We start from the raw sequence: 71293 nt of genomic DNA, 5'->3' as shown, positions 1-71293 counted from the left end.
TGGGATTTGGGAGGAACACTGAAACACCAGTTTGCTGCCCTTCTTTTCCAGTGGGAGGAGAATCAGGGTTCTTGGTGCTGTCTCCTTTTCACCCCATTCCTGCCCTACGGCACAGAGGGGAGGAGGTGAGGGACATTTAGCCTTGCTGGAAGCATTAAAAGGAAGCCTCAGCCATGCTGTTGCATCTCAGGCTGCTCTTCAAGTGTTACACTGAGGTCATGCGTGGCAGAAGGGAGGGCTCCTAACCAGAAACACTCTCTGGTGAGCAGGCTGACAGCAGCGCTCTTCCTCATCCCAAATTCATAGTGCTATGGAGGTGTGGAGATAAGGATGGCAACATAATCTTCCAAACACATAAGGAGGAGAAGAAAAGACCTTTTAAAGAAGCCTAGGCCTATTTCTCTAAATATTTTGTCTTTTAATTACCACCCTTTTGCAACCTGACCACTCAAGTGGTAAATGTGTTTATTAGCATTACTTCTATGAGTACCTTATTTAGGGATCTCCAGTACCTAAAGACAGTATAGGCTTCATTTGAGGAAAAAGAAAAAATCTTATTTCTTTTTCTTACCACTGGGTCAGGGGCTGCATTTTTTATAGGGTTCCCAATGAGCATTTGGAGACATACCCAGCCGGGTGAGATTACAAGGCAAACACTTTGTTCAGAGCAGCAAAAAGAACTCTGCTGGCTCCCAAAAATAACACAGTAATAATGAATAGAAAATGCGGGTCAGACACTCGGTTAACAAAAATGAGCATCACTCGACAGCCCTCCACACAGCTCTTTTGCTTTACATCAGTGAAGGGCCAGGGTTTCTCACTATACTTGAGGATATCTGTAGAAGATTTATTTGCTGTGGTTGCATAAAGCTGTTATTGACATGAATTTGGGATGCGTGCTCCACTCGTGATTAATGAGCCCACAGGTGAGTTATATTAGTCACTTTGGTAAGACTGACACTTGAATTTTTCCTGTGTCACACCAATGCCTTTTGCTTATGCAAAAGGATTTACAGACACACACTGTAATTTGGAGACTTTATTCTCAGCCTACCAGCAGCAGAAAGCCTTCCTTTCAAGCATTCCTAATGATAGATATTGGTATTTGTTTCTTACAACTATCAACTGTTCGGAGAACGGAATATTGTCCATTTAGCATAAACAGCCAGCAGGCTCATTGATTGATTTCCTGGTTGATTTCTGAGTGGAAGCAGAAGTTTGTTTTGAAATTTAATATTGAATATTGAAAAGGAAATTTTTTGCTGTTGGTCAGCGTGGAGAAGCTGAAAGAAAATTGGCTGAGGTACGACATCTCAGATGTGTGTTCTCATACACAACTAGATAAATTTGTTCTAATTAGAGTCAGGATCTTCAGGTATGCAGTCCCAGGGGAATGTGCAACCAAGAAGCTGTACTCAAGGCAAAGGCTTCTTAAGTAACTAAGGCCAAAGACTGAGGTGATCAAAGGTGAAGGCCAGATTAAGTGCAATTTAGCACCTGCTTTGGCAGATTATCACGTGGATATCTGATCTCCTCGCAGGGTATAAATATGTGTGTGCATGCATATTAAATACAGACATAATTCAAGAAATAAATTCACTTTAATATTGAAAAGGTTGTCTCTAAAGGAAAATTATACTGCCATAAATCAAAAAGTGAATGTGAACTCGTACAGCTATTCTGGCACAGTCCTCTTGGTGATTCTTGCTCTGGAACTGGAATGGTACCCTGGGGCAAGCAGCCGGACTTCCCACTGCAGTCAGCTCCTACTCTCTTCCTCGGCTGTACAATACAGCTTAAGTGACCTAACCACATGCACAAAACATCTATTTATTTACACTGTCTGTTTCACTTCCTCCACTGTGTGGAGTTAGTTAAGGCTGAACCAGAAAGCTGACCACGGGTATCTATGGAAATGGTTCAATAAGCAATTATCCCACCAACAGTCACAAACCTGTTTTCACCTGGGAGGTGAATGTGCCCAGTGGGTGGGCCTAAGAACTGTCTTGACATTTTCGTTATGTTTAATAAAGGATAGAGGCTGAAGAGAGAGGTCAAAAAGGCTGAGGAGGTGGAAGCCAGGTAAAAGCTGCTTCCAACAGTGTGTAAAATGGCTGGTGACTTCAGTGTCACAGCAGTTCTACACTGAGCTGGCAACATATGCTCTCCTGTGTGCCAGTTTCTCAGAGGGCAAAGGAGAACTTTCCTTGACTTGCCAAGTCTCCGATGAGCAGACAGTATTGAAGAGTCCAGTACTAGCAGGGTTGGTTTGTTCTCAGCAGTATTAGAGATATTATATTCAGTTTTAAGTGTATAGTGACATCTGCTTGGACTCAGATCCTCCTGAGGCTCTTACTCTTGTATATTACTTATAGCATGCTTCTCTTCTAGGGGCAGATGTCTAAAGATTTTGTAGCTTGCTGCTTTTATAGAGAAACAGCTCTAACATATAGAATAATCTCAGTGAAATGAAGGATGGAAGGAGAGGAGGGAAGGGTTAGGAAAAGAGCAGCTAGGAAAATATCAAACTTAGCTAACAACAAACAAAGTGTTCAGATGATTTTCAGTCTCTTCATTTCTGCACCTCTCTAGTGCCTTTTGCCAGCAGTTAAATGTCAAGAAAGGAAGTGGACCAAAATCTGTGACATGAACAGCGCCTACCTACTCCTCTACTAGACTTATAGAAGTTTGGCTCCAAACTTTGGAGCTTGTTCCTATTCTATATTAAACCAAAAATCCTAGCATTCAGCTCTGACGGCTTTTCTCAGCAAATCCATCTGATGCTGGGCCGTTTCCACAGAGGTTGAGCTCATCAGCTGCTGCACTAGTTTGATGCCCATGGACATTTTAGCCAACTTGAAGGCATACCTGAGAAAACATAGGAATTTTGGGACATCTTTTGTAGCTCAATACCATATATCACCCCCTACAAGTCTTATTCCAAGACTGGGTCCCAAGTCACTAACTTAGACTGGAAAAAAAAGAAGGAGAAAACAGTTCAGCACATAATTAATGTAGAAATAAAACTCTGAATCCGCATACTTTCCACTTACTGTTGCTAGAAGATGACAATAAAATGTGCTTGGGTCTGTTCCCATGTTTGTTCGCTGTGTGCTCCATGGAATGGTCAGCCTGATGCCTGGCTACCAGCACATCTATGCTACTTTGCTTAGGTCCCCTCCGGCACTTACTTTCCTCTCGGTTTTGTCAGCATAATTGCACATGAAGGGGTTCTTTAACCCAACTGTTGAAGTGATGAGAGCTACAAAAATAAATGTACTGCGTGAAGTGTTGAGGCTGACCCAGATTACTGTGACAGAATTGGGTTAGGGAGCACCTCCAACCTACAGCTATGCTGGCAGATCCGAAGCAGGGTAATGTTTACTAGGGTGGACGAGAACAGCTGGGGCACGAGGGTGCTCTGAAACTGGGTTCATCTAAGGCCAGAAGAGCAGATTAACCCTTGCTTTAAACAGCACCTGCTGTGGAGAGAGCTTCTCATTGCTTCACTGTGTGAACCCTTCAGGAGGCTTTTTAGGGAAAACAGTTAAGCCAAAAGAAGCAGTGAGGGACAGAGTGAGAAGCTGGTAACAGAGGTGAGGGTTGTCCTTGCTTCAGGGTCTAAGCAAAAGACACTTTTGAGCTGCATACAAGTAAAAGAAAAGCCTTCTTCTTTTGCCAAAGGGGATTTTGTTTTTTTTCAAAGCAAAAGAAGCTCCAAGCTAGCGATGAACTCTGCCAGCTTGCTGAACACCTCTGAACTGATGTCCATCCCTCACTCAGCATCACCATTTCCCCCATTGCTAGCTCTTGCCACAGCAGCCACTAGAGTCCGTGGATGTCACATCCCATCACATCCCTGCAGTCTGACACTGATAACGTGACAGAAAAGATTATTTCAAGGACAAGGAAGACCGTTAGAAAGAAAATGAAGCTCTGGTTTCTCAGAAGCCTTCTTCTGTGGTAGCTTGTTAAGCAAATGGTGTCAGAAGTGAACATTTTTTCTAACAGAAATGGGGCAACAGAGCCTAGGCATTTCTCATTTGGGATAGGGCTGTGTGAAGTGTAGGAATACTGGAAGTGGAAAGCAGCCATCTACTTGCCAAGGTAAAACTTTATGTCTCTGTGGCAAGAGGACATGTCTAGTCTCTGCCAGAAGGCCAAGCTCAGGAGAGGAAGGGAAGATATATAAGAAAAGGCAAAAAGGCCAGCTTTGTTACTTGGAACTACCTGGAGAGTTCCTGGCAGTGTGCTGCTGGTGACAGAGGTGTCGTGCCTACAGTCACCACAGGCTGGCCATTCCTAGTCACCACAGGCTGGCTGTGTGGCCAGGAAAAGGCCTTCCTCAGCACTGGAACAGAACTAAGACATGACATTAAGTGGAAGTTATTTGTATGTGGTAAACAAGTGGCATTAGCTTAACAAAACCCTGCAATTATGCTACATATTCTGGATATGATCTCTCTGCTGTTCTTCAGGAATAACATGTTCATGTAGTGATATAAAGCCCTCCTGTCTGAGGGTGCTGGTTTTGCAGTCACCCCTGGACAAGCTGGACTACGGATCAGACTTCAATTGGGCCACTATACTGTACGTGATTAAAAGCACCTCTTATTCTTAGCAGCACTCCCTGAGGTCTTGGCTTTACGACATGATTCAGGTAATGAGAGCAAGGTGATCAGGATTATTAATAGACATCACATCTAGCTGGAAAATTGGAAGCTGAGTGTAAACGTGAAGGCCTCCCTTAAGTGAGTTTTCTCTGTGAGCTGGCGAAAGGATTGAAGTGCAAGGCAGAATCATTCTCATTTCCAGTAATATTTTATTGATTTACTTCACATCATGCAGTTCAATAACTCATCCTCCAAATAGATGAAACTTCAGCTCCATATAAATAGGTATTAATCTCAAGTAAATTACCAACGAGTCTTAATTAAGCAATAAGACAGAACAGCCCATATAGTCGGGTTGATTAATGGCACACCTTGGACATGCACCAAGGCACAGGGCAAAGCAAAGTGCTTCCAGTCAGCTCATGGCCTGAAATTCATCAACAGAACACAACTCCAAATCGCCTCAGGGTGTGGACACAGTCAAGGGCTTGGCTCTTGCACCAGCCATGACCACAACTTTAAACTGCTTGTTTCATAGGAAATAGGGCAGAAACAGAGTCCTTCCAGTTCCTACAAAGCAGCAGGCCATGTGATGCATCACCGTTTGCATCCCTCTTACTCATCCAGATAAAATACACCACTAAGAGCAACAGAAGCATGGGAGGTGTAGAAGGTAAAAAAACAAGCTGAGAGGTGCCATTGCAAATCTCCAGAACACATCATGTAAGCCAAAAATACTTCTGCGTATTTCAGAAGATACTGTCCTGGTTTTGTTTATGGCACTGTATAGTAGGAGGGATGCCTTGGAGGTCAACAGAACCAAAAGAGTGGGAAATCAATGCAAGGAAGGGAAGAGGGGAAAAAATGTATGTTTCTCTCCTTGCACACTGATATCAGAGCCTGCTTCCTGGTATCTGAAAGCATGCTGCAGCCCCTCATATTTCCCGCTAGAGAAGTAGACTATTAGCATACAGCTGCACCCCTTAGCACAGCTAAACAGAAAGAACTGGAGATTTGGCAGAGTGTTTTTCTGCCTTTTTTCTACAACAGGCATTATAAAACGCACAGAAGAGAGAGACACTACAAAGCAGGTTCTCAACTACAGTAATTCAGTGCAGCTCCATTGTAGTCAGTGGAGCTATACTGACTTACACCAGTGGGTTCATTTACATCCATTTCCCCCCACCCCCCTCTCTCCTTGGTTCTAGAAAAGTTGAAAGCAAGTGCTGAGGAGAAAATGACAGAGAAGGGCAAAGAAATTCAAGTGGCAGAGAACCTTGCAGAATGAGAATGCAATATACAGCAGTGCAAAGACTACAGGGCCAGAAAGGGAGAAAGGAGACAAAAGGCACTCCCAGGAAACTGAAGTTTCCAGTGGAAAAGGCACTGCAGCTGGACAGTCTGAAACCACTTGCACCGCTTCTGAGCTTGTTCTGAGAAGGGGGGAACAGAGCTTTAAGAAGCAGGTAAAAAAAAGCACTCCCACTTTTCTCCAAAGGCTGAGATTAAGGGTTTGTACCTACTGGATCCTGCTGGTTACCAGTTTCCTTTCCCTCCTTGTTCAGGGACTGCCTCGTCTCCTGGAACTCTACATGCCCCATCCCCACTGTCTTTTTCCTGCTTCCCCAGGATCCCTTCCAGCCACCACCACAGCACTTGCCTGGAATCTCCTTATGCTCCTTTCTGGCTAAGCCCCTGCACCACAGGTTTTGTGGGTTGCACATGACCTGCACATAAAGGACAGAGAGATGGATGAAGAAAAGAGCAACTGGCCATCAGTGATCAGCACTGAGGACTTCAACCTCATGGGTAATTGCCCTTGCTGATGACAGGACTAATTTTGGCTATCAAATCACTTTCTAGCTTAATGGTAATCTTTCTGTGTGCTGTCCACCCTTCAAAAACAACTGGAAAAGTCCAGAGTGGAGTGGGCTGGAAGCTTTGTCAATGAAAATCAGAGATTTCAGTCAAATTAATATGGCAAGATGCTACCTGGTGCAGCTGGGGAATCAACCAGATCACTTGCTCTACCATAGGCTTCTGGCAACATGAAGCTCTGGCTGGGGTGAAGTGGGCAGGAAGAAGGCAGCAACCTTCTCAAGCAGCTCTGCAGCGTCCAGTAGATAGCCTGAATCACAGCACCAGAATGAATTTGAGCATGCCGGGATGCCATGCTAACTCTTCCCCAAACTTCAGCACTCTGTTGTAGTATTTTTATTCATATACCAGAATAATAGACTGCATATTAGAAATCTTTTTTCTCGTTCAGTATTCACTCTGCACGCTCGACCCGTCTCCATGCACGTAAACACATTTGAGCTTCTAGCAGTCCAGCTATGCTCGTCCTAGCAAAACCCTCTAGGGCAAATGGAAGTAATACCAGCCAAAAGTGCTTTGGGTAGTGCACCTTTTAGTCTGGTTCACTGATGTAAATGAACTCTGTCAGGGGAAAAAAAAAAAGAAAAGTTTGTTTTTGTGCTTGATGTTGGTATAACTGCAGCTGCCATAAAAATATTGCTGGAAATGTCACTGCAGAATCACACCCTGACTGACAATGAAATACCAGCCAATGTTTCTAGCATAAATCTTGCATAAAGAAAGTGCCAAGGTTAAATTTCTAGGGCAAAGGGAAGCGGGCAGACCCAGCAGGCAAGAATTTAAAAGGAAAGAAAAAAGAAAGGTACCTAAGGAGAAAACAATTCTATTATTAGACAGATATTCATTCATGTACATCAGCTGGCAGCATCGTGTCCCTTTAGCAGTCAGTTGCAGAACAGCAAGAATTTTTGTGTCTGTTTAAGGCCTCTGGATAAAGCTGCCAATTGTTGAATGGAAAAAGCTCCAATGAAAATATTTAGTTTTGGCGGAGACGAGGCCACCTACGAGGCTGTCCGTTTCCCTTTCTTCTTCTCCCAGCCCCCTCACAGCCATTAATTTACTAGCAGCAGCTGTGATAGTCTGAGATATGCGGAGAAGACCATCCTGCACCCCATGCCAACACTGTTAGTTGAGAAATATTACGGAATTACTTTTTTATGTTCCCCTTGTTGCATGCAAGGCTAGAATGAAAAGAAAAAGAAAAAAAAAATAGAAAAATAGGAACTTAAGAGGATTTTCATGCAGTGTGTTTGTTATTCATTTTGTTGTTGCCACAGCATGTGGGATTTGTGTGCATTTAAGATATCAACTTAACTACGTTGCCTTTCCTTCATTACTTGTGTTTGACAGCTGATAGGATGCCAAGGTGAAGCAAGTGAATCAAAGAAGACTGCAAGTAAACACCTTTTAAAATATGGGGCAAAGAATGTAATATGGCAAGGTGGATGAAGAGGGGTAAAAGGAGGGAAGGAAAAGGGGTATCACATGCTGTTGTAATCGAATGTACCTCTCCATGTACCTCTCCATGTACTCTCCAAATAACCAACGAGTGGAGAAATCATCTCAAACATTGCCAGAGACTTGTGCTGTCTTCAGCCCCCTTGTCCAGTGGGACTGCAACACGCAGGTTTCAGTTGGCTGTATCTTTTGTTGTGCTAAAAAGGGGTTCCAAGCATTAGTTCTCCTCAGAAGGATAACCTTAAATGAACTACAGCACTGTGCTGTTAATTGTTTTGTGCCATTTGCACCTCTCTGTTACTGAGTAGGTCTTTCCATCATGCTCTCAACAGACTTGTCTCTATCTCTACTATAGACAAGTACATGTGCACTGGAGATTTTTCTTTCACCTGCTCATTCTCTGAGGTATAAGCACCAGCGAGGTGTTCTGTGCCCTACCCCCACTTTTTGGACAGTCCTATTCAGCTAAATCATGTGTTGTTCATATGGCAGATCTCTGCCCAAGGGCAAGAGCTGGCACTGTTTTCTAGTCAGAAAGGTAAAATTGACCCTCATACACCTGCCTAACATTTCTTTTGTTGAGGAGACTGACAGTAGTGACAGCAAACAGTTTACAGAAGGATAGAGAGAAATCCCATTGTTGGAAATCATGAAATAACTTGGGTCTTGAACAACTATCGGGGGCTGCCACTGTCTGCACTTCAGCCTTCTAGGGTCACTTATTTTCTCGCCCTTAAACAGTGAAACAATATTTTGTCTACGGGCACACCACTGTAGAAAAGTCCACTACTGAATTACCATAGAAAGGTCTGATTTCACAACAGCCTTCCCCAAGCCTTTCTGCCTTCTGAGCCGCTGCCCAGAATAGTGTTTTTAACCTTGAAACAGCACTGGGACACCCAGAATGCAGTGTCCCCCTGCCACTGTACATCTGGGCAGGACGGCATGGAGGATCAGAGCAGTGAGGAGATGGACTTCAGAGTGCCCACATAGCAGACTGCCACACTGCCCACAGCACGTGCTGGTGTACCCACCATTCTGTCAGCACAAGTAACAGCAGCAGGGCAAATGGGGGCAGAGCAGGTTTTGGCACATGTTAGGAATCAAACCACATAACCAGGATCCCTGGAGTGTTTGAACATTGGTTGCGTGCAAATGTTAGTGCCCTGCTGTAGCCTGGGCACAGCTGCTGCCGCCCACGCTGCTCAGCGACATGGTGTGATCACACCTTTGCTCCTCTCTCAGGCTCACGTTGACCGTTCTTCAGTCACAGCCAGGGGGCACCGCACGAGATGTTCAGACCTCACGGCTTCAGATAGGCCATCCCACTAATGTGCATCTACATCTCGAGGCATTCGGGTTTCACAGCCCTAGCAATTATTCCTTCATTACCACTGCATCTTTTTTGTTCTCCTGTTTACAGTACTGCTTACAAGGATGCTGTGGATTGCTCTTGTGTAGTTTCACTTTTTCACCTTGACTATTTACAAAGCCCCACTTAAAAAGGCTGAAAATAAAATTTCTTTATTGATTTGTTCTCTTTTTTTCCATTTGGAAAACATTGATTTTTTTTTCCTTGTGTTTTTAATGGAGCTTGAAATTAACATGAATCTGTTTGTTCAGATCCCTGTCTGAATTAGTGCAGTTTTAGTAATAAAATTAGGTAGCCGTTACCTTGGAAACAGAGCTCTGTTTTAGAAAACATTTTAGCAAACATTGGAGCCAAACAGAACAGAAGTAGCAAAATCAAATTCCTCTGCAAGAGACTGGTGGGTGTCGGTACCAGCCAGTACCTTCAGCCCAGAGCACGCTGCCTGCCTGACGGCAACCCCCTAAAAAGTGTGTTACCACCGCGGCTCTGGCTATTTTACAGTGATTCAGTTTTTGCAATGGCTCTCTTCCCTTCTCTTCTGGTAGTGCGGTGGTGTCAGTCAGCATTAAGGATTCAAAGCTCTTCACTATCCCTCAATTGCTGCACTAATCTGAACCTTTTGGCTTAGCTGTGTGATCCTCTAAAGGTGCAGAGGTACCTGCAGTCCCCCAGCGGTGCAATAGCAAAGGCGCTGGGTACAACTGTCACGGCAAGATGGCCATGGGGAGTTGACAATTAGTTGCAGGGATATACTATGCTCCACAAACATGCAAGTTGGAGCAGCAGCCTACATACACAGAAACACTAGGACTTATCTTCTGCAGCACAGCAGGAGAGAGCCTCAGGACAAAAACGCTGCAATGCATGTGACAGTTTGGAGTGGTGGTAAACACACAAGGTAGAGCACACCCCACATGCAAAACTGGAAAACAGATGTCCATTTACAACAATATCACTGGACAAAACAAAAGGTGAAACAGACTGAGTCAGCTGCGTTACACTCAAACACCTGAAAACTGCTCCTTATGTGGGCTCGATAAGGTTCATTTTACGCAGTTTCTTTAGTTTTCAGTACCATCCAAGTTGTGCACCAGGACAGGACTGCTGCCTTCCTCCCTCCTTTAAAAGGTGAAGAGTTGTACCAAGAAAAAAAGAACCACAAACAGTAGAATTGTTTCTACACTTCCTTTAGAGGTACAATTCAGCATTGCTTGGCTTTCTTTGACCACGAGGCTAACGGTATCTCAGCCACGTTTACTCAGAACCCAATTAAAAATAAATATAAATAAAATGCTGCAGGAGAGATGAGAAGATGTTCTGCTGAGGCTTGTTGTTTTTAATTGTTTCTGCCTTTCAATACCACCTTCAAAAACAAAACTCGCAGCTTTGCAAAACACTAACTGGCTGGTTACTTACTTGGGTACATACATCCTTAGTAGGCAGGCAGCAGGACGATGAGGAACAAATGATAATGCTCCCTGTAACCTCAGCATTAATGCACATAGCATAATAGACGGCTGGCCACTGCATTTGAAGAACAGTTCATGAAGCAAAGTAGAAATGATGGGTGTGCAGGATATAATTACAGCAGTAATGTAATAACATTCCATGTTAGATTATTAAGGGTCTATTCTGCCCTTGACATGCCTACATAACTTCCATTAACGTTAATTGAGGTTATGCACGTGAATCAGCAACTGAGCAAATCACTAAATTAATTACATGTAAAGTACCTGTTTCATTTTTTTAAATCCACTGATACGTTTGGTCAGTACAGGTTCTTATAGTGCAGGAAAGCACCACCACAGTGTGGAGAAGAAGCCATGTGAAAATGGCCGTGTAGATTTTAAAAGCCCATTATACCAAATGAAGTTTTGACAAATAGGTCAAGGATAGTGGGAATACTAATTCCTGGATGTGGCTCCTGCACATCCTTCAGAAACCCTGCAGCTTTGTTTGAATAAACCAGGAGAGGCTCCTGCTCTTCTGCAGCACCTCCTGCAGAGGAGGTTATCTGGAGCTTTTATAAACAAAGGTGTAAAATGCCAGCTCCGCAGGCAAAGGTGGCACCTACTGTGAGTGCAGCCATAGGAGCAAGAGCAGGCTTGGACAAGGCACAGAGCTACTATTTTCTTCTGCTTGGCAATTGCAACCCCCACTTTCTGTCGAGGCACGCTTTGATCAAGCAGATGTGATGACAAGGATCAGTGTGACAACAAAGTCTCTGCATACAGTGGAAGAAGTTTGGGCTTGAAATTCAAAGCCTGTGTTTCAATGAAGGGTCTTATTCTGCAAACACTTATCCTGGAGTCTGAAGGATGGAGGTTGATCTACAAGAAATGAAATCACTCTTCTCTCCCTCCTTCTTCCTTTGATTTTTGGCTTAAGTACTGAGAGCTGTTGAATTTTCAGTACTCCTGAGCAGTTAAAACCAGATGCAAAGGAAATTAAAGTGCCTCCTGGAGGAAGGAGGGGAGCAGTAAATAACCTCAATCACCTGCACCTCCAGCACTGCCTTCTTGTGATACCTGTAATTATAGCAGAGCTGGGTCGTCATTCTTTTCCACGCCAAGAACTCCCTGGAATTCCCTTTTCAGTGAGCCAAGCTCTGGAAGGGATTCCCCCACCCATTCAGCAACCTGAGAAGGCCCGGATGGCCATAAGACCTTGGCACCTGTTTGTGTCCTCCACTGGCAGAGGAGACAACTGCCCCATGTTGAGACTTCCTGAAATAGAGCAATATCCATGATGTGACCAACAGAGACTCCCTCATTATAGATTACGAAGGATGCCTGAGCTTTCAGACTTTTATTTTGCATGGAGTAAACAGCCTCTCCGGTTTCATCTGGACCTGTCTTGAAAGAGCAGCTCTTTGAGTGGATTCAGTTACAGTGAGCTCCACTGCCCCCACAGATGGCTGGTGGCCTGTTTCCCCACGTGTGCCTGATGGCACTGGAGCATGCTGGACGTGCTTAGCCATGCAAAGAGCCTTGGCTTCAATGAGTTATGCTCATGGGCTCACTGCCTGCAAATGGGAACTTAAGTTTCACCTCAGACAGTGTAGACACAGCTGCTGAAGCAAAGTGAAGCTAACCCTGGCCAGCTGCACTGCAGATGGTGTTGCCAGTTTAATTAGTAATAGCATTATTTTCTGTAATTCTAAACATATATTTATTAATACTCATTTATTTGTAATAAGATAAGGACTTTGAAGTCCCTTGTCATCACTGGGGTATACAAACAGGTCCAGCTGGAAGCGTAAGCAAGGTGTGTAATCACCTAGACTGGTAGAGAAGGGAGAGAGGTAAAATTGCAGCATTAAGGAGGAAAGATGCTCTGAATCTCACTGTAGTGGACCTGGCCTGCACCAGTTCAGTGGCAACGACAGAGCTATTCCCACAGGCCCTATCTCTCCTCAGGAAAAGCAAGTAGAATCGTAGAATCATATAGTCATCAAGGTTGCAAAAGACCTCTAAGATCATCCAGTCCAACCACCCGCCTATCACCAATATTTCCCACTAAACCGCATCCCTCAGTACAACATCTGACCATTTCTTGTAGCCAGTGTAGTAGTGATGGCTTTGCTGCCTTGGTGTCTGGCTTACCTGTCTCACTCTCTCACAGATACAGACAAACAGGCTGTGCAGGAATGATGCTTCCCAGGAGCTGGGAAATTAAGACGACACAATAAAAGTGTCTAGAAATGAGCTGCACTCTTCCCCTCTCCCTACTCTCAAGCATGTGGCTCAGTGTTGTCCTGTTGGAACCAGCAAAGAAGTGGAAGAGAAGTGGAAGCAGCAGGCTCCAAAGGGAAGGAATCTCATCAGCAGGACCACAGCAGCCAACAGTGTGACTTGGCAACCCATGCTCAGTGCCTCAAGATGCTCAAGAGATTGTGCTTCAAACAGTGGCTCTGGTGCAGCAAAATATGGACTGAACATGGAGCAAGAGCAGGTGCTCTGAACACAAGATGTCCTGACACCTTACACAGTGTACAAGGCTGAGAACACGGAAGCCATCACAGGGAAAGAACTGGCCTCCACTTCCCACAGTGAAAAAGCTACCACATAAAGGAGAGTACAAAGAACAGATGTCTAGATGCCAAATAAGAATTTTGATGCTTAATTTCACAGTTTCACATTTAAAAATATTGATCTGCGTATTTACTGGAGAAACTAAATGACCTGTTCATGCCTTGGTTTTATCCAGCTAAGTCTACGAAGGTCTCTGAAAGGCATTCAAGGTTATTCATGCCATCCTGGTCAAGCTTCATCACCTGATGTGTATGTAGATCCTGTTCCCACCGTAGATGAGATTCAGAGATATCAGAAAACCTAACTCACCTCCAGCATGTCACAGAATCACTCAGAATCACAGAGTGGCCCTGGTTGGAAGGGATCATGAATCTCCAACTGCCCTGCCACAGGCAGGGCCACCAACCTCCACACTTATTCTAGACCAGGCTGCCCAGGGCCCCATCCAACCCAGCCTTGAACACCTCCAGGGACGGGGCATTCTTTATTCCTCCAACACATCCTGCCTTTCTAAGGCATCACCTACATATACAGGCTCTGTGTAAGCATACTGGGGTTGATGGTTAAATATCCCTGTATCAAACACCCGGGGCTTTGTAATTCCACAAATACTGATTAATTGGCCCAAGCTCTTCCCCGTTTTATTAGAAATCACACATTATTGGGCTATCTCCTTTTGCATTAAAAATTGTACTTCAGCCTAAATATTCTGTTCATTAAGAAAGTTCTGGGCCAGGAGAGAAGCTGCAAATAACACCAAGAGATACTGCAGGTCAGGCACTGCACACAGATCCAGCAAGGGGAAATTGCACAATTCAGGCGTTTGCGACGTTGACGTTTAGACAGAGGCAAAGAGAAGTGGCTCATGCCTCCTTCACACCGGGGCTGTAGCTGAATTTAGGAGACGCTTTTCACACGACTAGATCACCGCCTCAGTGCACGCTGACTGCGACACACAGCCGGTGAGGAGGAGGCCGCGCTAGGAAAAGGACGCTTATCCCCTTTTCCGCCGTGGGGCTCTGCGTGCTGCCTGAGGCGCGGCCGCCACCTGCCGCCACGCCGCCGCGCTGCAGCCCGCCCGCCCTGCCCGGCCGGGCCGAAGGGCGGCCTCCAGCCCCAGCTCCCCGCCCGCGCTGAGGCTGGCGTGGCCGCCATGTCGGGCGGTGCCCACGCATGTAATGTAGCGTGCGGGCACGGGCGGCGGCGGAGGGCTGCCTTGAGGGGCACCGGTGGGCAGGGCACGGCCTGAGGGCAAAGCCAAGGGGATGGGATCTGCATGGCATAAAGGAGCACAAAATTGCAGCCGTGCAGCGGAGGGATGTGCTCTTGGAGCTCAGGAGTGCTTTGGTGCTGGGCAGCCTGTGTTCTCCTCCCCATCAGTCTGGCATTTTCGTAGCAAATCCTGTGAAAAGCTGAGCTATCTGAAGCAAAGCAAAATCTTGCTCTGGTATTTGTCAGCTGATTTTAGATTGTGAATTAAGCCTGCGAGTGAGATAAACTCTCCTGAGGGTCTGAGCAAGAAATGCCTGATACATGGCAAACAGTGCTAACATATGGCTAGGAGTAAGTGGCATATGCCCAGAATCCTTGCCACATTCTTTCTCCACCGACCCTTACCTTTCTTACTATTCATTCCACTTTGCCTTGCTTGTTATGTGTTACTGATGTTCATTTTGCAGACAAATCCCAGACTGATGTAAATCACACCATATCATTGTAATGCCCTCTCACATCCTTTCTCTTTAAACAGTGTAGCCACGAAGTGCTGTCTGGCATTTCTAAACAGATGTCAGGCCTCTTGAGGTGGGGATTTACTTCTTCTCCACTAGTTGGCATACTAAGTTGATGACAGATAATGACTGTCACAGCAATCAAACTGTATGTATAGGTTGTAATGATTCAGTGCCTTTGAGCCAGAGCATGGGAAGAGGCAAGTTGAGGTCTGAAGTTTCGCTCTCCCAGGATCTTCCTTGTAAATGAAGTGAAAGGATTTAAATGCTTTTGCCTATCACTGCTTTGTTCGTAAGTACAGCAGCTAGGGTGCAGGCCTATGGGTATTATAAAAATGAAATAAGGCTAGCAGGATGCTTCCTTGGTTAAAAAATATTTATTTCTCTGTACCTGCATTGATTACCTTTAGGTATGAACAGCAACGCCATTCTTATCCTTCAAATGTTCATTCTAGTCAATAACAAAATTAATTTGTATACCAACAAGTCCACTGCTATCCAGGAGGGAAATGAGCTCAGTATATAATAGAGATGAGAGTTTTGGCAAAAGGGAGAATGTAGAAAGAGCCCTGCTTATAAGAATTATTGATAAAAGAATTATATCTTTATAGAATCCAATTCTGTATCTTGAAGCATTTTATACACTTAGTCTTCAGTGAAAGCAGCAACGATCTGAATGACTGCTGTTTGGTGAAGAAAATTGATTTTAAAATCTCCTATTTATTTACAATTATTATTTTATTTTACTTTATTTTTTTTTATTTGTATTTTTATTGAAGTAGCACCCAGAGTCTGTAGCACAGATGTAGGTTTCTCTATCGTAGGCACTGGGTAAACTCACACCAAAAGACTGTGGCCCTTTATAGCCATCACCCAAGATCTGGTTTCTAAAGCACACAGCTTAAAGAGATGTACGTATTTGTATGTTATTGAATGATTGCACTAAAGCTGATGCCTGAGATAAAAGCATCTATTTATTAGCCTCAGTAGGCTCTCAAGCACCAAAAAGTACCTTAAGAAAGCTCAATATCTACACATAGAAGACTGACTCACTTAAAATCCAAATCCAGCCTTGAGCTGCTACTGTTCCAAGCACATTTAACTCCGAGTGGCTCACAGGAGGAAAAGGATTGGTGTATAGAGAGTATGGGAAAGGTGACATGCCCTTCACATGCCACACATGCCTTTCAGACTCTGCCTGTGCTAACTGAAAGCTGTGAGGAAACAAGGAAATGCTGCCAGTTTGGGACAGGTTGACAATACCTTATCTGACTGAATTTAAGAAACAGGCTGGTATGGCAAACACTCACTGGTTCTGCACCAGTGGTGCAGTGAACCGTCAACTTTCCCTCCCTGCAGGCAGGATCCGCTGAGTGACATGGCAGCCTCAGCACAGGGGCTGTAGAAGGGAGGAACAACTAAAGATCCAGCGCCACAAGAGGCACAAAGAAAAATGCACTGTGACTCTCACAATTTGTAAGTAGGTAAGTTGGACACAAAAGTGGTAGGAAAAAAAGTTTTATTCTGCTGTTGTAGTGCATGGTGAATTGCCAATACAGGAAAACAAGATGTTGAGAAACAATATTACTTTGGAAGTGCATGATGGGAGCACAAAATGACTGCTGCTGCAGTGTCCAAATAGCAAGGCTTACCTTCCTCTAAGTCTCAGCATTAACCAGTGGGTAAAATGAATGCAACTGCACTTTATGGTCAAGTGATCCTTTGTCATGGACTGTAACCACAGGGAAGAGAAAATGAATGTTTTGAGCAATGCAAAGTAGAAATAAATGATGTGAGGAAAATCCCTCCTCAGACAAAGACATGCTGATCCAGTGCATCTTATGTTGAAGCTTAAGGAGTACGTGGATTCTTGAGGACTTACCTGTAGGAGTACTTTGTTCTCTACATATGTAAATGCAGTATAAGCTGGGGAATATGCTCAAAGAATGTACAACGCAGACAGAAAGGTAGCCATGACCTGGACACACCAGGGTATCTGCATTGCTTTGTCCACATGTCTTCAGAACATGTAACGTGCAAGTTCTGAGCAAAACGAATGAGCAAATATAATAAAAGCTACTCTTGAATCTGACTCGCAGTGACCAAGGGAAGTCTTCCTCTGCAGCAAACCTCATGCAATATCCACAGCTTCTGTGCATACACTCACTCTTCAGCAAGGAAAGATTCATAGAGGAAATGGTGTATTACAACACCTTGATGCACATTTCACCATTATTAGAAACAAGTGCTGGCACCCTTCTCTCTGCAGTGTGCAGTAAGACAACTTAATGACCAAATATTCAGTAAATATTTTGCCAGCCTTAGTAGCATATGTTGAATTCTTTCAAGTCTTAGCTTCTGGAAGTATGTGGTTGTATAAAAAGCCCACTTTTATGCTTTTGTTTTTATTTTTATGTTAGTTTCTATTCTCCGTGTGGTTAGTAGAGAAATCTAAAAAGCCACGAAAGAGCTTCTGAGTCAAAATCAAACTCAAATAAATAAGCATACATACATATGTATTTGTGTGTGTATATGTAACCCTACTTCATGGTTTAACATAGGACTTTTTAGAACCCTAGGGCTTAGCAGTGACTGTGCTCATCAATGAATAGACATGGAATTTGGGGAAAGAAACAGATAGATGAACACTAGGGTACCACCAATCATAAATGTGACAATGTCAAATTTTTGGCTGCTCTAAACCAGCAAATCTGCCCTGAGTTACATAAACCAGCAGCTGGGTCAGGAACTAACCCTGAAATCAGGGAAACCAGAACATTCTGGGAATGCAGACATTTCATCTTGCTTCACATCATCTGTCTTTCGTTAAACTTTGTTTATGTATTTATTTATTTATTACATTTGCCCGGCGTGTCTTTCACAGCACTCTGATGAAGAAAATTCAAGCTGCTCTGCCTGATATTAAAAGAAGTAGCTTTCAGTAGTATTTGGATGCAGTCCAATTGCTAAACTGTAAACTGCAGTACGTAACGCAAGCACAGCTTGAAGGGTAAGCAGCAAAAGGCAGATGAAAATGAAAGTTATCAACAGGAATGAAAGAACATGCGAGCAGAAAACAGCAGGAGGAATAAACAGCGTCTGAGAATGGAGAGAAATGCTTTAACACTTTTACGGTGGTATTAGTGATTTAAACGCAACCACACAATGAAGCTCAGTATTAGCATCATGATGAACTGGAGTGGAAGAACAAGCTTTGGAGTGAATACAAGTGTAGCGTGTGGCCAAATGTGTAACGACATGCAAACTGAGAGTCACCTTACCTGGAACATGTTAGATGGTGAAGAACAATGCTAGCCACTTGGTCCAGTGATGAAATCAAAGTTGCAACATTTAAGATTAATGTGTATTAGAGGAAACAGGTTCTCATGCTGTTAGAAAGATCATGGTCTGGTAATAAAGGACGCAGTGGTGCAATCTCCAAGTATTTATCATGTGTTAGTAATTAAGTGCAGGATATCAGCCTTAAGGTTTGAATTTACCCAGATATTGTCAGTTTGAATCTGATACCTGGCACTGAGATAGCATGTTTTCACATTTAAAAGGAATGATAAGGTCCTAGGAATATCACATCAGCCTTCCTAATGAGGGAACCATAAAAATAGGGCTGGAAGGAACCTTGCGAGGTCATCTAGTCCAGCCCTCTGCCCTAAGGCAAGATCAATTATACCCAAATCATTCCTGACAGATGTTTGTCTAACCTGTTCATAAAAACGTCTAGCAATGAAGATCCCACAACCTCCCCAGGCAATCCATTTCAGTGCTTCACTCCAGTTACAGCTGGAAAGCCTGTCCTAATGTCTTCCTTAAATATCCTTTGCTGCCACTTAAATCCATTAGCTCTTTTTCTATTCCCAGTAGACACAGACAACAATTTATTACTTTCCTCTTTGCAGCAAGTTTTACGTATCTGAAGATTGGTATCATGTTCTTACTCCCTCCTCTGCATCGCCTTTCTCTAGATGTAGAAACCCAGTTCTTTCAGCATGTTTTCTGTACTTGTGATCAGTGCCATTGCTTTCTCTTGGACATTCAAATTGGTCTACATCTTTCATTTTTCAAATGCAGTATACAGAAGTGAACACATTACTCCAGCTAGGATCTGGAGCAAAGAATAACCAGGGTAGGATTGCTTCATTTTTCTTCTCTGTGACAAGTTATCTACAGAGCCTATTTAATTGCATCAGCTTCCCTCACATTGTGGCCTGTGTTCAGTTTTTAATTCAGAGCAGTCATGGATCCCTTCCTGCAGATTGACCACTGAATCAGTCACTCATCGTTTACGTACACAGTTGGCTAGAGGAATTTGAACCGATGTATCTCAGTCTGCCTTGATCAGGTCTACTAAAGACAAATGCTACAGGTATCATTTCACTGAGAACAACAAACTAACATCAGAAAAGCGTTTAGCTTTCTTCTATTTTTTTTATTTTTATGATATTTATAATAATTTGGAGTGGTTAAAAATTAATAGTGGGACACCAACTAGCTTAAAGGAGCAAGTCTTCTAATTCCCATCGAACTGAATGCACAGACCCCACAGGTGCCTTTGAAAATCTCTGCTCTGAATGCTGTTGTCCATTGGATAAACAGCTCAGACATGACCAGCTTTCTACACAAACACAGCCTGCCTGGAATAACTTATGAAAATCATAAGATTGATTTAAGCTCTGTTCAGTGCTCCATAAATTTTATGCACTCCTTAAATTACAAAACTGCTGCTGCTGTGGCACTGATCAGAACAATGCTTTATCTCTTCTCTAGCGATAGTTGGCACGTCAGAGGAGAACAGAGGAGACTGAGGCAGCTAAATTGTTTGTTTCTATTTAACAGGGCAGAATAAAACAGCCTGGATGCCAGGGCTCTCGTTCCACTGAGACCGTACACATCAAGTTTTTATTACCAAAATAGCTATTAGAGTCTTCCTTTGCCTTTCCTTATTATTAAACCAGACAATACTTGTCACTGATTTCACAAGGACACTTTTTTTTTTTGCCTACACAATCAGATTTGGGAAGGACAACTACAAGATACTTGAGGTGTTCCCCTTCTATAATCAGCGTGTTCCCGTTCTCAGATACACGACAAGAAAATACTGCGACTGTCCAGTTGCACATTGATGTAAAAATGCTGTAGAAACCTTATCAAGTAGCTTGTCCCACAGCACAAAATTCTACCAGAAATAAAATACAGGCTTTCTGCTATTACCAAGCTTAGATTTTTTAAAGTATCTGATTCTTTTCATCTCCACATTCTTTGGCAGATTAAAAACATCACTTTTGGCACTGAATCTAAGACAAGGTAAGATAAAAGTCCTCATGTGGGGAAACTATGCTTGAATGGTCTCCCTGCTCTTTAATCTCGGCCTAGTCATGTGCTAAAACTGCAGACTGCAGGCTTTGTCCTGTGCTAGCAAACTGAGATTAAGAGTATCATTGCTTTTTTTTTTTTCTGGAGAAGTCTCATCTGGAGTAGCCCAGTTTTCAAACGCAAACGCTAAGTATATTTCATTAGAATCACCCTTTTCAGTGCTTCAGCCTGGGTGTCCAAAGTCAGCAGCTACTGGGAGTCTTTTTCTTAGCACCGTCACTTCCCAGCTCTTTCCACTCTGCTGACAATGTTTCCTGGTCTGTCATTCAGTCAGTTGTCATTTTGAAGGGATGTGTTTCCAACCTTTCTATACTCACGCTTTTCTCCCACGTAACCCTGTGAGCTTCATTCTTCTTCATATGCTGTGTTTTTGCTCAGAGGTATACAAACCATCTGTGCCTCTAATACAATGTTCTTAAATAGCCTCCAGGCAGATCTCTATGGTTTTTAAGTATTTCTCTTTGCCCTTCAGCCTGCTGTTAACCATTTTCCTCGTAGTTTTATAATCTGCCCTTTTAAAGTTCGTCGTTGCTACGTTGTCCCTAAGGGACAGCTCTTCTTATGATATCAAAACTAAAAGTGTGCCGTGATCACCATTACCCCATGGAGACTTGCTAACTTCCTCTTACAACTTCTGCCTATTACAAGGGAGCATCCTCTGGCCCATGGCTGTAACTAATCAGGCTTTGCACTAAGGACTGCCACGGGAGCCAAGGGGAAGGATTACTTTGCCAAGATGTACTGGAATTGCACCAAAACCATTTTACACCTTCTGGTAGAGGGAAAACTGCCTTTGCCAGCTGTTGCTGGCAACAGAGGAAAAGGTGATGATGGGAAAAACATTTTAAAATTCATTCTCTCATAATTTTCTCTACTGGTTCCATCCATTTTCCTCAAGAAGAAGTTAAAGTTACTTCCCAGGGGTTTGCTCTAAGGTTTTATAGGCTCTGAATATCTTGAGGTCAGTCTACAGGAGCTTGCAGCCACCCATGTAGCGTTTCTCCCATTTTTTATGGCTACCCTTGTGAGTGCTGCCTCTGGAATTGTCCCAAGGAAGCGGGGCAGAAGAGCAAGTCTATCTCTTTGCAGATTAACACCTCACTGCAGGAACAATGAGATGATGCTGACGAGGCAGCTGATACTCCAGTCTTTCTGTCAGGTAAATGGACGAAGGATTGATTTGTGGCATCTTGCCACAAGAAAGGGCTATAGGTTATTAACCAAATTCAATGGACAAATACTTGCTGAGACTGCATATCATACTTCTTGTGCTGCACCAAAGGTAATGACTCATCTTCAGGCATGCCTGATGTCCTTGAGAATGCAATTGGCTCTACACAGCCAAGTGAAGCATTACTTAGTTAATACGCTACAGCACAAGGGAAACAATCAGATGAAACGATGACATTGCTACTTCCTGCTGCGTTATAAATCTGCAGCTTCCTAACAGGCCTATATACTGGGTCCTGTGATGAAACTTTAAAAATGTGTAATTAAGACAACTCAGTACAGGCTTCTCGTGCTTAGTGCATGCAAAACACAGCCTTTGATCCTCCAATGATACTTCCTGGAAAAGCATTGGACACAAAAACTATCGGATAGAATTCTTACTCATCCTCTTCTGTTTAGGTCAATGAAATGAACTTCTGCAGTCCGACAGATTTGTTTTTGAGTCAAGCTAGACGTATAACCAAGAGTAGGAATTCAGGGACTACCTGACCATACATGCGTTTTGTTGCTCACTCTGCCCTGTATCTTTGTATTTCCCTTTCTCAATAACAGAGCATTCCTGATGACCCACCTCAATTCGTATCATCTAGAAATAAGGCCTTATTCCTTACAAGTAGGGATTTCCTTCCTTGATCGCAGACATCAGCGTTGCTCTGAAATAAACGCTTGGATGTCATCTGGAAAGGAGAGATGCTCTGTCAGCTTTGCAATGCAACAAAGCCTCCTCTTATAAACACCCATCACTACTGTGCAGTTATGCTGCTGCATTTTGTCAGGGCTGTTTCTGCTTACTGTTCAGACAATGTTTCTGAGTTTTAATGAACTGGAACTTCTCAAAGATTTCATCAATAAAAACTCTATACGATTCCCACACCAGTTATCGGGCCACATCTGGCCAAGTTTCCAGTGCTGGGTAACAAGCCTCAGCCTATTTTCACCTTCCTCCTTCATAGTGCTTCTCTCACACCTGACTGAAGTAAAGCTCCTTGAAGGAGGGGGGCAAAAAAGATTACTCTCTACATAGGGGAAAAAGGAGGAAAACAAACAAAAAAGGAGCAGCAGCCAGAAAGTTTGTCTGTTCTAGTGGATAGCCCCATGCTCCATCTACTTACTTTGGCTTCCCCTTTATTAGAAAGTTCTTGCAATTATTTTTTTTCCATGGCTCATCGCTTAAGGCAGGTGATTGCTTAAGACAGTTTCACATTTATTTCCTAAGTGAACAAGTAATTGTTCTCTTTAGTCACAGGTTCCGTGGGGTGCTGATGGCGTGTGTAATTTTCTTGGTGTGTCACATTAAAAACACTGCATTTTCACATGACTACTTGACTAAAATGCTTTTGTGCATCATTCACACCTCTTAATAAAATATATCCAATTAGATATTGTTAGGTGAACTGGGAGTGAAATACAAAGGTCTCCTGGTCAGAGCACTACAAAACAGTCATAATAAAGGAAAAAAAACAGTGTTTCTGTATCCACCTTTCCTTACCCTGCTGTGCTGCCTTAAGAACAACATGCATTTCATTACATTATTTCCAAGCAAACCCAATTAATTTATTTGCATTCCAGACATCCGTCATGAAGTTGCAGGGCTAGGAGCGTGAGTAAGCAGAAGTAATGTACCCAGAATTTTAAAGTAATTCTCTTTTTACTAGACTTGAATCTAACAAGTCTTTCGTTAATAGATTTTGTATAAATGCGATTGCTGACGGGATTCAAACAAGACCTCAATCTCTTTTTGAGTGTGCCAAATTGGCTCTATGTTTAGGAGGCTCTCTCAGATTTTAAGGTAAATGTAAATTCCTCTGATCTATGGTTGGCATTTATCTCTTGATAACCACATCTCCCGAACTGCCTTGCAGCTAAAGCAAAAAGCTCTGGGGCTCTGCAAGAAAGATGTAAGCAAGTGTGGCTTTGTGCTGATGACCAGAACTGGAAACGTTTAAGTAAGCATGAATTGGTTAACTCATCCCTTCATGGGTCTCACAGCAAGTCAAAATATTTATTCAGTCATTTAAACATGCCTAAATATTCCTTCAGAATACCGTAATACTATGCTCATGATTATATATATATATATATATACATACATGCACATATATATACACGTATATATAAGTATATATAGAATATATATATGTATGTATGTATTTTAAATGGATTCAAACATGTTAAATGTACAAAGTTAATGAAAAGATTAATCTCTGGGAACCTCTGATTCTCTATTTCTTCTTCCTGTGTTTTTCTTTATTATATATGTCGGATACAGACAGATCAATTGCCTACAAATGCAAAATGCCCTCATGGGAGTCTTCAGAATGTTACATGGCACATCTCTGGCAGTTGTAATATCAGACTGAAGCCACAACAGTAACTTAGTATCCATATCTAGTTCTAATCTTCTGGAAGGCCAATATACTTATTCGTTTTCAAAATGAGGCAAACTCAGAGAGAGTGTGAAATAGCAGGCAGGCTTGCATTCGATCTTATGCTGTAAGAGGTTGTAATATATGAAGACAAGTAGCAATTATAATAGACTTCATTACTGGATGACTCCAAAAATCCCACTTTATGCATTGAATTTTTAATTTAAATATCGTTGGACCACTTTCAGAAAACATAATTTATTGTTTAATAGCAAATTAACAAACTAAAAACAGCTGTTTCACACAGCAACTTCAAATTTGCTCCTCAATGAAGCTTTATAGCCCAAATAACTTCCAATGACCTGTCACACAGCACAAGAACTGGTTTTGTTGCTTCATACCCTGTTAATTTCGCAGCAGTCTCAGTCTTGCTTAAATATGGCTACAGAACACACAATATATTCAAGACATTTCAGACTCATTAGTCCCATTTCTACCTCCTGATGCTTCCCAATCCCATCAGCATCTCAGTGTTATTTAATTTTGGTACATCCCATTACATAAATAGTAAAGAAATGGTCATTTTCAGTGTACTATACACGGTCCGTTGAAACATTTAAAACCTTTAAAACCTACTACCACAGCTCTACTATTTCTTGACTTCATTTTCCTGTTTACAATTTCCTATTCAAACAAAATGAAAATACTTTTCCACAGATTAAAGATGAAATGCATTTTGTTAAAGAATAAACTGATATCTCCCCCAATTTACATATGTAGCTAACTAGACTACACACACCACTATCACAGTGTCTGACCTCAAAGGGTTTAGGCATCTTTCTTTTGCACTGGTTGATACAATCACAATTTTTTACATCGTGCCAACACAATCAATTTAAATTAATTTGATGCTTCTTGGACTGCATTCACCAAAGATAGCATTAAGGCTACATGATTTTAGAAACTGTGGGCTCACTTACGGCAAGAGGGCTCACAAAGAGCTGATCTGTCAAGCCATACGTGCAAGATTTAGTGCAAGCTTCTGTTAATATGCGAGGCAAAAGACATTAATTTCCATAGCAATGAAGTCTCTCTCTTTTGAATGTTAAGACAATAATAAGTAAAAAAAAAAAAGTACACAACTCTTAACTAAGTCCAACTGATGGAGGGGAAACAGAATTCTACTAATGGAGGACATTTGAAAATGAATTGACTGAAAATATATTCAAGCTGGATATGTACAGGTCTATTTTGCTACTCATTTAGCCAACTATTTGAGATGCTACTCACCTCAAATAGCTTTGACACATTAAACTCTCTTTTAAAAATAAAGACGTGAGATACTATTCCTACAGTTCCACCCGAACTGAAAAGTCTGAGCTCAGTGTTGCTCATGCTGCGTTTCTCTAATTGAATGATAACAAAGTAAGAAAAGATTCAGGTATCATGCTTAAATTTCTAAGAAAATCGACGTATCCAGGAAGGATAACTAAACATATACAGGTCCTAATCATCATTTTCCTCATCATCAAATGAGAGAAGACTGCTGTTTTTCACTTGCTTGGCTGTACTCTGAGATGATGTTGCTTCTCTCTCGGTTTTCTTCGTCTTTTTCATCTTCTTACTTGAACTTACATTGAAGTCCAAAACCTTCTCTGATGAACGTTTGGCTGGTTTCCTGAACATAATTTTTCCATCAGCAGATTCTGGTTCACCATCTATAATGAATGGAATGAAAAGAGAACTCAACTCCACACAAACATACAGAACTTCACTATTGGCTTTTCCCCAAGCCAAGATTAGTGAAACCTCTGCTAGAATAAAACAAACATGAATACGTAGAGGTTTTTTTTTGACTACACAGTCTCCATCGACAAATGACATCGAGGCACACAGATCTGTTCCATGACAACCAACCCCTGAAGACAGTTCTCCTGTTGTTCTTACTAAGAAACAGTTTCCCATTAACCAGAGCTTTAACTGCAATGACTGTGAGCAGTAAAGCTTTTCCCACACAATCCAGCCTCAACCACTTACCAAAATGGAGAGGACAGCTTTATATGATCCTCCAGTTCCCCATCAGTGTTTGTAAAATCAACAGCAATGCACTTGTTTCAAAACTATTTTAGCTCTTAAAAGAACAAAATATCAACTATAAAGGACAGAGCTTTTATTTTACTCTAATATGCTACGCCTATATATATATATATACATGTATATATTCCCACATAACTGCCTCTATTTTAGCTCTTGGCCTGGTAAAGCAATGTTAAAATTTCAGTACATGCTCAAGGACATTCCTTTCAGCAGGAAGCCGGGGACAACTTCAGAGAGCTGTGATGTGTCAGCAGCGCTTGACAAAGAATCAATCAGCTGACAAAACACAGCAGGCACAGGCTTACCTAAGCAAATTGTGAGAAGGAGAACAGAATATACTATTTTGAAAGACTCTGAGGTAGCAGCTCAAGAAATCTGTGTTGACTTGTTAGGATTTGTCTTTCCCAGCTGCTAGAAAACTTCACTTCATCCCTTCTGATTTTACCAGACTGTTACAACATGTCAGCTGTCTTTTTTTGTTCATACTGATGACCCTCAGAAATAGAAATGTGTTAAACAACGCAAATATGAGGTTAGAAAAGCAAACTCAGCGTTGGTGGTTTCTTAAAACAGAGTCCTGATAAAAGACTTTAACAGTCTTACAGACAGCAGGACTTCTGATAAATCCACTAAAACAGAGAAAGTAAAAGACAAACGATGTAAAAGCACAGCAGGACAAATTATAAAATCCATTTCTTATAAGAAAAGAGGCAGAAAACCATCACTGGTAGTTTAGTTGTGACCACACTAAGTCATCTTTTACATCCGTCACAAACCTTTATGCTGGCATTTTCAGATATGGAGCAGAAAAACCCCCTTCACCAGTGACATCAATGCACGAAGTCACAAATTCAGAAAACTTTCTCCTTTCTCCTATTAGTTACATTTATATCTTACAAGAGGAGTAGAACTGAGTACCTGAAAAAGAAACACTTTTTCTGTTTATTTTTTATGTAGTAATTATTTGCATAGCTAGCAGCCCAACTTTTAAGCAGTCAGCTTCTGTCCACGTGAGTTTATTAGGCTGTAGGAGGAAACAAATGCCAATAAACAATATTTCAAGATACACAACTATTCAATGGCAAGGGTTGGAAAAAACGTATGGTAACCTGGTGAATTTCTTAATGTTTTTAAGCTTGTAAGTTCAGGTCAGCAATTTCCAGCATTCTTTCTAGTGCCTTCTAGTCACCCTCCTCTATGCATGCCTCTGGGAGCTTTTACTACAGGAACCCCACATACCGTTATCAGGAAGATAAGACGACCAACCTTTCTGAGATATTCAGACTAATACATTTATAAGAAAAAAAAAAAAAAGAAAATGAAAACACTGAACATGTTTTTGTTACTTAAGATCTGTAAGATTAACTCTGATTTAGATCCCTCCTGTTTACATGGCAAAGAATAACGTAAACCCTAAGTGTGATTTAATGGTTGTGTGAACTAAGGGGGTCTGATGCTTCAGACAGCACTGGCTGTAATCTCTTCGCCTCTTCCCACTCTTTTCCTGCCCTAGCCCCAACATGTAGAATGCAACAGGAATAACATCAGAGGAGTAAGAACACCCATCAAATTCAGTCATCTGCAGAGCATTCCAGAGACAAGAGGAACTAAAAAAATCCATAGAAAAGTCAGCTCTGGAGAGTATAATGAATGCTGGGAGAAGGGATCCTGCACTAATTACCATCTTTTGTGTAAACTCAATTTCTCTCGAGATCATTTTTATTTATCTATGAACTGCTAGCAACCATTTATAAACTGCTGCACAACAATTTTAAACAAAATGACTTATGTTAAACAGAAGACTTCTTTCTAAGCCTCTAAGCTTAGATCTCCACTGATAAAATATTTCAGTATGGAAGAACTTTTTTCCTCATACAGCAAAGGTCAAGTCTTAACTAAAAATGCGCTCTATGACTCTATTTGCAAAAGCCAAAAAACTCTGCTCTGCCTCAGGAGGCAGCTTAGTGCAGCAAGGACATTGATCGACTTCCTTGGTTTTGGATAGTCAGCAGTGTGTTACTTATGATCTACCAAGGCAATGTGGCATTGATGTCAACGTGGTGGGAGGAAACACTAGCAGTGCTGAAATTTGTTTCCCTGCTACTCTTTCAGTCTTTGCATCATATCACTGATGATCCAATTTGAGGCTATACGTTATGGTGTGGTATGTGTTACATTCATTTCACTTTTACTCCAAGATAAAATAAATGTGAAATTTAATTGAATAACGCAATGCCAAGCTTTCATTATAATTCTAATTTATACAAGTGTCAACTTCAAAAAAAACAAAACAAACTAACACATTATTCAAAATACTCTTTATTAAACCGGAAGCCGAGCCAGGCAGTAAGAAACTGGAGGCAGTTTAACAAAAGCAAGCGTAGAGTCTTGCACCTCAGGAGGAATAATTGCATGTACCAGTACAGGTTGGGGGAAGACCTGCTGGAGAGGAGCTCTGCTGAGAGGGACCTGGGCGTCCTGGTGGACAACAGGTTGGCCATGAGTCAGCAGTGTGCCCTGGTGGCCAAAAAGGCCAATGGCAATCTGGGGTGCATCAAAAATTGTGTGGCCAGCAGGTCAAGGGAGGTGATCCTCCCCCTCTACTCTGCCCTGGTGAGGCCTCATCTGGAATACTGTGTCCAGTTCTGGGCTCCCCAGTACAAAAAAGACAGGGATCTCTTGGAAGGAGTCCAGTGGAGGGCCACAAAGATGGTGAAGGGCCTGGACCATCTCCCCTATGAAGGAAGGCTAAGTGAACTGTTTAGCCTTGAGAAAAGAAGACTGAGATGGGACCTGATCCAGGTCTATAAATACCTGAGGTGTGGGGGGCAAAGTGGCGAGGCCAGACTCTTCAGCAGTGTGTGGGGACAGGACAAGGGGAAACAGCCAGCAACTGGAGCATAGGAAGTTCCACACGAATGTGTGCAAGAACTTCTTTACAGTGAGAGTGACGGAGCACTGGAACAGGCTGCCCAGGGGGGTTGAGGAGTCTCCTCCTCTGGAGATATTCAAGACCCTCCTGGATGCCTACCTGTGAGACCTGGTGTAGGGAGCCTGCTTTGGCAGAGGGGTTGGACTCTATGATCTCTGGACATCCCTTCCAACCCCTACGATTCTGTGATTCTTTAAATAACTGCCTTGGGCTATAAAGCTGAAATAAAACCTCTACATTTAAATCTCCCCACTGACGTGGCAAAGATGGACAAAGACTTGAAGAAGCCTTCAGCAACTTGCCACACCAGATCTTCACTGACAGTTTCACACTCAGTCCTCTACATAGCAGAGGCACATACATACAAACACATTTGACCTGTGTATTCTCATAAGAACAAGCAAAAGCAAGAGACCTCAGAGTGACAGCAAAGGCAGATGAGCAAACAGTAACAGCATCATGCAGAATACAGGGCAGCACTACCCACAGCATAGCGTTTTAATAGTCCTGCTAGCTACCACTGCAGATTTTTTCTCTCAAGTGCATGTTATCCCTTGGTGAATGAAGAAGCAAAAGCAGAGGTCCTAAAGTCCAGCAGGGACTCAAAACTACTATTCTTACTACATAGATTTATATTTATGCCTCAGGAATGCCTTTTTCCACCAGCGAAGTTCAGTGTCTCTGTTCAAATACACTTCCATTTTCACACACTGTGTATTCATCTTAGTATATCAGCTGCTTTTGAACTCTCTTTCACAGCATGGACTCCACCTCAATAGATTCTCATGGACAACTACTTCTTTTTGCCTAGCTTTAAAAAATCATTTTTCTTTCTACTGTGACCGTCCAAATACTACCTTGCTTACATGAAAAAGAAACCAACACCCCAAAAGAATGCCATTTCTTTCCAGTCGGATGAAATTTCTAGCGGTACTAGAATGACAGGACAACTTCTGAAAAGAAATCATGCAACAGCTATACAAACTGCAACACCAATTAACATTCATAATAGAATTAACCAGAGTTTTTCCACTCACTCTATTTAGAATGTTAAGCTGTAAACAGATTTTCCAAAGAGATTGAAAAACACAATGAAACCATCAATTTCCCATTGAGAAACAAAACCTTACTTTTTAGTTGAAATGCTGCATTTCAATCTTCTCACTGGTCTGTCATACACCCACAAGAACAACAGCTTTCCCATACTAGCTGTAGATGGTATGTATTTTCTTGCATCAGTTATTGAACGCATTGTCGCCCTCTCCCCAGGTTCTAAATAGTTTATTATCTCCAGAAGAGGTAAGCAATGAAACAAAGTCCAGATTTGTTATTTTACTATCTTTTAAGCAGTGTAAAAGCAAAACTGTTCATCTGTGCATCTTTGTTTTCAGTGAAATAGTCTAAATTTACAAAAATAAATACAAAATAACCTAAAGGGTAGTTGAAGTATTTTTCTATATTCATATAAATGGTGTAGAAGATGCATAAGGAACAGCAGAAATAAGGAAGTCTGGTTTACTGCAGTTTGATTTTAGATTCCAAATCTGCTTTGAAGATCCTGGCTCCTTTTCCTTTCATGTCACTCCCTATATCCGTGAAAACCTTCTGTTTATCTCGTTCATCCCCTTTCCTTCACATCTAAAGTCACACGGCAACACTCCTACTTGTTTTCCATGTGCCCTACTAGTTATGCAAGTCACAATGCATACTGAGGATGATTTCAAGAAAGTACTGATGTGGAGCAGTCAGTTAACTCATCAAGGAACTAAGCTTACAAACCAGTCATTCCCTCCTCTGAAGCACTAACTTGAGTTTCCTCCTTCTACGTACGTATTATTTTACAAACTTGTAAGATTGCCTCCGATACACCCAACCCTACCAACAAACAAGGTTAATTAACTGATTAGTGAGTTCAGAAGTTATCACAGGTGATGTGAAGAAGACACAGCAAGCTAATGACACTCCATTTCCCTACCCCCCAATCGTTAGTAATAATAAATTAATGTGGTGCTTTAGAAGTAGAATGACGCACCATCAAGAAAAACAGAACTTCAACCGTATAGAAACAGACATCTTGGACATTACTTCAGATCGGGAATCAAAGGTAATATTAAATGATAGAAAACAAGCAAAGATCATCAAGCTCCCTTTTATGATTCTCTCGCTTTGGGTACAAGAAGTAAGAAATTAGTGGTTTAAAATTCACCTTGTTCACTTGACTTCAAGGCCTCTTTGATTTGCTGTTTAATTTTCATTGCTTCTTCAGCAGTCAAGTCCCCTTTTTTCAGGGTAACCACTTGAGGCTGCTCATCTTCATTATCACTGCCATTCTCAGAGTCACTATCCGCAAGTGGAAGCTGTTCTCTCTAGAGAAAAGAAACAAAAGCAAAAATTGATAGAAATCAATTGGTACAACAGCAGGCAGCGGTTTTGGTTTCACTTTAGCAGTGATGTTAGCCATCACACAACCCACAGTACCAGGTTCTTCCAATGTACTTTGCTCAAATGACACAAATCTGTCAGATCATTTAGCAACAGTCTGTGTTATTGCAGCCCACGGCAGGCAGTCCTAGTACAGCAAGGACAGACGTATTTATTTATTTATTTTAAATAAGGATTTGCTCGTACTTGGCAACTAAAATGGGCTCATAGGACTCATTACAACTGTTTGGAGAACACTCCATCATTGCTACAGAATCTTATAGGAAGGGGAAAAAAGCACACACGAGCCCTATGGCCCCTACTTATGGCATAAAGACCACTTTAACGCTTTGCATATATAACTTCTTAATTATGTTCTTAAAGCATTTCCTTCCCCTAGCCCAGGCCCTATTAGAACTGTTCAACTCTGGAGCATTTCTCCATACCCCGCAGACACTGAGAGCTGAAACCAGCTGCTGTGTGAAGGGGCACCGGGCCTACAACTACTAAAACCAGATCCCAGCGGGCGCCGTTCCCTTCCTACCCCCAGCGAGGGGAAAGAGGGCAGCGGTGCACGGGGCCGTTACCTTGGTTTCCACCGTGGGCCCCTCCCGATACCCGACCTGCCGCTTAAAGCGGCTGAGGAAGGCGGGCTCGGCCGGCCGCACGTAGGAGACCTGGTTCCTTTTGCTCATGGCCGCCGCCACCGAGCTCGGCCACAAACGGCCGGCCAGCCACCCACTTCCGGTGGCGGAGGACGGCAACCGGAAAGGAGCAGCCAGCACGCTTCCTACTTCCGCCCAGCTTCCTATACCTTCATCACGTGACAAGGGCGGAAATGCTTCCAGCCAATAAGAGGAGGGAAGCCAGGACAGGGGAAAGAATCATGTAACGAAATGGCCGCTCCCTTCTTGGCTTCATGATAGGGGTGGAGCTACGTTGCTTTCGGCTCTTAGCGCCAAATTCAAATTAGCCGCCATTTTGGAGTGACAGGGGGCGGGTGGGGGGTTGTAGGGCTGGCGTGGATGATGGCTCCCGGCACGAGAGGTGAGGGGGATCGGGGGGCGATCAGGGTGTGCGACTGAGAGGGGCCGGGGAGTACCTGAGGGCCGCTGTCACTACGTGGGGCTGCTGAGTTGGGCGGGCTGCGGTGCGTGGCGGTGGGATGGGGCCATCGCGGGAGCCTTGGGCCGTGTGTCCCCACAGCGCTTATATGGGCGTTTATAAGCAATTCCTTTCATCTGCCTTCATTTCTTCTGCACCTTCTGTAGATTTACGTGACTCCGCGGCGCCTTTGCAGAACTCACCTAGGTAAGGTATTATCGGCTGCTTCCCGTGTACGAATAACGCTGTGGGGAGAGGGGGGTTGGAAGTGCAAATAGCGTCATTGTAGAAAGTAACGCTAAGTTTTTCACGCGGTGTTTTCCCCACACAGGGCTGTCTATCTCTCAACTTAGTGATTTAAAAATAAAACCTCTAAGTCAAAGCGTGGTTCTGAGGCATCGGATTTCTCTGAGAGCTCTTGGATGTCCCACTGGCTCTACGATATCTCTGAGGAGGTTTTAGGTTTCTATGAGGGAGTTCCAAGCTAAAAGAAAGACACAAAAAGCCCTCCAAACATACGCAGTTTCTGCCCCAACTCAACATATTCCACACTGACAAAATACTTGTCAAGTTAGTGAGATGTCTGAAATCCAGTGCTGAGTCTTCCCTTCCTCAGCTGCTGCTTCTTCCTCTTTTAGCCTTTTCCTCTATTCTCCCACCTCACATTTCACTTGTGAAGTCCACTTTTAAAATTGTTCCTTTCTCTTCTATTACCAAAAGTAAAAACCGATGCCCGTTACGATACCATCTTGCTATAACTGATCTGTGTGAAAGAATAAAGTAAATACAAGCTTGCTGTCATTTCATAGAGGAACTTAATTCTTTAAGAATTCAGTTGGTATAAATATTATTATTTACATTTATGATAGAACGTCATAAAGCATGAATATGATTCATACGCACGCAGCTTGCTCCAAAAGTAATGCCTCTTATTCATTTCCATGGGAACTACAGCTTGTACAAAGAGCATAGTAACTATTTGATGAATTCTCAGCTACGAGATGCTAGTTTTCAATGCAGTTGCCATCACTAGCTGTATAGTTTCACCAGCAACAAGCAAGAGCCTGTGTACTACACTGGTAAAAGTCTGCAGCAGTGGAGGTCACCCACTATTTCCCTTACTGAACCACACCACCAGTTGCCTCATCAGGTGTCAATGTGGGCAGTTTTTTCCACGTGGAGGAATTCAGTGACACCCCTCTGCTTCAGTGGTGGGAAGGTCCACCTCTGCCCTACTGCCAACATCTGTCTCAGATGTTACGTGCCAGAATAACAAAATAGGAGGCATTACTTCCGAGTATTCAAACTGAGTGTTGAACAAACTGTTCAACAAAGAACAAACTGTTGCATCCACTGATTAATGTGAAATTGGTCGGGGAGATTTTAATTGTAGGAGCTGCTGCCCTTGATCAGATCATTGATTGAGAACTGGTTATTCTCTCCAAAAGAAAAGCAAAGAAAATGCAAGATTTCTTGCTGTAATGTAGCATGATGTGTTCCATTTGTATAATCTTTTTCTAAGTTCCTGTAATAAAGAGGATGCTTGACACCTACAGCCTTAGAAATTGCTGAAGCCCCATTATAACTGCAGTGGTTTGTCTGGTCTCTCTTCCCTCCCCTCTCTTCGTACTTCAAATTCTCTGTGATATGTGTTCCTTTAGAGATGTATTTACAAGCTGAAACAACAAATTCCACCAGCTTTTTGTTCCTTTTTAATCTGCCACATTGTAAGCTTTAATATTGTATCTTATAAGGAATTCATGTGTACAGCTTGAAGGTCTGTAATTTGAGGAAATATGTTTGTATGATTTCAGGTGCTTAATCTGATTTTTGCAATGTAATTTTAACAAACAGCTGATAGATGTATTTCAAAGAAATCTAATGCATAAATATTCATTTAGTGTTGAAGGGGATGCGATCAAGGTTTACGTAAGAGTACGTCCCCCTTCAGAGGGAACTGCATTAACTGATGGAGATCAAGGCTTGTGTTTATCTGTTCTTTCATCAAACACCATCCGTCTGCATTCGAAGCCTGAGCCGAAGATCTTCACTTTTGATTATGTTGCAAATATGGAAACAACGCAGGTAATAACGTACAGAATTTTGTAGCAGTAATGCAGGTTTTCCTCAGATTTCGGCAACTGCTGCGTTAAACCTTTTTAAAGATGTAACTCCTTTGGTCGTATATTTGGAGGGGGATCTTATTTTTTGCTGTGTTCTATTTGGTAATATGGTTGTAGTTCAGACATGTTGCCCTAAATTCCACTTCTGAATAGTTTTTATGTATTTTTAAGCACCATTAATTTGTTTAATCAAAGCTCGTGTTAGAATTAAAGCTTCTGTTTGTAAATATTACAGTAATAACATGAACAGAAAGTAATGCCCTGTTAAGATAATCACACAAAAACAGAGGGTAGCCAATAGCTGATGTTAAAGATGTGATTTGTATGTTAGGAGTTTATGGCCTTATAATAGCTGTATGTAATTTTTACTGCTTGGTCTTGATATTCTTATGACCTTGGTAAAGGTAATACCAAAGGGAAAATGCTTCAATTTAATCATCACAGTGTTGCATTTTTGAAAGTCTGAATATAATTTTTCATTTAACATCACATGCACCACACTTCCATTTCTAAGCTCTTAAGGAATTCTTTCCTTCCTGCAATATAATCTTAATGGGAAAACCCAAAAGTAATCAATCTGAGTTGTTTCTGCAATATCCTTACAAATGGTGATTAATTCCTTGGTTTCATGAAGCATTGGTTGTGTAAGGAGTAAGAGTGAGTTCTTTTTAATAGTGCTGACTTAAAGTGTATTCTAATAAAGGAGCAGCAGCATCCTTCAAGTGTCATCTGTCTTCTACATGAAGAAATGAACTGCTTGTGACAGCATCCTGTCATCCATCTTCATGCAGAACTCTGCATGGAGGTTGTGAAGTTTTTAATAAATGGCATAAGAACCCATAATGTATACAGCATCTCTAAAAGAAAACGAAACACTGTCAGCTATCATTTGCTGCTAGGCTTTTCTTGCATGTCTAGGAAATGAATGGCTATGAGCCACGTAATTATAGTAAACATCAGACAAAAATTAATATTATACGTAATAAACATTTTGAAACCATGTTGTGGTGAGTTTGCTCTTTCAGTTATCAAATAGGAATAAAAAGTTTTTTCACAGAGGGTGTTCTACATCACAGACTTGCAATGTTTTATGACTTTTTTGCTGTGAGAGATCTCCAAGGGTTATGATAACCTGTCCAACCTTAAAGAATGCAATTGTTTTATATGTTACATAAAGTTATCACGTAGAAAGACTGACAGAAGAGATACTTAAACTGCTGGAGCCAAATTCCTTCTCTTTGCTTTGTCCTCAGGAGTCAGTATTCTCAAGTGTGGCCAAAAGTATTGTTGAATCGTGTATGAATGGTTACAATGGAACCATCTTTGCATAGTAAGTCATTTAATCACATTTCATAGCAATTACACTATTTGAGGAGACTTCGTTGATGACTAACAGTGGTTTTAATTTCCTGAGTCTGCTTCATGTTAGACTAGGCTTTGAAAATGCTTCCTTAGTTCAAAACAATTGCACTATTGAAGTATATCTTGTTCCTCTTAAAAAATCTGGTTGTAGAAGTTATGGACTTAGTACTGAAGGTCAACAGTGTGGATCGCAAACTCATTTCAGTGTCTTAAAACTAGAACCTTTATAGTGATATTCACAGTATCACAGTATCGTGCGAGTTGGAAGGGACCTTAGAGATCATTGAGTCCAGCTCCCAGGATTCGAGCCCTCTGTGTAGCAGAGCAGCATTTCTGCCACTTACGCCACAGGGGGGATTCGAACCCTGGGCCTCTGGTGTTGCAAGCAGCAACTTATACCACTGTGCCACCGGAGGCACACAAATACTAAAAATATATATATTAAATATATATATGTATATATTAAAAATAAAGCTAGTTGATTTCAATATGTTCATAATAAAATAGAATGAAAATTGCTCTGACGGTATTTGTCAGCTCAACTCTTCAGTTAGTTTTAGCTACCAATGGGAGAACTCAGACATGATCATTTCAGCTTTCAAAGTTTTCAGAGGAAAACTATATCCCAAATTAGTAACATTAACTGAAAATATTTTCTCACTTTGAAAACTGAGTAGGCACTTTTGTTAAAAATGCCATCTTGAAAGGCTGATCTTATGGAAATGATAGTTGTTTATTTTTAGTCTGGAACAGCTTTTGCAAAACTGAAGTCTGCTTTGTTACTATTTGAAAGTATGGAAAAATAAAATGAAATTGCTCTGAAGCTTCTCTAGCAATATTAATAACTATGGATAATAAGAGGATATATTAAACTAACAATCAAAATCCTTTAAAGTTGATGCTACTGAGTAACATTAAACTTAGTTTTTTGGCACAGTCTTCTGGGATTTTATGTATCTATTTGAAAGCCTTTATTTTAATGCTGAGTTCCACTATTCCCTTTCCAAGGGAAATGCAAAAGAAAAGGCAGGATGGGGGGGAAGGGGAGCAAAGAGGGCGGCAGTGAAAAGGTAATTTATCTAACATGGTCAAAATTCACTCTTCTATTTTCATATATATTCTCAGCTTCTCTCTATTTGTTTGTGGTTTTGTTTTAATCATCTATTTCTTACATTTGAAACTGTCAGTTTTCTTTAAAAGAGATAGATTAATTGAAAAATCAGAGCTGGGATGATGCTTTGTTGACTTGCTACTACTTTTTTTCTTTTTATCTAGTGGCCAGACTGGATCAGGAAAAACTTTTACTATGATGGGTAAGTGCAGTAAAACAGCTTTATCTTACATTAATCTTTGTATAGGGCTCTGTATAGAAGTTGTGAGTAAGCAGTTTCTTAATGTTTTTTTTCTGGAGTTGAAATGTTTCACTGGCTCAAATGCTGGAGATGATTGAGATTTTTCTCTTTCCGTAGGCAGCTTTAAGGTTTAAAGAATTGTAGAATCCTTTTGGTTGGAAGGGACCTTTAAAGGTCATCTAGTCCAACCCCCCTGCAATGAACAGGGACATCTACAGCTAAATCACATTGCCTAGGGCCTGATCCAGCCTCACCTTGAATGTCTCCAGGGATGGGGCATCAACCACATCTCAAGGTAGCCTGTTTCAGTGCCTCACCACCCTCACTATTGAAGACTTTTTCCTTGTATCCAATAAATGTTGTGGAGCTCAGCAGTTACTCTCTGTTTGTATCATGATAGGTAGCAAAGGTACTCCATCTCTTTGAGGTTGTATATTTTTGTTTTAAACAGGAGAAAAACTTAATGGAATCAAACATTTTTAGTAAGTTGTCTCAAAAATGAGTAGTTCTGCTGTTTTCCCTGTTTGGCTGATTTTTCCTACATGTGTAGAAAGATATTTTAATACGTAACAGCTTTTCATATTAAAATTATAGTGAGGTTTTCAAAATAACTGGTTCCTACACAACTAGGAATTTAAACCCCTCAGTATATGATACCCATTGTATTTTGTTCATGCAGTGGTGACATTAAATTCATTAATTCCAATATTCCAATTGACATTAGAAAGTTATGAAATAACCAAAATTACATGGCTGAACTTACTGCAGTACTCTATAATGGCACCTTGGAAAAAAGCAACTATTTCACTTGAGCAATACCAACTAATTAAAATTTTTTATTTAAAAATCTCTTTAGGACCATCAGATTCTGATAATTTCACTCACAGTCTAAGAGGAGTCATTCCACGGAGCTTTGAATACTTATTTTTTCTAATCGAACGCGAAAAAGAAAAGGTACATTTATTTTATGCTTACCGACGTAGTAATCTGGCGTGTTGAAGTTAAGGTTCTGAGATTATGGCTGGCTTGCTTAAAATCTACAAATCAGAAGCACTTGTGTCTAGTTCTTCAGACACATGCGTGCTTGTTTTGAGTCTAAAAATGCATCTAGCTTTCTGGATGATGGTTGTCGTCTGAGTATCAAGGGATGTCAGAAATGTGTAATATGCTGAATATACATAAGCAAGCTTACAGCTTTATAAAAATAAACTCACTGCCATATGATGAAAAGCTTAATAAAACCTAGTGCATTCATAGTGTAAATTTTTGTGTTTTGCAGGCTGGCAGTGGAAAGAGTTTCCTCTGCAAATGCTCTTTTATTGAAATCTACAATGAGCAGATATTTGACTTGCTAGACTCTGCTTCAGCTGGACTCTTTCTTAGAGAGCACATCAAGAAGGGGGTCTTTGTTGATGGTGCTGTTGAACAAGTGTTGTCATCTGCTGCTGAAGCGTACCAGGTATTTTTGCCTCCTTTAAATGCTTGAACTTTCAATCTTGATTAACGACCTATTTGGTAAATATTTCTCTAATTCAAGCACTTGTTTTTTGCATGGTGTCTGTGATGTCCTCTTCCTCTTCCTCTTTTCACCAAAGCACTGGTAGAAGTCTGTGTCTAGATAACATTTCTTGACTATCTCACACATTTAAGAAATCATATAGTTCTAAAATATGTGAAATATATGAATTGCAATAACCATAATCTCTCCATAATACTCTTCTTAAACATCTTTGAAATAGCAACATAAAATAATTACAACCTGTGCTAATTAAGCAGCATGTGTGTTTCAGATATTCCCAGATAGATTTCTCCAAGAGTGAAGCGTGCAGTACTTTTGTAACTTCAAATATTCTTTTCCTTGGGTACTGCTAACATGTATCAGTATTGGATATCTTATTCTCTGAAGGGACAATGGCACTCTAGGAGGAAAGAAATTAAAATTGGAATTAATATTTTAATTAAGCTTGACTACCTATTTGTATAATATTCCTCCCCCTCGCCTTTTGTAGAGTCTCTATCTCTTGTGTATATTATGTATATATTTTTTTATGTAATATATATAATATCGGAAAGGACGAGATAGTCATTGAGATTTTTGAAAGCTCTTGCACTGAAGTGTACTTACTACTGTTTACCTCACCTTCAAGTAAATACCAGGTCCCGCCTGAAGTATTTGTTTGGTATCTTTTTCATGTTTGCTAATTAGGTATTAACTATGGGCTGGAGAAATCGTCGTGTAGCATCAACCTCGATGAACAGAGAATCCTCAAGATCACATGCAGTTTTCACTATCACAGTGGAATCCATGGAGAAAAGCAATGATATTGTTAACATTCGGTCTTCCCTTCTCAACCTGGTAGACTTGGCAGGGTCTGAGAGACAAAAAGACACTCATACAGAAGGACTCAGATTGAAGGTTAGTTCTGTACTATCTGTGGCATCTTTTTCCTTTCGGTGGTATTGCCCTGTCCCATCCACCAGATCCACTGACTTCTATTTTCTGTTCTAGGAAGCAGGTAACATAAATCGATCACTCAGTTGCCTGGGCCAAGTAATCACAGCACTTGTTGATGTGGGTAATGGAAAACAGAGACACATTTGTTATCGGGATTCCAAGCTCACTTTTCTGCTACGGGTAATATATATCCTCTGGATTTTATATGCTAACTGAGGTAGAAAAAGTATTTGGTTGTTTGGTTTTTTTTTGTGTATATTTTTGGGGTGGTTTTTTTTTTGTTCTATTTTTAAATTCAGCTCTGACAAACTGAACACAGGTACATTAAAATGGAGTTTAGTATGGGGCACGAGGAGGAAAGCGTGAAAAATATCTTTTTGCCTAAACAGATGTTTCACTGCTGTTAACTGAAGACAAGAAATTTATTTATGTTTCCATTTTCTTTTTACATATTTGTAAGTGTTGATAAAGAAGCGTATGTTTTCTTCCTTATAATTTGGGAATTCAAATTTGGGACTCTATATCAGTGATATTTAGAGATGGGTTGAAATGTATGACAGGATTTCTCGAATCAGTTTGTGTGCTGATGGCTGGTGTGATATTCAGCATTTGGCCAATTTATTCTTTCCTATTTGAAAATTCACGGATTCTCCTCAAGCTGATCAGAAGATAAAGATAGAAGCATTTGAAGATGAAGCATTCTTCTCTGTGGGATGCTAGCAGTCACTAGAACTCGGAACAGTTACTAATATCAGTATATTATTTTGCCTTATAAGACACAGTTGTGCATTATGTGGTACTCAGGGATATTTATGTGGTACTCAGGGATATCATGTGGTACTCAGGGATATGATTTAGCAGAGGTTTGTTGTTGTGGTATTGTTTTGTGGTTGTTTTTTAAGAGATAGGCTACTGGTTAGGCTGCGGTTGGACTTGATGATCTTCAAGGTCTTTTCCAACCTGAGTAATTCTATGATTCTATGATTCTATGATAACATTTCTCTTGCTTACAATGCCAGTTCTTACTGAAAATAGCAAAACTTCAGCATTCCATCCATTTTATGTACAATTTAGAAGCAAGGACCTCTGAAGAGTTATACCACTTCAGTGTAACACAATTTTGTATTGTAGTACTGGGTGTCCTGGTGTACCCCAAACCTGCAAATAAAGCTGATTTCTTTGGATTTTTTTAAACAGGATTCCCTTGGTGGTAATGCAAAAACATGTATAATTGCAAACGTCCATCCAGGATCCAGGTGTTTTGGTGAAACACTGTCAACCCTTAATTTTGCTCAGAGAGCAAAGTTGATTAAAAACAAGGTAAACAAGAACCTCAATGTCTTTGTTGTTGAATTAGACAGGTTTTTTTATTATTTAAATTATGTATCTACAAACAGGATAACTCCACTAAAACACTCTTGTGCTATCGCTCATTGAAATGAATGTAACATCTTAAAATACTAAGTTTGTTTTTCCTCATCTTTTTTTACAAATTATTTTTGGAAAGAATTTGTTCACATTTGATGATAAGTTGAGAACAACTGCTGGAGGCATGACAGCGGCTCCGGATTGTGTTTGTGTTTGTTGCTTCTTCTCTGAGCACTTACATTAGAAAATGTTAAATGTAAGCAAATCTGTACTAAAATTTGTGGCAAGTTTAGATTCAGTGGTATTCAGTAGGTCTAGTTTCTCTATATGCTAATATCAAAAAAGTAATGTTCATGAGTGAAAGTATATTTACATCTTTCCAGAAACTACTTTATTCACCATATACCGCTTAGCTATGTTTTTCAAAATTATCTAGGGTAAACTGGACAGAAAATATTTACGTTTCTTAATGGTTGTTTTTAGCAAAAGTAAATTATTGGCTGCTCAGTAACTTGAACATTTAGCTGTGAATTCTTTCATAAGAAAGACCAAAAGAATTCTCAGTAGTTCAATTGCTTTGTAGTCTTCCAATTTTCTTTTAAATGTGAATTGTAATAAGCTTTCTATTTGTACCTTCTCATGATTTTCGCTTAAATATTTACGAAAGGCCGTGGTGAACGAAGACACACAAGGAAATGTGAGCCAGCTGCAAGCTGAAGTCAAGAAGCTGAAAGAGCAACTTGCTCAACTTACATCAGTGCCATCTATGCGTGATACTTCTGTATCACAAGGTGAGAGTTGGGTGTAGAGGGTAGATTTGCTTCTTTTGTAGCTGAGAATATGTTGGAGCTTTGTATAATTCATCAGGTTTCTCAGCAGTGGTTTAGCACGTACCAGCCTGTCATGGTTTTATGATTTTTGAGATTGCCTGTATTTAATGTTGCCTCTATTTACATCCCATATTTTGCAGAAGTTCTTTATATGGTATTTCATCGCTCTCAAAAGCTTAAGTACTGGGCTATGATTCCTGAAATAATACCAAAATAAGTGGTAGGTTGCCTAGTACTTCCTGTAACCAAAAATCTACATACGATTGTTGGCATATTTAGGTTGCAGGGACACTAGGGTGTTGAGAATGTCCATTGAATCTGCATTCTTTTTAATCTCAGGCCTGGCTTTTTCTCCTCTTCCCCGTTTTGCCCCTTCAGGAAGATCTTAATAAGAATGTTTGACTTTCAATAAAAGGCTCGTTTCCTTGTAAGATGATAATGTTTTTTCTATATATATATATTTTTTTTTCTTGTGGTTTAACACTAGATGGTTATAGCTGCAATACTTTTCTTCATGGAAATAAGCTATATATATAATACATAATGTTTGATTACGAGGCAATAGTCTTGTAACTTGCTTTGCTCCCCAGTGGCCATTTCTCTGACCTTGACAAAAAATAGATCCAGTTTTAAAAGATACTACAAAAATTAGAAAGGCTTGCATAATACAAAGCATCTGTGGTTGAGTTTTCCTAAGGAAAAAAGACTTCTCCAGAAGGATATGCATTTAAATTGTAGAAAGTCAGAGATTATGGGGGCACCGAAAACTGTCATTCACAGGGTACTGATGGAGGGTTCAAAAATGTTTTTAGGCTTGTGACAGAGTTCTTGAGGAAAACAAGTGATAACGCTTAAACACTGAAAAGAGCTTTGATGAAATAGCTAATATTATAAAAGGTGTATTTAAGCTGCACAGATAAATCATGATGTTTGTAATACTTGATTACGCAAAAATGCAAAATCTCCTTACTACAAACTTTATGGCCTTAATGGCATTATTTTAGTCTATTAATTGAGTATAAGGTAGTATTTATAACTAAGTAGACTTGCCTGGATGAAGCAAGGAAAGCTGTTTTCAGTTTCTGAAGTTGATTAGTTAAATCCATTTAAATCCTTGTGTGAACGCTTTACTTCCAATTTATGTTACTAACTGTCCACTTAATTCATGTTTATTTTCCTGAATTTCCTTATAAAGCACTTAGTGTACTTTTATTATGTGCAGGGTACAATAATGATGCCAGTAATATGTTATCAAGCTCATTTTGTAGGGTTTTTACATTTTATCAAATATACTCAGTTGAACAAACTGATTATTTAGTAAAAGTCAATTGTAAACTTGTTGAACAATTTTGTTCATTATGAAATTATGTACATTGGTTCTTTTCCCTATAAGCATGTGCAGATGACTAAGAATTATAGTCCAAACTTCTTTGCGTATCAATGTGATCTTTGTATAGGAATTATGTTGTTTGAAGAATTCTTTGAAATTTTCTTTATGCAGCTGTCATGTTATGCGTATGTGATTAAGTGATATTTTAATCAACTTGGCATTTGGTTCTTACCCTGCAGATGCTGCTGAAAAGGAGAAAAAAAATATAAATTACATTAACAACTTTATTGAAGCAATGCTGTTCTGGGAGAAATCAGAATGTGAGAAGAAGGTAAGAAAGCAGTGATATTCCTAAGTGCGTTCTACAGTATTCTCTTGTGGAAGACCAGTGAGCATACTGAAATCAATTGACATTTATTTTTTATTTTTTGAATAAAAATACTCTGTCCAAAGCTTATAAGCTTTAGTAACAAGGAAATGAGTCTAATAACATTTGGGATAAAATCTTTCATCTTGAATTCAGACAAGCTGTAAGCTCTCCTAGTATGTTTAGATTTAGGAGGTGAGTGAATGGTTTGTCTTTTTTCATTACAAAATTTGAAAACCAAACTTCTGTTTCACTTAGTTTTGAGGGCATCTCAGGGTGCTTGGATAAACATTGTGTTTTTGATGTAAACCTGCCAGTCATTCGTTTTGCTGTGCTCTATTTCGTATCATGGTGCAGTGCTGGATCATTAAAAATTGATCGTTTTTGGAAGAAACTAACTAAAAGAGACATTCCAGGAGTGCATGTGATGTGCTTCCCTGTCTCTGGATATTAGTCCACAGAATCACATTGGAGCTGCTTCTAAGTAAAGTTTTTCAATTAATATAGTGTGGAATTTGAGTTTTGGGTGTGAGCTATTGCTCTGAATAGGTCTGCTCCTAATGAATGATAGTTTATATATTTCTAGAAAGCACTGTGAACTGAGTTCTGCATGCTTTATGTGCCTACATATGTAGGTGATGTTTAAACCTTACATTAATCAGGTGCAACTATCACTTTTCCATTAATCTATGTATTTCCTTTCTAAGAATTTACTAGAAAGAATTGCTCAGCTGGAAGACTTGTGTGCCAAGAAGGAGAAATTTATTCAGTCCAATAAAATGATAGTCAAATTCCGTGAAGACCATATTGTTCGCTTGGAGAGATTGCATAAAGAAGCTGGTGGAAGTTTATTGCCAAAAGAGCAAGAAGATCTCCTCAGTGAAATGAGGGAGGAATTGCAGACACTCAGAGAACAGGCAAGTCTTGTTTTTTGTTTTTTTCCTTTTTAGAACAATTTTGTTTTATGAGAATAGCTCACATGATGGACGGATTCAACCACTGTGGGAAAGACAGGAAATAGGGGGATATAAAGTGTTGCCTCTTTATATATAGGAGGATCTCTACAAGCATAATTATCTCCATTGAAAGGTGCAATGAGTGGGTTTAAAAGCTTTGAGTGTTTGCATAAGAAAATCTCGTAAGAGTAATGTTGTGGGGGGAGTGTGCTGCAGGCAATATTATTGAAGTTAGGTAGTAGGTCCCCGTCTCTTTTAAGCGACTCAGTGAAATCACAAATACTCATTCATAGGAAGACACCTCCGTGACATCTGCTGAAAGAGCAGGACAGGGTGCAAATAATGCAGGAGGTCTCAAGGAAAATAATGTAGATGGGCTAACCTAGGGTATTTCTTGAGGAGAGGAGACCTCAGATTATTCATGGATAATGTTTGTGAGGCAGCTCTGGAGAACAAAGAAACTAAAGAGAGAAAGTAGATCTTTAAAAGCAGTTTGTTCCAAGCACAAGAATATTTCAGTACTCAGGGAAAGGAGTAGCAGTTGTATATGAAGACTAGCTTGAATCAGAATGGGTCTTGTAACTGAGCTTCAAAGAGAATGGGGAAAAACAGTAGTACAAAAATCAGGGCAGGCATTAAAGGTCTGTAGAAGCATTACCAGAGCATACAGGGATGGTGTTAAGAAAGCAAAGCTCAGAGTTTAAACTGAAAAGGAATATTGGGGAAGTTTCTGCTGCTTTTTTACCAGTAAAAGAATAAACAAAGAAGTTACAGCTCTCCTGTCTTTTTTGAGGGCAGATTTGAAGGGACCAAGAAAAGTAATTAAAAACAATTGGGAAGATTAAACCACTCTAGAGAATACCTTTCTTTTTTTTCCCCCCTCTTCCATTACAATTCAAAGCTCATTAAGGATGACAGAGCAACAACCAGATGTGTATAGTGTGGTCTGTAAAATAAAAATAGTTGAAAAAAATAATGCTTATCACAGATGGAACAACACCCACGAATTGCCAAGTATGCCATGGAGAATCATAACCTCAGAGAGGAGAATAAAAGACTTCGTTCTCTTCAGTCAGTGAAAAAAGCCCAGGAAGTTGATGCTCAGACTATTGCAGAACTGGAAAAGGCATTTTTGCAAGCTTCAGCCACAGAGAAAAATACTGGAGGTAAAAATATGCTAAAGTGTTTGAACTAAATAAGCTTACTGCATTTCTGTTTTGTGCAAAGTAGTGCTGGAAATGTCTTGATGCATTGTTTTTTTCTTTTGTCAAAATGATACTTGAAGACTTGGATAAAAACAGGTTTAATTCACTTTATTTGTGTTGGCCTTCATGCCAAAACAGCTGTAGGGCGTTTGGATTCATTTTAATCTTGTGCATATCATTGGTAATCTTCTTCTGTTGTCTTTATCATGGGGGCTCTAGTAATGTTAATTATTCTATTAGTTGTCATGTGGGCTGTATCTGATACCTATTTTGTTCAATCAGTGTTGCTGTGTTCAGAAATCTGTAAATGAATGCTCACATTTGGGTAAAAGATAGTTGAGCTACTCTGATTTCTGAGGAGCTATTTTTGTTCTCTAGGTCAGCACGTATATTCTAGCACCATATTAGCCGAAGGCAACTCACTGGCATCTGCTGAGAAGCTGAAAGCACGCCTGCTACAAACTCAAAGCGAATTGGCGACTTCAAAACAAGAATATGAAGAATTTAAAGAGCTAACCAAGTGAGACAAAGCAGTATAGGAATGTCTTCAGTTAAATGTTTTTAATTATTTACATTTTAAAGTACGATTCAGATCCTGGATATACAGTCTGAGAATGTATTCTTTGTATACGAGTTTCAGTAAGACTATGCACACAGTCTGTTCCAGTCAACTCAGTTACTCCCAAACACACACCCATGAAGCACAGTGTGGGCATACTTTCAGATTCATTGTCTTTCCAAAATCTTTTCTTTATCCTAAGAGGCACAATGTGCCAATGTTGCACGACTTTGAATCACCTGAAGTCACCTATTTCTTGGAACAGGGATCTTGGCTTAGTCACTGCGTTGAGGAAGTGTTTTCAGTAACAGAAATACTGCAGGTGGAAATGGTGACAGGAACCAGTGACTGATTGCTTTTCAAGTGTGGGAGAGGTTTTTTTTGCTTGTATTCTAGTGCTACAAGACTTTCACAAAACTTCTGTAAGGCTTCAGGTGGGAGTCATTATAAATGTAGAATCCAAGCATTCATTTCAGCAGTGCATCTGTTGTTCATTATCACTGATGACAGAGTTTTATTCATAACTTCATATATCAATTTATTTTCCTGCCAATGCGATATATTTTTATTTTTTGTATTCAAAGCTTTGTGCATGTCTTGATTTCTTTATAGTACACGCATGTTTTTGTTAGCAATTCTGGCATCTTACCTAGTGAAGTCACGCAGGGTACTTTTGATGGCTCAGGAGTCATCATGGAGTCACCTCTGGACTTGCTAAATGTTAAACTTAGTTCCAGTTTCAAAGTAACTGGATGCTTTATTTTGTGTGTAAGTGATGACCGTGTGCTGTAACTGAATAAGTAGAGCAACACTTAACAATTTTGCAAGAAACTGCTAATTTTTCTGCTGTCTCTTAGCAGTCAGAACTGAAATTCTACTTTGTTCCCTCTGTTTCATTGCAGAAGCTGATATTACGATGCAAAGTTACTGCATTAAGCTGCCAAAAGATGAAACAGTGTGTTTCCTTTTGTCTGTACACTTTGACCTTACAATGATGTCAGTAAGGCCAACAGTCACAGTAATACCGTGTAGGTCTGCAAAATACCTAATGAAAATTATTCCTAAATTTCTGCGTGACTGTTAGATTTTAGTTAAAGTATTTCTGTAAGGAAAAATAATCTTAAAAGAGCAGAATTTCCAGGGGAAAAGAAATCTTTAAAGGATTTTCTTTAATCCTGGCAAGCACCAGTTCAGGCTTCTTGTATAACTGGATAACATTTTTAAAGCTTAAAACCATCTTGGTGGGGGTGATATCACTTCCTCGTAAAAGGAATTGCAGAGTTCTCAGCTTATTTCCTACCGTGTAATGGATTTTTTCTGACACGTTTAGTTATCCATCTGCTTTCTTCATTATGAAAGCACAAATAAACTTCTTAGCTTTTTAATTTATTTTTTTTAATGCAACATAGAGCAGTGATGACTTTCTCCTCAAAAAATAAAGTACTTCAATCTTTGTCCAAGAGTTCAGTTTCAGCATGATGCTCGTTGGCAATGCTGCAGCTTATTCTTATTTGTGGAAGCATACTCATCGAGACTGTACTAAAATGCTTTTTAAACAGGAAAAAGCATATGGAACTGGAATCAGAACTTCAGTCCTTGCAGAAAGCAAACCAGCACCTTGAAAACATTCTGGAGGCGACCAAAGCACACAAACGCCGAGAAGTTTCTCAGTTGCATAAGCTACATAGAGAAACTCTTAAGGTACAAAAGAATTTCTTTAAAGCCACGTCTACTTAATTCTAAGTCATGTGAGAACATTGGCCTTCATTTCTAGGATACCCTAGCCTAACTACAGTAACCTAAACATGATAAACTAGGAATGTTCCTTTTGGTTTTGAACTATTCCCTGCTGTAATCAGATAATGAATCTGAAAGCGTAGTGCTTTAGAACTAAGTGACTGTGAGCATTTTATTTATTTCATTATTCTGCCTACAGAACTGTGAAATACAATACTAGAGAAAGTTTAATTCCTTATTGCAGTTAAAATAAAGAGTGTTTTGAAATCTTTGTAACAGAACATAACTACTCCAACAAAAGCGTACCAGCTAAGATCTCGCCTCGTACCACGGATAAGCCCAGAGATCTCAGATTTTCATTCTGAAGATTCTGAATGTTGCAAAGAGATAATGGATGACATTTTTAAAGAGCCAGTTCCCCCAGAGATGAATGAACAAGCGTATGAGGCCATTGCAGAGGAGCTCAAAATGGCACAGGTGAGTGTTCGGAATAAAAAGTGGAAGTACGTGAGTAACTTCATAATAAAGCAAGTTTGGGCATGAGGTAGCTCACCCTGCCGAATATATTTTGATGTTCATGGAAAACTGAAGCATGTGATGAATACTTAAGCCATCTCTAAAATGTTGTCTAATAATACAATGTACTTAAGAGAGGTTACATTGAAAGTATTGAAGGGGATTTGGGAGTTGTATATCTTAATCCTAGATGAAGCTGAAATTTGAAAATAGCTATTATGTAGAAAAAAATCATAGCGCTTCTTAAACTGTGATTTGAAATAAGCAGGATAGTTAATTTTTTACTGTTCTAGCCTGGTAACTCCTTTCTAAACTATCTTCCTGATAAGCATGAAGTGACAGCTACATTTGGAACAGCCCCCAAGCATAATGTAAAATACTACATTATTTGAAGAAACCTGCCAAACACTGCTTGCCATAGGCGAGCATTATATAGTTATCTGAGCTATACTCTAGAAATTGAACTAATTTTGATGCTTGTAAAATAGACAAAATCAAACCAGCATGCATAAAAGCCCAAACTCTGTGAACAGACAAAAAGAAATTTAGCTAGCGAATATTTTGAATAATTCCATATTTAAGTCTTATATTTCTAAGATAAATGTGTGTCTGAGAAGGGAGCACACATGTAGGTGCTTATAGGATTCGATCCTTGTTCTCACAGATGGATTTCCTTGTGTTCTGGCAGTCTGGTTGGCAATAGGAGAAATCAACTACTTAAGTTACCAGTTTATTTTTGGTTGTTCTTTTCACTGTTGGTTCAGGTCATTTAAAAAAAAAAGTTTGCATTTAATACGCACAGACTGCCATATGGCCTTTATGAGTAACTGAAAGATGGATGCTCTAATTTTGAATGTCTTTTTTGTCACAGGAACAACTGAACACAATGCAGACAAAGCTGGATGAGGAAGAAAGCAAAAATATAAAACTCCAGCAACATATTAATAAACTGGAGCATCATTCTGCACAAATACAGGAGGTGAGGAATCAGTATAATGTAGGTTTATGCTTGAGTGGTATTTACCACAGTTAACCTACTGTCTTTTAGCGAGGTCAGAAGCATTGCTTGCGTTTTGACTTTTGAAACAAAATAGTAGCATTATAACTAGGAGCTGTACAAAAGGACAGGGACTGCAATTAAAATAACACCGCAGCTTTAAAATAATTAATAAATAGGTTGTAATTCTGAGCCTGCTTGATCTTAAACTAAAACATAAGCAGACAATTAAGGATGTCAGTGCTTGTTTTTGGCCAACTTCATTATTTCTGGAGAAACAGGAAGGAGTCACCGAAAGAAATTTAGAACTTCAGAATTCTGAATGTATTGCTTTCCTCAACTGGAAATGAACTGAAAAGTCATTTATGTATAAAAACTTTGCAAGTTTTCCTTAATCCATTTCCTTTAATATGAAAAGGAAAAACAAAGCTTGTAGTCCTTTATCTGATAAATCTGTTTTAGAGTAGACTTCAGCTCTTTTAAATGATCTTTTTCTTGTTAGAAAAGGTAACTTCTTCAGTTATATTGAAGTATTAATTGTATTTATGATCAGCTAATGAGCAGTTCTAAAATGGTGTCGTTACATCTCTATGACTTAACCTTCTGTGTTTATTTTCATTTACATCTTTTGCTTCTCCAGCTTCTTTCATCTGAAAGGAATGACTGGAATAAAGAGCGTGAGGAGCTACTTGAGCAGATAAAACTGCTTGAAAAACAATTTCAAGACGCTCAGAGAAAGTCTGATAGTAAGTCTGTGGAACACTGAAAATCCATGTGAAGTTTTGAGGTTGCCTTCATGTTATGAAACAGTGGTAGTACGTGCTAACTGACTTGGTTTAAGATTTTAAATGTCACACAGGTTTGATTTAAAATAAATCTCTAATAATTGCAGAATAGCCTTATCTCTGCTCAGCCTTGTACAGTATGCAATTCTGATTAATGTTCTCTTTTCATTCTGATATGAATAGAGTACAGAATGCAGTATTTTTAAAAGCAAACGTGATCCAAAAATAAAGGGAAACTCTTCTGGCAGTGAATGGAAGTACAGTGATTTCTGATGCAATTTGTTGGATTCTGCCTTTACTTTTTCAAAACCAGTCGTTTATTGATTTTTCATGTTAGAGTCACACTTATTTATTTTTTTAGTATTAACAAGTGAAGTCCATGACTTACGCATTGTCCTGCAGTCTGCGGACAAGGAGCTGTCTGCTGTAAAACTGGAATACAGAGCCTTTAGGGAAAAGCAAGAGAAGGAAATGAGTCAGCTTTCTGATAGACATATGGATGTACAGTTCAAGTTGGACAGTGTCAGGTATGTCGGCAGTTTGGTAAAATGTCATAACCTTCCTTCTGAATGCATCTTCTGTCTGCAAACTTGCACTTTACATTTCTTAGAAGCACCAATCTTTTCCCCAGTTCTTTTCCTATGCATGATGGAACATGATGAAATTAGCAGAAAGATAATTAAATAGGCTTCCTTAATTTTTGTTTGCTTATAGCATTTTCCCATTAAGTAGGAAAAACCTATAAGCTTAAGATAAGTAAAGTGGCTAAGGAGGCATGAATCTTCTTTTTTTAAGCCAAGTCTTAAAAATTAGCTATCATTCCACTACCTGTTCTTGTGATGCAGGTGACAGAATGATGCTGATCTAAAAGTACAAACACAAAGAAAGAAACAACAAAAAAAGAAACCAAAGTTTGGCTTTTAAGTCTGGACGCATTGCTGTGTTGTATGCAATAATAAGTATTATGTATTGTTGGGACTGAGGTTTTTAATCACTAGTGTGACTTGGTGGTGCTGTTTCTTAATAGGGGAGAGGCTGTTAATGTTTTGATTTGGTTTTGCCTGGAAAGTTTAACTACATTTATTGCATTGTAATGGCTCATGTTTCATCCAAAGTTGTTTTTTGAGTGATGCATTGTGATACTGGGAACCTGCAATTGAAATTGTGTTATGGTGTTCTTGATGCCTTTATCAGCAAAAGTACTGACTTATTTGGAGGATATATGCTTTTTCATGAGGCTCTCTGTTAATAACACAACTCCTAACACTTGTTTAGCAGTCCTTTTGTCCATCTTTGCTGTTAGCTTTTGTGAAAGATCAATTGAAACAAGTTTCCAGGATAGCAATTTGAAGAAATCTGAGTTATTTCCCTCTTGAGGTTTACATGGGATAATTAGCCCAGATACCAACTAAGCAGGCATGGGTACCTAGGACTGATCTAATAGGTACAGAGTGGGGAAAACAAACAAGCATACAAAAAAAAAAAAAACCCATAGCTGAATGCTGTTATCAAGATTAGGTGACCTAATTTTCTATAGGGTTTAGCAAAAAAAGTGGATTATTTCTAGGGATGAGAAGAAATGTTCTGCCTTCCCTGCTATTACCATATAAATTTCCTATTTCATAAATGTAGGGTTTAAAAAGAGGTTCTGTGGCAGTCACTTGTTTTGAAAATAACTGTACTTGGTGGATTCACTGAAGCTTGTAAAATACAATTGGTCGAAATGTTTTCATAATGAAACAAGCTGTTAACACTGTGGGTGTTGTTGTTTTCCTTTTTAAATAAAGGCTAGAATATGAAAAGAATCTCGAAGAGAAAGCAAGCCTTCAGGATGACTATGACAATTTGCAAGAAGTGACAAAGTTTGAGACAGATCAGCTGAAACAACAGCTTGAGGACAGACGACTAGAAACTGAAGCAATGAAAACTGAGCTCTGTGTAAGAAAAAGCTCTTAGAAGAGTTTGTTATACCGTTGTTTATATGGCCAAATTAATTTCTGTTGTTGTATCACTGGTAATAGCTTCCACAGTAATAATAGGCTTCCCAGCGTTCTCTTTTGCAGACAAAACCAGAGGGTTTTATTTAAAAGTAATAATAATAATAAGAAGAAGAAGAAGAAGAAGATTGTTGCAAATACAGTCTAGAAGAAATGATTCAATACCACAATGTAGTAGCAGGTTTTTTTGGCTGAATAAATCCCTTTGGAAATTTTGAAGGAAATAGGTCAATTAGTAAAGGAATAAGAAACTGCTTTGGAAAAGAACCCTGACATCTAAACATCACTTTTCTATCTCAGTGCTACCTAAAATGAGCTTGTGTATTCATTCTTGGAAGGGAAAAAGAAAAAAGAATTTGCTTTGTATAGCGGACGTAATTTTGTTAAAATGTTTAATGCTTTTTGTGGGGAGTCGTTTTCCTGCAATTCAGATGATGCTGCCCTTGAAAGACTTGTCAGACTGCAGTGACTGCAAAACAGCAATAAGGTTGCTCAAGGGCTTTAGTAAATGATATTTCCTGGTTTTCTGCAGTGTATGCCGTTTGCCTACTCATCAAGTTTGCTGTAACATTTCTCTTTGGACACCCAAAGGGATACTAACAGATTGAAAAAACGTGATTTTAAATTACTCTTAGTGCAATACCTTGAATTGTTGGTTAAAATTTGAAACAACTTCCCCTCTCTTCTAATTAATCTATATTGGAAAATTCTTCTTTTTCCTTTAAAGACTTGGATATTGAGGAACGTTACAGCCATAGGGTATTATTATCAGTGGCTGGTGAGAAGAGCTGATTTCTAATCGTAACTAAGACTTTAGCATTTTCCTGGACAAATTGTAAGCATCTTTCCAATTAGGGTTTTGTGGTTTGGTTGTTTTTTGTTGTTGTTGTTGTTGTTGTTTTCCAGTTATTTGTTAGTAATTGTTTAGAATTTTAAGTTATTCCAAAAGCCTCCAATTTTAACTTCTCATAACAATAAATATTTCTATGTTCTAGAACCTACTAAAACTCCTGGAAGTAGAAAAAGAACATAATCAGAAACTAAGATTACAATTACAAGAAGACAAAGAAAATTCAAAGTGAGTTTTACTTCCTTGTGTCTTTTATTTTCATCTAACTACATTGGTTTTGTCTTATGCTGGGTTTTCTGTTCTGGAGGTGACCTTGCTAGAAGTGTTTGTCCACACATGGATGGACGTAGCTACATATTACTTTATCCAAGTTATGTAAAAATGAGGTGCTTTCATTCCAATTAACGTTGCAAATGTATTTTCATAGCCACTATAATTTCTCCCATTGAAGGTAAGCATATGTCTGGTAACTTAACTATTAGTCTTGTATGATAATGAAAAGCACTTAGTTGTTGGTTTTTTTTGGTTTTTTTTTTTGCAGAGTTCTTTAACTAAGTGCAGATGAGAATAAACGTATATGACTCGATTCTTGTAAAAGCTCTCTTAGGTTCTGATTATATTTCTCATGAGAAATATTTTTTTCTCTTCTCCAGAGAGCTCTTGAAAGTACTTGAAAAAGCACAAGTGGAGAAACCATCATCTGAAATGCTGACGCGATATGAACAGCAGGTACAACAGCAGAACTGAATGACTAAGTCAATTTTCATGGGTTTCCATGTATGTTAATAGCAATTCTGTTGCTGAGCTGACTGTTCTTTAGATTATCAGCAAAATAAATGTAGAGTTATTAAGCTCAAGCTACTGTTAATTTTTCTGCTAAGGTAAACAATTTAGCTTCTTCCATTTTACTTTTCCTGGCTTTGTGCTTAAAGTGTGTTTCAAAAGTAATTAAGTCTCTTCATAATATTATTTCTTCTAGGACGAAAAACTGCAGAAATTGGAACAGGAGTTGGCTGCTGCTGAAGAGATTATTGTTTCTTTGAAGAAGACAAATGATGCAGATAAGGTTTGTGTTTATTTCTGTTTCTGCTACCTAGCTTTGCAGGTAGCTGTGCTGTGTTTTAAAAGCTCAGAATGTTTCTGTTATACATGGTAATTCTGATTCTAGGCAATCCTGGCTGTATATTTAGATAAAATATGTCCTACCACTTACTGGCATTGAGTTTGTGCAGTGGTAGGAAATTAATGTGCATTCAGGAAAAACAAGATAACTAAAGGGGGAAAAAGAGAGCAAAGGTTAAAAGCTCTCTGCTGGACAAAACATCTTATGTGGAAATGATGCATAGATCACCCTGATGAAAAGATGGCTTTGGGTTTCGAAAGCTTAAATTGTTCTTTTTAAGTTCTCACAGCACAAATATTTATGCTGTATGTAAAGCAGCAGTGCTTTAATTACTCAGAAAATATACATATTATGTGCGCTTAAGGGTTTTCCATGCTAAAAATAAAAAAGTAATAAATATATAATAATAACTAATATAAAAAATTAGAGGTCAGAAGAATCAGTGCAGTGGTGTTTCTTGAATGCATCTTTTTACTTTACAAATCAACATAACCTTAAACTATAGTACAGTTCAAAGCACATCACAGCCTGAGTACAAATCTGAGAACGAATCTCTTATAATAAACACAGCAGATTATTTAATTCCTTAAGTAAGTGCTTAGACAAAAACAAAACTTTAAGAACTTCTTTCCTGTTGCTCATTTACATGTGTAGATCGGAGCCTCATTTTCAAATGCCTGTTTGAAATTTGGTATTGACAAATTATCCGCCAAAGCAAGTTCAGTAATGAGAAGCATGCATGTATATATCGTTTTATACGTGTATTTTAGACATGCACTTTATTTTTAATGTAAGAAGAAATGTATCCAGATTAACCTTTTTTTGTGTTTTATGTTGCAGGAAGTTGTAACTGACTTGATGAGACAGATCCAGGAGCTGAGGTCTTCAATTAATCATAAAACTGAATCCATAGATGGGCTAACAAGAGAGCTGGAGGATATAAATGTATGTTCTGTCATTTTGAAGGACATGGTGTCGTTTCTCAGAAATGGAAGGCAATGACATGTCTTATCATGGGTCTCAAACAGCATAACTTGCTGTAGTGTTTTAGAAAGAAACTTCTTTGTTTTGACATGTTGAAATCTTCTGAACATTTTATGCCTAAGGCTGTCTTGAAAACTGAACTCTTTCCACGTGGTGGGTAAAGAGCAGTGTCTCTAAGGGGACCTATTCACATCCTGTAAACTACACTCAGCTGACAGTCACATTTAGATTTGCTCAGAAAATGCTGATTTCAGACATGAGCAACTGAAGCAGAATTGTAAATTCATTTGTGAGGAAGTGAATTTTTGCGTAGCTGAGATAACTATCTTCTGCAACAAAAAAAAACCCCACAAAACAGCCCTAAAGTGTTGATGTGACTATTAATAAACATTACGCATCTTTATTAAAAAGCATTTCGCTTGAAGACTGATAGAGTATAACCCATGATGCAGTTCGCTGATATTGAGCTTTAAATGCTATATGTCAGTGAACTACTGACAAAATGTTCATGAGAACGATTTCTGTGTATGGTTACATGTTTTTATCAGTAGTTATTTCAGCAATTAATTTGTATCAATTTTTTTCCATTGTTTTGACAACTCATTTTTAATAATATTGCTTGAGTAACTTAACGAGTCGCTGCTTTAAGTAATTGACACCGATGAGATTGTTAAACATTTTGTAGTTGTCATTATGGGATGTGTGATAAGTCACGTATTTATTCTGTTTGCTAACTTGCTTTTATTACAAGTTTTCCTAAAATGCTCTAAATTTAGTTTAATCTTTTTCTTAGTGCAAGTATAATTTTGTTCTGGCTGCAAAAGAAGAAAGCAAAGGAATCATAGAGAATCAGGAGAAGGAGATTGAAGAACTGAGGGAAGCCTTGGAGAGAAGACAAATGGCGGATAACATTGAGGTAAAGACATTTCCGGTGGTGTATGATGATTATTTAACAGATTAATTGGATGTGGTTTTTGCCTAACATACTTGTGTAAAACTTAACATCATTTCAGTTCAAAATAAAGCTGGTTAGGCTGCTCTTAAAGGAATTTTTAATGAGATACCTGACAAATTCTGTTAAATTATCACATTACTTGACATAAATATTTTATAAGCTACTTCATTAAAAACCTATGCTGAAAGTCTGGTTTAATTTTGTTAAGGCCACTGAGGAGTCATCAGCTGAATTTAATGGTAATATTAGATGATGCAGCTGAGAAATTAAAGTAGTTAGAAGAATATATTATGTTCAATATTCTCTTCCCCTACTAGCTACTATATTCTATAGCTTCTTTACTCATAATTTTAAACTAAAGCTCCACCTGCTGGAAAATGATTTAGTTAGATTGCATGGTTGATTCAAGTACAGCTTTGCTTTCTAAAATTGTCTTTCTTTTTTAACTTCATCTTTCCTGTTACTGCAGTCTCCATTATTTTGGTAAACACGCCCTTCAGGCAAAGCCACCAATCTGTCCTTAGAAGTAATTTCACATTTTACAAGATAATTGTATTACATATGCTTAGTTCTATCAATGTAATTACCAATCATATCTGCCACAGAAGCATTTGGTTCTCAAAAGCCATTCTTAAATATATTCACTAAATTTAATAAGCAGGTTTTCTTGACTAATAGCAATATCTAAGTGTAACATTATGAAATCCTAAACCAAGTTGCTGGCCAAATGAATCACTTTATTTTGTTTTACTACTTATCTTTTAAGCGAAACGAAAATAGTTAATCTCAACATATTGTCATCCTGGAGTGTATCTGTCTACTGATGAAAGTATGGAGTTTCCCATTCTTGGACTTTATACATCAGTCACTATGTTCATGTTTTTTTGATGGACAGGAGAATTCCATCAGTTCTAATCCAAGGTGGTACCTAAAATACTAAGAACTGCTTCTTCTTCCAGATTAGCACGCTTAGTGGAAGTTTCCCACTCCCATCATATCAGGGATGGAGTCTAGATCCTAGAATAAATTCGGAGATGCCTACATGATAGCAATGCATTAAAAAGGCTGTAATTGCTGATTGAGCATTTCTCTACATTTTTTCTAGTTAATTATTTACAGAGTTGTATCTAATTTTTCAGTGTGCGTTATTCTTTAAAACAGTGATTGATGCTAAATATCTCCCAGAAGTATCTAACCACAGCTATATTCCCTGCAAGTTCTCATATTTTTGTTCTGTAGTCAATGTCAAGGATATGGAAAACTTGCCAAAGTAAGAAATGTATAGGGTGAATGCCTGCTACAGTTCATAAAGGAAAAATGAAAGAGGAGATGCCTTTAGCTCTTGTCACTGCTGTTAAGATTGATAAAACATCTTGAAGCTACTGCTTTATAGTAGTAACTTTGTTTTCCTTCTTCTCTCATCCACTGCCTTAAAATAGAGGGACCTTCTGTGTGAAGAATTGCACCATACCTCTGATCAGCTGATAAGGCTGACAGAGGCCTCTAAGAAACATGATGCATTGCTTCAGTGCGCACAGCAAGACATAACAGAGAAAGAAGCTTTAATCCAGGAACTCAGGGAACAGGTAAAACAAGGAAATTCTTCTGATAATTAGCAACTTGGGAGTGGGTTGTGGCTAACAGTAACTTCTGGAAAACATTTGACCTGTAACTTTGGAATATCTTGTACACAGTACTCCTGAAGAACAGCGCTTCTTACTGTAAATCAAAGGAGTTGTTGTTTTGAGGAAAGGATAGGTAACCTTTAAGTGTTTGGGAAATTAGATTTTAACTCTAATCTTTATCCAGATTTAACTCTAATTAAGATATTTGTGTTGGCAAAAACTCTAGTAGTGATACATTCCTTTTGAAAGGAATCTTTTTATTTCGTTGGCACATTCTCTTTGAGGAAATTGTCTAAAACTATCACCAAAGTACTTGTATCAAATCATGTTTTGACCATTAACACCTTCAAAGTTCAAATTAGCTACACATTATATATATAATATATATGTTTCCGAAAAATGCTCATATGCATCTGTCAAATGATAAACAGTTAATAGGTAAATGTAGAAAACAAACAGGAAAGTGATGTCAAAGATAATATATAATACTATGTACTTGGCTTGCTGAGAATAAGGATATGGTTGCTGTTTTCTTTTGTGATTTGTGACTATTCTGAGCTAATTTAATTCCACTTGGGATTTCTAATAGTTGGACAAAATGACGGAAGAACTAGAAAAGAGGAAGAGTGAATATGAATTCAAAATGAAGCAAATAGATAGCTTCTTTGTGGACTCATCTGCAGTAACGTTTCCTCAGGTATGACATTTCTAAGAGAAACATGTTCATTATAGTGACTATTAGAACTCATTGAAAATGACATAATAAACTTTACTTACACCATAGTGGGAGCAGAAAATACAGTTTATTTAAGAATGGGCAAATCCTATCCATCTTGTTTGCAGCTTTTATATATTATTGATGATTTTTCTGCCAGGAATCTATCAATCTATGATCTCTTATTAAAAGTGCATCACCAATACACAGGAGAAAACTGGGTGGTCTTTTAAGGTCCCTTCCAATCCCTGACATTCTGTGTGAAAACAGTTCTTGACTAATCATTTTGGACTATTTTTGTTTTGCTTTTTGCCTTTCCAGTGTCCAAAAACTCCCCCTAATTTTGATGTGAATTTGGCAAAAATCTTAGAGACTCACGAGCAAGAAATAGCCGATAGGAGGGCTTCTGCAATCACTCTGGAGCACCTTGTACATGAACTGAATGAAGAACGAAGAGCTAAAAATGATGAAATTCTGCGGCTGAAGGTACTATGAATTAAACTCTATCATCAATTTTTAAGATTACAGTAAGACAGAGTACAGAGTTCAGATTTTTAATGAGCTCTTCTTATTAGCTTGTCTATTAATGCAGGAAGGCAGTTCTTGGTCTTCTCTTGGGCTTGTAACAAATGTTGACAACTTGCTTGAGAAATCCCTGTGTGTTGTCTTCCCCAAGGAATGAGTGGTTTCCTGTTCAAGAGTGTCAAATGGTAACGTCATCTTTAGTAATGAAACTGTTCTGACTTCTAAATCGAATTACTAATGAAGCTGTGAATGGAAAGGTCATGCAGATCTTTGCCAGAGGACTGTGCTTATTTTTGGACAAATAGCTTCGTCTTCTATTTAACTCAGACAGGAATCTCCATTTGGTATTCATGTGTAGTGTTTTCGATCTCACTTGCTTAGGAACAATTAAATGAATTGGAGAGCTTGCGTTTGGAAATGCAGATATTGGTGGAAAACAACAGGAATTTACAGAGTCAACTTACAGAAGCTCAGAAACTAAGCAAGAACAGGTAAAGGAAAATAAAAAGAAAACTCTTAATTTGAAGCGATTAAGTACAATAAACTGAAATATACTGTTTTTATTCAAAATACAATCTCGCGTGTTGCACGTTTAATTAGAGATTGACTCAGCCTTTTCTATGAAAGTCATTTACTGACTTTAAATTTAGCTACCTTTAAATCATTAATTATAATTACTTTGTTGCATTTAATATGGGAAATACAGAGGAAAAAGAATCTAAAATAATTATACAAGTAGCCATTGAAGGATATTATATTTTGTCACATTACTTGAGCACTTATTGATTCAGTAGATAAAGAATTGTAGAATGGTTTTGGTTGGAAGGGTCCTTTTGGATCATCTGCTTCCAACCCCCTGCTATAGGTAGGGACACCTCCCTCTAAACCAGGTTGCTCAAAGCTCCATCCAGCCTGGCCTGGAGTGGTTCCAGGGAGGGGGGCATCCACAAACTCTCTGGGCAACCTGTGCCAGTGCCTCACAACCCTCACAGTAAAGAATTTTTTCCTAATATCTAGTCCAAGTCTACCCTCTTCCAGTTTATAGCCATTTTCCCTCATCCTGTTGCTACATGACCTTACAAAAAGTCCATCCCCAGCTTTCCTGTACATCCCTTTTAGGTACCAGCAGGCTGCTGTAAGGTCCCCCCAGAACCTTCTCTAGGCTGAAAAGCCCCAGATCTCTCAGCCTATCCCTGTAGGGGAGGTGCCTCAGCCCTCTGATCAGCTTTGTGTCCCTCTGAATATGCTCCAACAGCTCCATGTCCTTCTTGTGTTGAGGCCTCAAAACTGGATGCAGTACTCCAGGTGGGGTCTCACGAGAGCAAAGGAGTGGAATAATCTCCCGTGACCTTCTGGTCATGCTTCTCTTGATGCAGCCTGGGATACAGTTAGCCTCCTGAGCTGCAAAGGCATGTTGCCAACAACACAGGTTACATACATACATATATATATGGCATATACATAGATTGCTGTGGAAAACTGAATTATATGGCTTCATTTTTGACACAGCTGTCAAGTAGGTCACTCGGTCCCATTTTCTTTCAGGGAAAAGCATTACTTTTATGTTCTTCATTTGCTGGTTTCTTGACAGGAGACCTTGAGATGCAATTTGGACAGGCAGTCCCAGTTCCCAGCTTTTAGTTGATGGGAGTTGTGGTTTGAATAGACTGAAGGTTATAGGAGCTCTGGAAAAATCAGGTTCAGATATTTCAAGTGAAGATATTCACAACATAGACGTACTTCATACATTGTGGTAACAGCTGATAGCAGCAAGGAGTAGTTACCTCTTGTGCAGTCTGATTTTAGAAAGCAAGATGCTTTGATTACTGGTGTCACACGTAACTAAGTAACAAGATGCAGAGATCTTGGACTGAAGTGGAGAATGTTTGAGAAGGCAAGATGAGACCAAGTGCCTGCTCTCCTCTTGTTTTTAGCCTTCAAGCAGGGAAGAATAGTTGTCCAGGAAAGGTGAGTGTTCACCTCTGCAAAACTAAGCTGGAACACTCTTCTCACTACTTTTGAGGTAGTATAGGCCATCTAGTAGTGTAGCACTAGAATGTCTCAGCCATTATCAATCATCTCCCATACCTGAGCTTTTTAAAGTTAATTTAAGTATCTAGTGAATATAAGCAAACAAAGGTGGATGTAGTTCTTTCCAGCCGCTTATCAGCTGGCTGAATGTGGCTGAATTTCAGAAGAGGGTGGTACTGAAATTTATCAAGGCAAAGCAGTTATCTCAGATGTTGTCAGACCTTTCCAGTTGATGCTGATGTGTTTAAAACAAAGCAAAAGAGCACCTTTTCCACACATACACACACACTCACTCAGCCTGAGGCTGTATCCATCCACCAGAGACAAACAAGAAATAAATTCCCCTAGCTAGCTAAGCTGACAAAGATCTTCAGTTTCTAAAACACTAAGCTTTTAAAATTGTGTCAAATTAGAATAACTATTAATCAGTGAAGTCCTCCTGCTTAATGTTCTCTACGGGTATTAAGTGACCCTCATTGGCATGTAGTTTTGGAGTGGTTATTTTAACTTTATAGCGTTTGCTTACTTCCATCCAATGTCATGTTTGAAGAACAAAATAAGTTTCCAAGCCATCTGAATACAAAACTCCTAACTTTTTAACCTGGCAGCACCGCTGTGCAAGGATCTAGTAGGAGTGAGTTCCTTTTCGCAGTGTGTGTGCAAGTGAGCACTGTCAGCTCATAAGACATCCACCTCAAGCCTGAATTTGTTATGAGATCTGTTTCTTTGTACTCTGCCAAAGGAAAAGGAGATGTTCTTGGAATGTAAAAGTTAATACCTTTCCGGAGTTGTTTTGTGATGGTGCAGGATTCTGAGTCTGAAGTTATATAATGACAGTTATATGCATCAGCGGTTTAATCTGGATAAGCGGTTGTTTTTACAACTGGTGTCCTGTGTTTGCAAAAGTCTTTTCTTGTTCTTGGACCTTTCAGCGATCAGAAACACGCTGATGTTCAACAGCTCCAAGAGAAAGAGGAGGAGATTGCTGAAGAACGACGGGCAAAGGTATTGTTTTACCCTTCTCACACAGTGGTTTCTGTTTCCCTGTTCTGAAGGTATTACTCATGTATTGATTTTTAGTGGTTTCTAACAGTTACAGACCCTGGGGCTCAGCTCATATAATTTCTATCTTAGTAAAACTCCAATAAACTGTGTATCAGTTTGCATAATAAGCAAAAATAGATTCAGATCATTAAATCTGACTCATCTCTATGGAGCTGGGGAGTGGAGGTTGTGTCACTTGCTAACATAAAGGCTCTACCAAAGGGAAGCTAATATCACAGTAGAAGTTGAAATAGACCTGTGAGGCAGAACTTCCAGCTCTAGCTGTCCTGTACCAATGGGCTGGGTGTGGGTCATTTGTGCTGGCATGAAATGGAAATACATGCACATAGCCAAGAGGTGAATTTATAATGAATGTTAGAGATGTGAATTACTGGGTAACAGGATGATTTTGGTAGTGTCTGGAATGAGGTACTTGGCACCAGGTCAATGACAAATCATTTAGGAAAAATAAAGTACAATGCATACATGCACTTACAAGCAATTTAAACATAATGTAACTAATATTTTGAACTTTTACAGAACAAAGTAATGGAGGAGATGCTGAAAATCAAAGCAGAGTAAGTTTAATATTGCACAGTGAACTGGAGACTTTGTGTTAAACTCATTAACACCACAAATGTGTTTTTAGGGAGTCAAGTCCACGTCTGAAGTTCCAAATACATTGAGTTACATTGAGTTCTTACTCTTCTTCACCAGTAGGTGGTGGTAGCACCTGTTACTTCATTTTCCAAAAGGTTCACAATGTGTCAGGAAATGCTCTGAGAGGTGCTTAAAAGCAAAGCTTAGGTTAGAAGAGACTTAATGTTGAGTTGTTTAAAACAGTCTACAAGATAAGGTTTTGAACACTTCTATACTTCCTGACTTGAGCACATTCCTTTTCAAATGCAATTGAAATCCTTCTCGTTTCTTTACTAACGCTGCAAATATGATGTAATTTTAAACTTAATCTGTGTGTCTGTATGTTATTTGTTGGGCTTCTATTGCACTTCAGCTTGAACAATTAAATTACTTATGAGACGGTTCCTACTGTCCTCCAAAACACTGCCCAGCTTAAGAGACTTATTAAGTGACATAGCAGTGGTGAAGCAGGATGCAATTTCTCCTGCTAGCACCGAGTTCTGGGGAAAATTAAACTCCAGAATGTCTTTAAAAGTCTGCCCCTGTGTCCAAAGCTGGCACAGTAATTGGTTTGTATGTCGTATTTCATGATGTGTTTATGTTGGTAGATTAGAAGAGACCAAAAACACTCTCAGAATCAGAGAGAACACTTGTCTTGAAATGACTCTGGAGATGGAACGAACGAGATCTTTGGAGCTGAAGGCCTTCCAGGAAAAAGAAGAAATCAGATCAAAACTGGAGGAAACATACGAAGAGAGAGAGAGAATTGGAAAGGTTGTATATGTGTAATTTTAATCTTTGGAGTAAGATGTGGTTCTGCAGAGGTAGAGCTCTGTTGCTACTTGAACAGTATTCGATATTAGCGATCAAAGGAGGCCTCTGAAAATGTTTTGCTTGACAGTTCAGTCATATTCGTGATGCTGTTAACTGGTAAACGACTAGTGGAACTCTGAGTACAGAACTCAGTGTCGCAATCTGCAGCGTGAATTGCATGAGGCATTCTCTCTTCCAGAATAGCACGCAAGGAGAAATATGCGTTGCCTGGATGAACCAATTCTTGCATCATGTGTTACAACAGGTGTAAATGTTCGGATGTTAAATCACATCAGCTATGTCTTCTGAAATAGAAGGAAGGTCTAACGCTAGAAAATGTACATGATGTGTTTAATAATTACAGGAAATAGACTTGCTGAGGAAGCAAGTTGACTCTCTTGCTGAGGAGAATGGGAAATTACTCGGTCATCAAAATTTAAACCAGAAGATTCAGTATCTTGTGAAACTGAAGAAAGATTACACTAAACTTTCTGAGGTGAGTTAGCTCTGTATTTCCTCAAGCACATCTCCCGAGCTGTTTAAGTCACTTGAACACGCACAGATGTGACTTGGAAACACGACAGGTTATGAGAATAATGTCCCTTCCGTACCCGCAGTTCTAAATAGCGTTTTCCTGTTTTGCAGGAGACTGAAAAACTGCGAGCTGAAAACACCTTTTTGAAAGAAGCGAAACGATGCGACGTATGCAGACACCACGAGCAGTTATAATGGCACGGACCTGCCGAGCTGTATTCTCAATACATACGGCACAAGCAAAGCTTGACTTGTGCTGTTGTCCCTGAACGTTGGTGGCTGCGTTCAGAACAACCCCCTGCTCCTTGGATTCTTTTGCTGGTAATCACTTTCAGAGAAGAATTTTCTCAGTTAAATGGGCAGCTTTCATTGGTGTTTTAATACCTCCCTCTTGAAGAGGCTCCGTAACTGCAATAAGTGATTTTGGATAGGTGCTGACAGACACCTCCTTGAACTTTTTGTACCTTGTCAAGGAGAAGCTCCATCCTTGGGAACATGCCTGGATCCTTCATTCCTTTTGTGCTTCTGTTCGGTTCCTGCTGACATTTCTGAAGTGCCACTTTTGCCACCTGAGCTGAATTTTGAAAGGCACGATCCCTTATAGGGCTTTAATTTTACCTGAGCGTAGGATGGTTTTACTCGGCAAACACGTCCGATGGAACAACCCCATAAGCATCAGTAGCTGTTTGAGAACAACTTCCAAATTGAAGTTTATTCAATAAAGCAGGAATGTGTATGTAATAAGGAATTTGTAAATAGGACCAGAAGTATCTGTTGCTTTTATTCTTCTCTTTCTCTGATTGAAACCAAAATGCTTCAAAACACTTCTTTTTATTGGCATGCAATTTCAACAGCGTTCTGTGTTAGTACTGTAGGCAGTGCATTCCAAGTGATTGATAACTGTTGTGTTGAAATGTCTCTGTTCAAGCAGGGGAGATAGAACTGTGATGAGGAAGTTGGCAGAGCCTTTTAGGAGCAGACTGTAAGGCCATTTAATCACGCTCACTGTAAATAACTGAAACGTTTCTTATGAGAACCCAATGCATCCATCTAGGTTGTGACACCGAGCATTTGTCTTTTTAGCGGCTTCCAGGGTGTGTAATCAGCACATCATAGTAATTCCATCCTCTTTGTAAAGGGAGCCGCCAAGCCCCTGGAAGCAATAGGGCTGAGGACAGCAGAGCCGCCCCTGGCAGGATTAGCAGGATTCGCGTTTTTGTTACTACGTGCTGCAGGTTTACTCGTGTCCCGCTCCTGTCCCTCAGCCCCACTCGAGGAACTCCTCCAGCGCTGTGCGGGCAAGGCACGGCCAGCCGCAGCGTGAGCGCACCTACTCGGCGGCATTTCTGTGCGGCACGTCCGTGGCTGTAATGCTAAAGCGCTATCGGTACCGCAACCTTTCCCAATAAAACCTTTGTATACAGACGTCGCTCCGCCTCTTCTTCCTTTCTTCCCCGTGATGCGGGGCGGTGCCGCGGCGCTCCCGGAAGCGGGCGGTGGGTGCCGGCATGAGGCCGGGCTGCGCGGCGGCGGCTGCGGGGCTGCTGGGGGCGGCGGCCGCGGGCGCGGCGAAGCTGGCACTGGGGGCGCGGCTCCTGCGCGGCGGGGAGGCGGCCGGCGGCTGGGTAAGGAAGGAGGAAGCCGGAGCGGGGAAGCGCCCGCCCCAAGTTACCGTCTGCGGCCTCTCCCTGCTCGGCACCGGGCGGGAGCTGCGCGGCCTGTCGGAGTTCGCATCTGACAGAGAAGTCCGTGCGGGCTCTTCCTCGTGCTCCAGCGGGTGCTGCGTTGCTCTTTGTGGCCCTGTCCGAGGGGCGACCCGCAGACTGCTGCTCGCCCTCCCCGTAGGGCCGCTGCCCGGCACCGTGATGTGCTGAACGTTTGGGGTATGGGAGGTGCTGCGGTCAGCGGGTACCTGGAAAACGCAGCAAGAGATTCCGTGTGTCTGAGAGTGGTAGGAAGGAGAACGAAAATTGTGAGTCCTGGTGCTTGATTCCCCCCAAAAGCTTCTGCTCTGCGCTCACCAAAAAGTAAAGCATGGAGCAAGTGTCAGCAACTCCCAGATGGTGACGGGCCTGAACACCCCTAACGTGGGGAGTAACTGGGAGCTGCGACTGCTCAGCTGGAGAGGGGGAGGCTCGTAGGAGTGTCATCCACATCCATAAATCCCGACCCCCTCCCCTGGCACAGCTCCATGCCGTTCCCTCGGGCCCTGTTGCTGTCACACACAGCAGAGCTCAGCGCTGCCCCTCAGCTCCTGTGAGGAGCTGCAGCTGCCATCAGGCCTCCATCAGCTTCTCTGCTCTGTGCTGAGCAAACACAGGGACTCCACTCCTCATCTATCTTGCCCTCCAGACCCTTCCCCATCTTTGTAGCCCTCCTTTGGATTCTCTCTCACAGTTCCGTGTCCATCTTAGACTGTGTTGCCCAGAACTGCACTCAGTGCTGGAGGTGAGGCCGCAGAGCGCAGTGGGACAAACCCCCCTTCCCTCACCCTGCTGGCAGTGTGGGCCTCACGCACGCCAGGTCCCAGAGTTTTGCTTTCGAACAAGAACTACAGAAATCTATTAGAGCACCTTAAAAAGCTGCCGACGCTTGTGTAGCGTGGAAAGCGGTAGGTGTTAAAGGTGTGCTGATGCTTCTGAGAGGTGGTGACACAGAGCTTTGGGATGCTCAATAGCAGCACGGAGACAGGTCTCCAGGGCAGACGGATGTGTGCTGGCCCCACCTGGGAGCGACCTGACCACGAGGGGTCATTTTGCCTGAACAAAGCTTTTTCTTTACTTTCCCCTCTCTCTTGCCAACCTCCGTCTAAATTTGCTTCTGCCACTTCAGCGGTGGTTCTGGATTATCTGAAATGTACACTGAATTAATCTCTTCTTAGAAAAGCAATCAGAACAGTAATCTTTGACTCACTGGGCTGGCTCTGTTGAGCCCTTTGCAGGAAAGGAATTACACCTCCGTCCTTCCTTGTGGGGAGCACCCGGGGATGTTCCTGTGCCTGCACTGCATGCTAGTGCCATGACCGCTCTTCTGCCTGAGATGCAGAAGGATTCAGCCTCTCTGGGAAACCTTAATCCAGGCATACGCCACCTCCAGAGCATGCTACAGTACGAGTTCATGGTAGAAGTTCAGCAGTGGAGTTGCTTCTGAAGACAGCCAGCTTCGTTCCATGCCTGGTAGGGCTCATGGAGTAACCCGGGTCAGGCAGCACCTCCAAAGGTCTCTAGTCCAGCCCCAGCAGGGCTGGCTGATTGCTCATGGCCTTCTCCAGTCAAGCTTGGAACACCTCCAAGGTTACGGAACCTGCAGCCTTTGCTTCAGTGCTTTTGTTTTCCCTTGTGCTGTATCAACGTTTCCCCTTTCCTAACCTATACTTGCTGCCCTTTGTCATACCCTAATGCAGCTCAGCAAAGAGCCTGGCTGAACCACCTCTTCACCTTCTTGGTGGGTACCTGGAGACAGTAATTAGACCCTTTTATCTTAAGGCCCTTTATCCTCTCACAGTCTGCCTTGATGGGCTCTTTCTGATCCAGAGAAGAATATACTGAATCTTTATAAAACATGAAGATGCTTTTCATATCTTCCAAATGGCCTACATGGACATACTGAGCTGCCATGGCCGAGGCAATATGTCCATTAATCCAGGCAGAGGGAGAGGCCACGTGTAAGAAGCTGTTCGGAAGGCAACCCCCATCCCACAATGAGCCATGACATAGCAGCAGAGTTCTTCTTCGAAGGGTCAGTGCATCTGGGCCTGGCTGACCCTATGATTCCTTTGTGATGTGTTGGTGTAAAGGGCCTCACACCGCAAAGCATTCCACAGGTGGGAATTGTGTGGGAATGTTTGCCATTGCCTTGATAAAGTTAGAGGACTTTGTTACCGATGGGGCAAAATGAGGCCAAATGTGAATTCTGTGGGATTGGGGTTAACCTTGGAGACCTTGTGCCAGCCATCAAGCAGGGTTTTGTTTTGATATGCCAGAAGGAAAGAATGCCATCCAATGGGACCTTGACTCTCTAGAAAGGTGGGCTCACTTGAACCTCATTGAGGTTCAGCGAAGCCAAGTGTGAGGTGTTGCACTTGGGTGTCAGTGCTGACACGTGCAGCTGCATTCCAGTCTGACAGGGACAAATATGACCCTTTTCCATATGTGTGGTGATGGACGGGCACTTCACTGCATGGTGTGTGCACCAAGTTGTAAGGCCAGGAGCTTTCTGGACTTTAGCAGCTACTGTACGCTGTCCCAGCACTTCTCAGCTTGTACTGTGAGGCTGGATTCATGGTTAGATGCCTCAGAGCCATGCTCCATTCATGACTGTTTTCTTGTTTCAGTTGTCTTCTGTGATGTACTATATTCATCTTCATGTAATAGCATCTGTAACTCAGTTTCAAGACCATGCTACTCTGGTTTCACTCTGAAGTGTTAGTGTTGTAGTGAGGCTTAATAAGCAGTCAGTGACAATAACCAGGTTTTTCCCTTTTGTCCCACAGCTTCCTCTTCTACTTCGTGTGGGCTGCATTGGCTTGGTGTGTGCCTGCAATGCAGTCATGTGGACAGTCTTTGCAAAAGCCCTGCGACTGTCCTCCTCCTCGGCCTCTGCCTCCGTGACCACAACAGCCTCCAACTTCATCTCTTCGGTCAGTACATTCATTCCCAAGGTGCTGAAGCCTAGAGGAGCACAGTGATGTGGAATGGCGATGCTAGCTGTGAAGGGAGGTGTAGGTACCCCTGTGCAGATGGCAGTGAAATAATTGTGTCAGCTCACAGCTGTCCCTCACACAGAGGCTGTAGGCTTTTCTGCATGGTGTGGGAAGAAGAGCATTGCTGCCGGGTGTCATACCCTGGAGCAGCTGCAAGGTGTAATGAACTTCTCTAATTGCCAGTGAGAGCTGGGGCTGGGAGCGTTCGCTTTGTTTTACTTTAGCTAAAGCAAAACCTCACTTTTGACAGATCAAAGCCACCTCTTAAGTGAGAGCACAAGCACTTTTGGCCCACAGGCATGCTTGCATTTCACTCTCGCAAGCTGTCAATCTTGTTTCTCTTATCCAGCCCTTCTCAGCCAGCTCACAGCCTTGTTCAAAATGCCATCAGGTCAGTGGAGCTGTGTTTTTATGGACTGGAGTGGAGACTTGGTTCCTGAGAGGTGCTTGGAAGGCAGCAAAGCATGCTTGCAGCTGCTGAAATCCTGTCGGGGAGCTCCATCTGTGCTTTCTGGCTGTCTGCTTAACAAGGTCATCTCCAGCATCACCATTATCTGTATGTCAGTGATGGTCCCACCAGAAGTTTTCTCTAGCACGTTCTTCTGGGCTGCTGAAGCAGCCCTGGGGAGGAGCTTAGCAGTGCAGAAGGCTTTGAGGTGGCTCAGCTCAGTAAAGCTTTGTCTTTCTCTTTTCCTCCAGGCCATCCTGGGCAAGCTTCTCTTTGGGGAGACATGGACACCACTGTGGTGGATTGGCCTCACTGTGACGCTCTGTGGCCTCATGCTGCTGCATACTGCTGCACCCCAGCCGACACTGCGCGTGGTGGAGAAGAAGGCGTTGTGACATCTCTCTCCATTTCCAGCTTCAGCTGTTGCCACCACCAGGTCCCAACCAGGTCTTCACACCATGCTCTTTCTCAGTCTCCTCATTCTATGCCAGAGCCTACTGAGTGCCGTCAGACCTGCCCAGCTCCCTTGCACCTTTCTCCATTGATCTGCAAATTTACTTATGCAGATTTTATCTTCCACAGTTGGCCAGGGCAACAATTCCAGGTGCCTGGCAGAGCTGTGGGAACAGTGACAACTTGAGGGAGAGCTGATCAGTCTGAGTCAGTTGTCTGGAAACCAGAGCCAGAGCTTATCAGCCACCCCTCCTCTTCACACCCTGTGCTGATGGAGCCTTCCCAGTGCCAGGACGGGAGGGAGAAAGTAAACATAATGGCTGTGGAAGGTGACCGTACATTGGTACTTTTCCATGAGAGGAACCATCCCAAAATGAAAAAGCAAGCAGAACCAGGCACTGAAGGTTGTGGACATTTCTGTCCTGCTTGGGCTGATTTTCATTGCTGCCTCTTAGAGAGGCCCCATGCTTGCTCCAGGTTCCTATTGTCTGGAAGGAGGTGGAGCATTCCATTAATTCCTTTGGCTGCCTCTATCACACACACCTTTGGACTTGCCATTTACGTCTGTTGCCTGTAATTCCCAGTTTCCCATTCCTGACATGTTGCTCACTGTAAGGGGTTGCTTTTCCCTTTAAACTCTTAACCAGCACTGGTTTTTTTATATTGCTCTTTCTGGTTTGTGTACATCATACTGTAATACGGGGAGAACACCGTGTCATCAGTCAGCCCTCTTCATTATGAGTGTCCATGATGAACACTCATCACTTGAGCTGACAGTTGCTTTAAGTAGAAATGAATTTTCTCAGAAAACGTGTTCTTTTACTGCTGGATGATGCTATGTTCCATTTGTGCAATGTGCTCAACTGTGGGTCAGCGATTACTCTTTATTGCCAGAATGAGATGCCCGCCAGTATGTTACACGTGGCAAGAATCATCATTTACAAGGTGTTGGTTTCTTTCCCCTGCCTGCACATGCTTGTTTTCTGTGGTAATTTTTGATTGCAATCCTAATAAAGAATCATAATGATGCCTAAAAAATGTATGCATCATGATGGTGATACCATTTGTTTGCTCTGGGCTTGCCAAGTTGTGTCTTCTTGTAACTGCAGAAAGTGAGTCATAGTCATGGCATGTGCAGAAAACCCAAGGACACGTTTGTGTGAGCCTCATTATCGGGACCTGTCATGTTTGTATTAGCTGGCAGATCAGCTCCGTGCCCAACAGGACTGTAAAAATAGATTGTAGGTGTTGGATTTGGATCCAACTGGAGTTGGATTTGTGCCTTTTACT

At 40.6% G+C, this 71293-nt stretch overlaps 3 protein-coding genes across 3 annotated transcripts; 2 read left to right on the top strand and 1 right to left on the bottom strand.

Moving 5' to 3' along the window:
- Positions 1-23238: 23238 nt before the first annotated feature.
- On the bottom strand, positions 23239-32309 carry KIAA1143 (KIAA1143 ortholog). The gene is made up of 3 exons (XM_072328807.1): positions 32107-32309; positions 31305-31464; positions 23239-25787 (listed from the first exon to the last, which is right to left on the bottom strand). Exons 1-3 carry the CDS (start codon positions 32212-32214, stop codon positions 25576-25578), a joined length of 480 nt encoding a protein of 159 aa, XP_072184908.1. The 5' UTR covers positions 32215-32309; the 3' UTR covers positions 23239-25575.
- A 375-nt stretch (positions 32310-32684) lies between these two features.
- On the top strand, positions 32685-65826 carry KIF15 (kinesin family member 15). The gene is made up of 34 exons (XM_072328126.1): positions 32685-32830; positions 34525-34708; positions 36000-36076; positions 37384-37421; positions 38317-38414; positions 38740-38919; positions 39667-39876; positions 39970-40095; positions 41113-41235; positions 41951-42074; positions 43683-43774; positions 44518-44727; positions 45755-45932; positions 46350-46491; positions 48090-48231; positions 48547-48744; positions 49655-49762; positions 50421-50526; positions 50927-51092; positions 52353-52503; positions 53558-53640; positions 54066-54141; positions 54392-54478; positions 55376-55480; positions 56313-56435; positions 57914-58060; positions 58689-58796; positions 59136-59300; positions 59721-59830; positions 62303-62375; positions 62955-62992; positions 63662-63827; positions 64231-64362; positions 64512-65826. The coding sequence occupies exons 1-34, from the start codon at positions 32685-32687 to the stop codon at positions 64593-64595; spliced, it is 4296 nt and encodes a 1431-aa protein (XP_072184227.1). The 3' UTR covers positions 64596-65826.
- A 35-nt stretch (positions 65827-65861) lies between these two features.
- On the top strand, positions 65862-71066 carry TMEM42 (transmembrane protein 42). Its single transcript, XM_072330111.1, has 3 exons — positions 65862-66025; positions 68893-69039; positions 69802-71066. The coding sequence occupies exons 1-3, from the start codon at positions 65909-65911 to the stop codon at positions 69943-69945; spliced, it is 408 nt and encodes a 135-aa protein (XP_072186212.1). The 5' UTR covers positions 65862-65908; the 3' UTR covers positions 69946-71066.
- The last annotated feature ends 227 nt before the right edge of the window (positions 71067-71293 follow it).

The sequence above is a fragment of the Excalfactoria chinensis genome, chromosome 2 (assembly GCF_039878825.1).
Source record: "Excalfactoria chinensis isolate bCotChi1 chromosome 2, bCotChi1.hap2, whole genome shotgun sequence".
Lineage (NCBI taxonomy): Eukaryota > Metazoa > Chordata > Aves > Galliformes > Phasianidae > Excalfactoria > Excalfactoria chinensis.
This window is presented reverse-complemented; position numbering and strand designations above follow the sequence as displayed.

Bases quoted from the DNA above. Each gene is read 5' to 3' on its own strand.
- KIAA1143 (XM_072328807.1), bottom strand. From the start codon at position 32,214: ATGAGCAAAAGGAACCAGGTCTCCTACGTGCGGCCGGCCGAGCCCGCC. The intron at 31,465-32,106 runs GTAACGGCCCCG...TCTTTTCTCTAG, and splicing joins GGCCCACGGTGGAAACCAAG to AGAGAACAGCTTCCACTTGC. The intron at 25,788-31,304 runs GTGAATTTTAAA...CATTCATTATAG, and splicing joins CTTGAAGTCAAGTGAACAAG to ATGGTGAACCAGAATCTGCT.
- KIF15 (XM_072328126.1), top strand. From the start codon at position 32,685: ATGGGGCCATCGCGGGAGCCTTGGGCCGTGTGTCCCCACAGCGCTTAT. The intron at 36,077-37,383 runs GTAAGTCATTTA...CTTTTTATCTAG, and splicing joins AATGGAACCATCTTTGCATA to TGGCCAGACTGGATCAGGAA. The intron at 56,436-57,913 runs GTAAAGACATTT...GCCTTAAAATAG, and splicing joins AAATGGCGGATAACATTGAG to AGGGACCTTCTGTGTGAAGA.
- TMEM42 (XM_072330111.1), top strand. From the start codon at position 65,909: ATGAGGCCGGGCTGCGCGGCGGCGGCTGCGGGGCTGCTGGGGGCGGCG. The intron at 66,026-68,892 runs GTAAGGAAGGAG...TTTGTCCCACAG, and splicing joins GGGAGGCGGCCGGCGGCTGG to CTTCCTCTTCTACTTCGTGT. The intron at 69,040-69,801 runs GTCAGTACATTC...CTTTTCCTCCAG, and splicing joins CCTCCAACTTCATCTCTTCG to GCCATCCTGGGCAAGCTTCT.